This window comes from Lissotriton helveticus, chromosome 1_1 (assembly GCF_964261635.1).
Source record: "Lissotriton helveticus chromosome 1_1, aLisHel1.1, whole genome shotgun sequence".
Taxonomy (NCBI): domain Eukaryota; kingdom Metazoa; phylum Chordata; class Amphibia; order Caudata; family Salamandridae; genus Lissotriton; species Lissotriton helveticus.
The window spans coordinates 1,644,084,331-1,644,156,419 of NC_136057.1; positions in this window are offsets into that span (position 1 = coordinate 1,644,084,331).

Here is a 72,089-nt window from a genome sequence, read left to right on the forward strand (position 1 = left end):
AACCCCCCCCCCATTACGTCATGCTTCAGAAAGGTGAAAAATGGTCCGTTTTCAAATGTTTTATTTTTGAACGTCAGTTCACATTTGTAGGTAGATCATCAGTTTTAGAGCTAAAATGAGCATGTTTAAAGTGATTTTCATGCTTCCAGGGGCCCGGGAAGTGAAGTAAATACCATTTGAAGGCATTTAATGTTCGAACAAAAACAGGGGATTTTTGACAAAAGAGATAAAACCCTCCCATTACGTCATGCTTCAGAAAGGTGGAAAATGGTCCGTTTTCAAATGTTTCATTTTTGAACGTCAGTTCACTTTTGTAGGTAGATCATCAGCTTTAGAGCTAAAATTAGCATGTTTAAAGTGTTTTTCATGCTTCCAGGGGTCCTAAACACATGATTTGTGAAATTGTTAAAAGTGCATGAAAATGGCCAATTTACTCACTCTGAGGTCTCAAAGAGTGTTTCTTCACCCTGGAAAGTGAATTAAATACCATTTGGAGGCATTTAATGTTCAAGCAAAAATGGCAGATTTTTGACAAAAGAGATAACATCCCCCCATTACGTCATGCTTCAGAAAGGTGAAAAATGGTCCGTTTTTAAATGTTTTATTTTTGAACGTCAGTTCACATTTGTAGGTAGATCATCAGTTTTAGAGCTAAAATTAGCATGTTTAAAGTGATTTTCATGCTTCCAGGGGCCCGGGAAGTGAATTAAATACCATTTGGAGGCATTTAATGTTCAAGCAAAAACAGGTGATTTTTGACAAAAGAGATAACACCCCCCATTAAGTCATGCTTCAGAAAGGTGAAAAATGGTAAGTTTTCAAATGTTTTATTTTTGAACGTCAGTTCAAATTTTTAGGTAGATCATCAGTTTTAGAGCTAAAATGATGAGCATGTTTAAAGTGATTTTCATGCTTCCAGGGGTCCGGGAAGTGAATTAAATACCGTTTGGAGGCATTTAATGTTCAAGCAAAAACAGGTGATTTTTGACAAAAGAGATAACACCCCCCCATTGCGTCATGCTTCAGAAAGGTGAAAAATGGTCCGTTTTCAAATGTTTTATTTTTGAACGTCAGTTCACTTTTGTAGGTAGATCATCAGTTTTAGAGCTAAAATTAGCATGTTTAAAGTGATTTTCATGCTTCCAGGGGCCCGGGAAGTGAATTAAATACCATTTGGAGGCATTTAATGTTCAAGCAAAAACAGGTGGTTTTTGACAAAAGAGATAACACCCACCCCATTACGTCATGCTTCAGAAAGGTGAAAAATGGTCAGTTTTCAAATGTTTTATTTTTGAACTTCAGTTCACATTTGTAGGTATATCATCAGTTTTAGAGCTAAAATTAGCATGTTTAAAGTGATTTTCATGCTTCCAGGGGCCTGGGAAGTGAATTAAATACCATTTGGAGGCATTTAATGTTCAAGCAAAAGCAGGTGATTTTTGACAAAAGAGATAACACCCCCCCATTACGTCATGCTTCAGAAAGGTGAAAAATGGTCAGTTTTCAAATGTTTTATTTTTTAACTTCAGTTCACATTTGTAGGTATATCATCAGTTTTAGAGCTAAAATTAGCATGTTTAAAGTGATTTTCATGCTTCCAGGGGCCCGGGAAGTGAATTTTATACCATTTGGAGGCATTTAATGTTCAAGCAAAAACAGGTGATTTCTGACAAAAGAGATAACACCCCCCATTACGTCATGCTTCAGAAAGGTGAAAAATGGTCCGTTTTCAAATGTTTTATTTTTGAACGTCAGTTCACATTTGTAGGTAGATCATCCGTTTTAGAGCTAAAATTAGCAGGTTTAAAGTGATTTTCATGCTTCCAGGGGCCCAGGAAGTGAATTAAATACCATTTGGAGGCATTTAATGTTCAAGCAAAAACAGGTGGTTTTTGACAAAAGAGATAACACCCCCCCATTACGTCATGCTTCAGAACGGTGAAAAATGGTCAGTTTTCAAATGTTTTATTTTTGAACTTCAGTTCACATTTGTAGGTAGATTATCAGTTTTAGAGTTAAAATGAGCATGTTTAAAGTGATTTTCATGCTTCCAGGGGCCCGGAAAGTGAATTAAATACTATTTGGAGGCATTTAATGTTCAAGCAAAAACAGGTGATTTTTGACAAAAGAGATAACACGCCCCATTACGTCATGCTTCAGAAAGGTGAAAAACGGTCCGTTTCCAAATGTTTTATTTTTGAACGTCAGTTCACTTTTGTAGGTAGATCATCAGTTTTAGAGCTAAAATTAGCATGTTTAAAGTGGTTTTCATGCTTCCAGGGGCCCTAAACACAAGATTTGTGGAATGGTTAAAAGTGCATGAAAATGGCCAATTTACTCACTCTGAGGTCTCAAAAAGTGTTTCTTCACCCTGGGAAGTGAATTAAATACCATTTGGAGGCATTTAATGTTCAAGCAAAAACAGGTGATTTTTGACAAAAGAGATAACACCCCCCATTATGTCATGCTTCAGAAAGGTGAAAAATGGTCCGATTTCAAATGTTTTATTTTTGAACGTCAGTTCACCTTTATAGTTAGATCATCAGTTTTAGAGCTAAAATTAGCATGTATAAAGTGAATTTCATGCTTCCAGGGGCCCAGGAAATGAATTAAATACCATTTGGAGGCATTTAATTTTCAAGCAAAAACAGCTGATTTTTGACAAAAGAGATAACACCCCCCCATTACGTCATGCTTCAGAAAGGTGAAAAATGGTCCGTTTTCAAATGTTTTATTTTTGAACGTCAGTTCACTTTTGCAGGTAGATCATCAGTTTTAGAGCTAAAATTAGCATGTTTAAAGGTATTTTCATGCTTCCAGGGGCCCGGGAAGTGAATTAAATACCATTTGGAGGCATTTAATGTTCAAGCAAAAACAGGTGATTTTTGACAAAGGAGATAACACCCCCCCATTACGTCATGCTTCAGAAAGGTGGAAAATCGTCCGTTTTCGAATGTTTTAATTTTGAACGTCAGTTCACTTTTGTAGGTAGATCATCAGTTTTAGAGCTAAAATTAGCATGTTTAAAGTGGTTTTCATGCTTCCAGGGGCCCTAAACACAAGATTTGTGGAATGGTTAAAAGTGCATGAAAATGGCCAATTTACTCACTCTGAGGTCTCAAAAAGTGTTTCTTCACCCTGGGAAGTGAATTAAATACCATTTGGAGGCATTTAATGTTCAAGCTAAATTGGCAGATTTTTGACAAAAGAGATAACACCCCCCCATTACGTCATGCTTAAGAAAGGTGAAAAATGGTCCGTTTTCAAATGTTTTATTTTTGAACGTCAGTTCACTTTTGTAGGTAGATCATCAGTTTTAGAGCTAAAATTTGCATGTTTAAAGTGATTTTCATGCTTCCAGGGGCCCCGGAAGTGAATTAAATACCATTTGGAGGCATTTAATGTTCAAGCAAAAACAGGTGATTTTTGACAAAAGAGATAACACGCCCCATTACGTCATGCTTCAGAAAGGTGAAAAATGGTCCGTTTCCAAATGTTTTATTTTTGAACGTCAGTTCACATTTGTAGGTAGATCATCAGTTTTAGAGCTAACATTAGCATGTTTAAAGTGATTTTCATGCTTCCAGGGGCCCGGGAAGCGGATTAAATACCATTTGGAGGCATTTAATGTACAAGCAAAAACAGGGGATTTTTGACAAAAGAGATAACACCCTCCCATTACGTCATGCTTCAGAAAGGTGGAAAATGGTCCGTTTTCAAATGTTTTATTTTTGAACGTCAGTTCACTTTCGTAGGTAGATCATCAGTTTTAGAGCTAAAATTAGCATGTTTAAAGTGGTTTTCATGCTTCCAGGGGCCCTAAACACAAGATTTGTGGAATTGTTAAAATTGCATGAAAATGGCCAATTTACTCACTCTGAGGTCTCAAAAAGTGTTTCTTCACCCTGGGAAGTGAATTAAATACCATTTGGAGGCATTTAATGTTCAAGACAAAAGAGATAACATCCCCCCATTACGTCATGCTTCAGAAAGGTGAAAAATGGTCCGTTTCCAAATGTTTTATTTTTGAACGTCAGTTCACATTTGTAGGTAGATCATCAGTTTTAGAGCTAAAATTAGCATGTTTAAAGTGATTTTCATGCTTCCAGGGGCCCGGGAAGTGAATTAAATACCATTTGGAGGCATTTAATGTTCAAGCAAAAACAGGTGATTTTTGACAAAAGAGATAACACCCCCCCATTACGTTATGCTTCAGAAAGGTGAAAAATGGTCCGTTTTCAAATGTTTTATTTTTGAACGTCAGTTCACATTTGTAGGTAGATCATCAGTTTTAGAGCTAAAATTAGCATGTTTAAAGTGATTTTCATGCTTCCAGGGGCCCGGGAAGTGAATTAAATACCATTTGAGGCATTTAATGTTCAAGCAAAAACAGGGGATTTTTGACAAAAGAGATAACACCCTCCCATTACGTCATGCTTCAGAAAGGTGGAAAATGGTCCGTTTTCAAATGTTTTATTTTTGAACGTCAGTTCACTTTTGTAGGTAGATCATCAGCTTTAGAGCTAAAATTAGCATGTTTAAAGTGGTTTTCATGTTTCCAGGGGCCCTAAACACAAGATTTGTGGAATTGTTAAAAGTGCATGAAAATGGCCAATTTACTCACTCTGAGGTCTCAAAAAGTGTTTCTTCACCCTGGGAAGTGAATTAAATACCATTTGGAGGCATTTAATGTTCAAACAAAAATGGCAGATTTTTGACAAAAGAGATAACATCCCCCCATTACGTCATGCTTCAGAAAGGTGAAAAATGGTCCGTTTCCAAATGTTTTATTTTTGAACGTCAGTTCACATTTGTAGGTAGATCATCAGTTTTAGAGCTAAAATTAGCATGTTTAAAGTGATTTTCATGCTTCCAAGGGCCCGGGAAGTGAATTAAATACCATTTGGAGGCATTTAATGTTCAAGCAAAAACAGGTGATTTTTGACAAAAGAGATAACACCCCCCATTACGTCATGCTTCAGAAAGGTGAAAAATGGTCAGTTTTCAAATGTCTTATTTTTGAACGTCAGTTCACATTTGTAGGTAGATCATCAGTTTTAGAGCTAAAATTAGCATGTTTAAAGTGATTTTCATGCTTCCAGGGGCCCGGGAAGTGAATTAAATACCGTTTGGAGGCATTTAATGTTCAAGCAAAAACAGGTGATTTTTGACAAAAGAGATAACACCCCCCCCATTACGTCATGCTTCAGAAAGGTGAAAAATGGTCAGTTTTCAAATGTTTTATTTTTGAACTTCAGTTCACATTTGTAGGTATATCATCAGTTTCAGAGCTAAAATTAGCATGTTTAAAGTGATTTTCATGCTTCCAGGGGCCCGGGAAGTGAATTAAATACCATTTGGAGGCATTTAATGTTCAAGCAAAAACAGGTGATTTTTGACAAAAGAGATAACATCCCCCATTACGTCATGCTTCAGAAAGGTGAAAAATGGTCAGTTTTCAAATGTTTTATTTTTGAACTTCAGTTCACATTTGTAGGTATATCATCAGTTTTAGAGCTAAAATTAGCATGTTTAAAGTGATTTTCATGCTTCCAGGGGCCCGGGAAGTGAACTAAATACCATTTGGAGGCATTTATTGTTCAAGCAAAAACAGGTGATTTTTGACAAAAGAGATAACACCCCCCATTACGTCATGCTTCAGAAAGGTGGAAAATGGTCCGTTTTCAAATGTTTTATTTTTGAACGTCAGTTCACTTTTGTAGGTAGATCATCAGTTTTAGAGCTAACATTAGCATGTTTAAAGTGATTTTCATGCTTCCAGGGGCCCGGGAAGTGAATTAAATACCATTTGGAGGCATTTAATGTTCAAGCAAAAACAGGGGATTATTGACAAAAGAGATAACACCCTCCCATTACGTCATGCTTCAGAAAGGTGGAAAATGGTCCGTTTTCAAATGTTTTATTTTTGAACGTCAGTTCACTTTTGTAGGTAGATCATCAGTTTTAGAGCTAAAATTAGCATGTTTAAAGTGGTTTTCATGCTTCCAGGGGCCCTAAACACAAGATTTGTGGAATGGTTAAAAGTGCATGAAAATGGCCAATTTACTCACTCTGAGGTCTCAAAAAGTGTTTCTTCACCCTGGGAAGTGAATTAAATACCATTTGGAGGCATTTAATGTTCAAGCTAAAATGGCAGATTTTTGACAAAAGAGATAACACCCCCCCCATTACGTCATGCTTCAGAAAGGTGAAAAATGGTCAGTTTTCAAATGTTTCATTTTTGAACGTCAGTTCACTTTTGCAGGTAGATCATCAGTTTTAGAGCTAAAATTAGCAAGTTTAAAGGGGTTTTCATGCTTCCAGGGGCCCGGGAAGTGAATTAAATACCATTTGGAGGCATTTAATGTTCAAGCAAAAACAGGTGATTTTTGACAAAAGAGATAACACCCCCCCATTACGTCATGCTTCAGAAAGGTGGAAAATGGTCCGTTTTCAAATGTTTTAATTTTGAACGTCAGTTCACTTTTGTAGGTAGATCACCAGTTTTAGAGCTAAAATTAGCATGTTTAAAGTGGTTTTCATGCTTCCAGGGGCCCTAAACACAAGATTTGTGGAATTGTTAAAAGTGCATGAAAATGCCCAATTTACTCACTCTGAGGTCTCAAAAAGTGTTTCTTCACCCTGGGAAGTGAATTAAATACCATTTGGAGGCATTTAATGTTCAAGCTAAAATAGCAGATTTTTGACAAAAGAGATAACACCCCCCATTACGTCATGCTTCAGAAAGGTGAAAAATGGTCCGTTTTCAAATGTTTTATTTTTGAATGTCAGTTCACATTTGTAGGTAGATCGTCCGTTTTAGAGCTAAACTTAGCATGTTTAAAGTGATTTTCATGCTTCCAGGGGCCCGGGAAGTGAATTAAATACCATTTGGAGGCATTTAATGTTCAAGCAAAAACAGGTGATTTTTGACAAAAGAGATAACACCCCCCATTACGTCATGCTTCAGAAAGGTGAAAAATGGTCAGTTTTCAAATGTCTTATTTTTGAACGTCAGTTCACATTTGTAGGTAGATCATCAGTTTTAGAGCTAAAATTAGCATGTTTAAAGTGATTTTCATGCTTCCAGGGGCCCGGGAACTGAATTAAATACAGTTTGGAGGCATTTAATGTTCAAGCAAAAACAGGTGATTTTTGACAAAATAACACCCCCCATTACGTCATGCTTCAGAAAGGTGAAAAATGGTCCATTTTCAAATGTTTTATTTTTGAACGTCAGTTCACTTTTGTAGGTAGATCATCAGTTTTAGAGCTAAAATTAGCATGTTTAAAGTGATTTTCATGCTTCCAGGGGCCCGGGAAGTGAATTAAATACCATTTGGAGGCATTTAATGTTCAAGCAAAAACAGGTGATTTTTGACAAAAGAGATAACACCCCCCCATTACGTCATGCTTCAGAAAGGTGAAAAACAGTCCGTTTTCAAATGTTTTATTTTTGAACGTCAGTTCACTTTTGTACGTAGATCATCAGTTTTAGAGCTAAAATTAGCATGTTTAAAGTTATTTTCATGCTTCCAGGGGCCCGGGAAGTGAATTAAATACCATTTGGAGGCATTTAATGTTCAAGCAAAAACAGGTGATTTTTGCCAAAAGAGATAACACCCCCCCATTACGTCATGCTTCAGAAAGGTGAAAAATGGTCAGTTTTCAAATGTTTTATTTTTGAACTTCAGTTCACATTTGTAAGTATATCATCAGTTTTAGAGCTAAAATTAGCATGTTTAAAGTGATTTTCATGCTTCCAGGGGCCCGGGAAGTGAATTAAATACCATTTGGAGGCATTTAATGTTCAAGCAAAAACAGGTGATTTTTGACAAAAGAGATAACACCCCCCCATTACGTCATGCTTCAGAAAGGTGGAAAATGGTCCGTTTTCAAATGTTTTAATTTTGAACGTCAGTTCACTTTTGTAGGTAGATCATCAGTTTTAGAGCTAAAATTAGCATGTTTAAAGGGGTTTTCATGCTTCCAGGGGCCCTGGAAGTGAATTAAATACCATTTGGAGGCATTTATTGTTCAAGCTAAAATGGCAGATTTTTGACAAAAGAGATAACCCCCCCCCATTACGTCATGCTTCAGAAAGGTGAAAAATGGTCCGTTTTCAAATGTTTCATTTTTGAACGTCAGTTCACTTTTGCAGGTAGATCTTCAGTTTTAGAGCTAAAATTAGCATGTTTAAAGGGGTTTTCATGCTTCCAGGGGCCCGGGAAGTGAATTAAATACCATTTGGAGGCATTTAATGTTCAAGCAAAAACAGGTGATTTTTGACAAAAGAGATAACACCCCCCCATTACGTCATGCTTCAGAAAGGTGGAAAATGGTCCGTTTTCAAATGTTTTAATTTTGAACGTCAGTTCACTTTTGTAGGTAGATCACCAGTTTTAGAGCTAAAATTAGCATGTTTAAAGTGGTTTTCATGCTTCCAGGGGCCCTAAACACAAGATTTGTGGAATGGTTAAAAGTGCATGAAAATGGCCAATTTACTCACTCTGAGGTCTCAAAAAGTGTTTCTTCACCCTGGGAAGTGAATTAAATACCATTTGGAGGCATTTAATGTTCAAGCTAAAATAGCAGATTTTTGACAAAAGAGATAACACCCCCCATTACGTCATGCTTCAGAAAGGTGAAAAATGGTCAGTTTTCAAATGTTTTATTTTTGAACGTCAGTTCACATTTGTAGGTAGATCGTCCGTTTTAGAGCTAAAATTAGCATGTTTAAAGTGATTTTCATGCTTCCAGGGGCCCGGGAAGTGAATTAAATACCATTTGGAGGCATTTAATGTTCAAGCAAAAACAGGTGATTTTTGACAAAAGAGATAACACCCCCCATTACGTCATGCTTCAGAAAGGTGAAAAATGGTCAGTTTTCAAATGTCTTATTTTTGAACGTCAGTTCACATTTGTAGGTAGATCATCAGTTTTAGAGCTAAAATTAGCATGTTTAAAGTGATTGTCATGCTTCCAGGGGCCCGGGAATTGAATTAAATACAGTTTGGAGGCATTTAATCTTCAAGCAAAAACAGGTGATTTTTGACAAAATAACACCCCCCATTACGTCATGCTTCAGAAAGGTGAAAAATGGTCCGTTTTCAAATGTTTTATTTTTGAACGTCAGTTCACTTTTGTAGGTAGATCATCAGTTTTTGAGCTAAAATTAACATGTTTAAAGTGATTTTCATGCTTCCAGGGGCCCGGGAAGTGAATTAAATACCATTTGGAGGCATTTAATGTTCAAGCAAAAACAGGTGATTTTTGACAAAAGAGATAACACCCCCCCATTACGTCATGCTTCAGAAAGGTGAAAAATAGTCCGTTTTCAAATGTTTTATTTTTGAACGTCAGTTCACTTTTGTACGTAGATCATCAGTTTTAGAGCTAAAATTAGCATGCTTAAAGTTATTTTCATGCTTCCAGATGCCCGGGAAGTGAATTAAATACCATTTGGAGGCATTTAATGTTCAAGCAAAAACAGGTGATTTTTGCCAAAAGAGATAACACCCCCCCATTACGTCATGCTTCAGAAAGGTGGAAAATGGTCCGTTTTGAAATGTTTTATTTTTGAACGTCAGTTCACTTTTGTAGGTAGATCATCAGTTTTAGAGCTAAAATTAGCATGTTTAAAGTGGTTTTCATGCTTCCAGGGGCCCTAAACACAAGATTTGTGGAATTGTTAAAAGTGCATGAAAATGGCCAATTTACTCACTCTGAGGTCTCAAAAAGTGTTTCTTCACCCTGGGAAGTGAATTAAATACAATTTGGAGGCATTTAATGTTCAAGCAAAAATGGCAGATTTTTGACAAAAGAGATAACACCCCCCCATTACGTCATGCTTCAGAAAGGTGAAAAATGGTCCGTTTTCAAATGTTTTATTTTTGAACGTCAGTTGACTTTTGCAGGTAGATCATCAGTTTTAGAGCTAAAATTAGCATGTTTAAAGGGGTTTTCATGCTCCCAGGGGCCCGGGAAGTGAATTAAATACCATTTGGAGGCATTTAATGTTCAAGCAAAAACAGGTGAAGAGATAACACCCCCCCATTACGTCATGCTTCAGAAAGGTGGAAAATGGTCAGTTTTCAAATGTTTTAATTTTGAACGTCAGTTCACTTTTGTAGGTAGATCATCAGTTTTAGAGCTAAAATTAGCATGTTTAAAGTGGTGTTAATGCTTCCAGGGGCCCTAAACACAAGATTTGTGGAATGGTTAAAAGTGCATGAAAATGGCCAATTTACTCACTCTGAGGTCTCAAAAAGTGTTTCTTCACCCTGGGAAGTGAATTAAATACCATTTGGAGGCATTTAATGTTCAAGCAAAAACAGGTGATTTTTGACAAAAGAAATAACACCCCCATTATGTCATGCTTCAGAAAGGTGAAAAATGGCCTGATTTCAAATGTTTTATTTTTGAACGTCAGTTCACCTTTATAGTTAGATCATCAGTTTTAGAGCTAAAATTAGCATGTATAAAGTGAATTTCATGCTTCCAGGGGCCCAGGAAATGAATTAAATACCATTTGGAGGCATTTAATTTTCAAGCAAAAACAGCTGATTTTTGACAAAAGAGATAACACCCCCCCATTACGTCATGCTTCAGAAAGGTGAAAAATGGTCCGTTTTCAAATGTTTTATTTTTGAACGTCAGTTCACTTTTGCAGGTAGATCATCAGTTTTAGAGCTAAAATTAGCATGTTTAAAGGGATTTTCATGCTTCCAGGCGCCCAGGAAGTGAATTAAATACCATTTGGAGGCATTTAATGTTCAAGCAAAAACAGGTGATTTTTGACAAAAGAGATAACACCCCCCCATTACGTCATGCTTCAGAAAGGTGGAAAATCGTCCGTTTTCGTATGTTTTAATTTTGAACGTCAGTTCACTTTTGTAGGTAGATCATCAGTTTTAGAGCTAAAATTAGCATGTTTACAGTGGTTTTCATGCTTCCAGGGGCCCTAAACACAAGATTTGTGGAATGGTTAAAAGTGCATGAAAATGGCCAATTTACTCACTCTGAGGTCTCAAAAAGTGTTTCTTCACCCTGGGAAGTGAATTAAATACCATTTCGAGGCATTTAATGTTCAAGCTAAATTGGCAGATTTTTGACAAAAGAGATAACACCCCCCCCATTACGTCATGCTTCAGAAAGGTGAAAAATGGTCCGTTTTCAAATGTTTTATTTTTGAACGTCAGTTCACTTTTGTAGGTAGATCATCAGTTTTAGAGCTAAAATTTGCATGTTTAAAGTGATTTTCATGCTTCCAGGGGCCCGGGAAGTGAATTAAATACCATTTGGAGGCATTTAATGTTCAAGCAAAAACAGGTGATTTTTGACAAAAGAGATAACACCCCCCCATTACGTCATGCTTCAGAAAGGTGAAAAATGGTCCGTTTTCAAATGTTTTATTTTTTAACGTCAGTTCACATTTATAGGTAGATCATTAGTTTTAGAGCTAAAATTAGCATGTTTAAAGTGATTTTCATGCTTCCAGGGGCCCGGGAAGTGCATTAAATACCATTTGGAGGCATTTAATGTTCAAGCAAAAACAGGTGATTTTTGACAAAAGAGATAATACCCCCCTCATTACGCCATGCTTCAGAAAGGTGAAAAATGGTCCGTTTTCAAATGTTTTATTTTTGAACGTCAGTTCACTTTTGTAGGTAGATCATCAGCTTTAGAGCTAAAATTAGCATGTTTAAAGTGGTTTTCATGTTTCCAGGGCCCCTAAACACAAGATTTGTGGAATTGTTAAAAGTGCATGAAAATGGCCAATTTACTCACTCTGAGGTCTCAAAAAGTGTTTCTTCACCCTGGGAAGTGATTTAAATACCATTTGGAGGCATTTAATGTTCAAGCAAAAATGGCAGATTTTTGACAAAAGAGATAACATCCCCCCATTACGTCATGCTTCAGAAAGGTGAAAAATGGTCCGTTTCCAAATGTTTTATTTTTGAACGTCAGTTCACATTTGTAGGTAGATCATCAGTTTTAGAGCTAAAATTAGCATGTTTAAAGTGATTTTCATGCTTCCAAGGGCCCGGGAAGTGAATTAAATACCATTTGGAGGCATTTAATGTTCAAGCAAAAACAGGTGATTTTTGACAAAAGAGATAACACCCCCCATTACGTCATGCTTCAGAAAGGTGAAAAATGGTCAGTTTTCAAATGTCTTATTTTTGAACGTCAGTTCACATTTGTAGGTAGATCATCAGTTTTAGAGCTAAAATTAGCATGTTTAAAGTGATTTTCATGCTTCCAGGGGCCCGGGAAGTGAATTAAATACCGTTTGGAGGCATTTAATGTTCAAGCAAAAACAGGTGATTTTTGACAAAAGAGATAACACCCCCCCATTACGTCATGCTTCAGAAAGGTGAAAAATGGTCAGTTTTCAAATGTTTTATTTTTGAACTTCAGTTCACATTTGTAGGTATATCATCAGTTTTAGAGCTAAAATTAGCATGTTTAAAGTGATTTTCATGCTTCCAGGGGCCCGGGAAGTGAATTAAATACCATTTGGAGGCATTTAATGTTCAAGCAAAAACAGGTGATTTTTGACAAAAGAGATAACACCCCCCATTACGTCATGCTTCAGAAAGGTGAAAAATGGTCAGTTTTTAAATGTTTTATTTTTGAACTTCAGTTCACATTTGTAGGTATATCATCAGTTTTAGAGCTAAAATTAGCATGTTTAAAGTGATTTTCATGCTTCCAGGGGCCCGGGAAGTGAACTAAATACCATTTGGAGGCATTTATTGTTCAAGCAAAAACAGGTGATTTTTGACAAAAGAGATAACACCCCCCATTACGTCATGCTTCAGAAAGGTGGAAAATGGTCCGTTTTCAAATGTTTTATTTTTGAACGTCAGTTCACTTTTGTAGGTAGATCATCAGTTTTAGAGCTAAAATTAGCATGTTTAAAGTGATTTTCATGCTTCCAGGGGCCCGGGAAGTGAATTAAATACCATTTGGAGGCATTTAATGTTCAAGCAAAAACAGGTGATTTTTGACAAAAGAGATAACACCCCCCCATTACGTCATGCTTTAGAAAGGTGAAAAATGGTCCGTTTTCAAATGTTTTATTTTTGAACGTCAGTTCACATTTGTAGGTAGATCATCAGTTTTAGAGCTAACATTAGCATGTTTAAAGTGATTTTCATGCTTCCAGGGGCCCGGGAAGTAAATTAAATACCATTTGGAGGCATTTAATGTTCAAGCAAAAACAGGTGATTTTTGACAAAAGAGATAACACCCCCCATTACGTCATGCTTCAGAAAGGTGAAAAATGGTCAGTTTTCAAATGTCTTATTTTTGAACGTCAGTTCACATTTGTAGGTAGATCATCAGTTTTAGAGCTAAAATTAGCATGTTTAAAGTGATTTTCATGCTTCCAGGGGCCCGGGAAGTGAATTAAATAACGTTTGGAGGCATTTAATGTTCAAGCAAAAACAGGTGATTTTTGACAAAAGAGATAACACCCCCCCCCCATTACGTCATGCTTCAGAAAGGTGAAAAATGGTCAGTTTTCAAATGTTTTATTTTTGAACTTCAGTTCACATTTGTAGGTATATCATCAGTTTTAGAGCTAAAATTAGCATGTTTAAAGTGATTTTCATGCTTCCAGGGGCCCGGGAAGTGAATTAAATACCATTTGGAGGCATTTAATGTTCAAGCAAAAACAGGTGATTTTTGACAAAAGAGATAACACGCCCCATTACGTCATGCTTCAGAAAGGTGAAAAATGGTCAGTTTCCAAATGTTTTATTTTTGAACGTCAGTTCACATTTGTAGGTAGATCATCAGTTTTAGAGCTAAAATTAGCATGTTTAAAGTGATTTTCATGCTTCCAGGGGCCCGGGAAGTGAATTAAATACCATTTGGAGGCATTTAATGTTCAAGCAAAAACAGGTGATTTTTGACAAAAGAGATAACACCCCCCCATTACGTCATGCTTCAGAAAGGTGAAAAATGGTCCGTTTTCAAATGTTTTATTTTTGAACGTCAGTTCACATTTGTAGGTAGATCATCAGTTTTAGAGCTAAAATGAGCATGTTTAAAGTGATTTTCATGCTTCCAGGGGCCCGGGAAGTGAATTAAATACCATTTGAGGCATTTAATGTTCAAGCAAAAACAGGGGATTTTTGACAAAAGAGATAACACCCTCCCATTACGTCATGCTTCAGAAAGGTGGAAAATGGTCCGTTTTCAAATGTTTTATTTTTGAACGTCAGTTCACTTTTGTAGGTAGATCATCAGCTTTAGAGCTAAAATTAGCATGTTTAAAGTGGTTTTCATGTTTCCAGGGGCCCTAAACACAAGATTTGTGGAATTGTTAAAAGTGCATGAAAATGGCCAATTTACTCACTCTGAGGTCTCAAAAAGTGTTTCTTCACCCTGGGAAGTGAATTAAATACCATTTGGAGGCATTTAATGTTCAAGCTAAAATAGCAGATTTTTGACAAAAGAGATAACACCCCCCATTACGTCATGCTTCAGAAAGGTGAAAAATGGTCCGTTTTCAAATGTTTTATTTTTGAATGTCAGTTCACATTTGTAGGTAGATCGTCCGTTTTAGAGCTAAAATTAGCATGTTTAAAGTGATTTTCATGCTTCCAGGGGCCCGGGAAGTGAATTAAATACCATTTGGAGGCATTTAATGTTCAAGCAAAAACAGGTGATTTTTGACAACAGAGATAACACCCCCCATTACGTCATGCTTCAGAAAGGTGAAAAATGGTCAGTTTTCAAATGTCTTATTTTTGAACGTCAGTTCACATTTGTAGGTAGATCATCAGTTTTAGAGCTAAAATTAGCATGTTTAAAGTGATTTTCATGCTTCCAGGGGCCCGGGAACTGAATTAAATACAGTTTGGAGGCATTTAATGTTCAAGCAAAAACAGGTGATTTTTGACAAAATAACACCCCCCATTACGTCATGCTTCAGAAAGGTGAAAAATGGTCCGTTTTCAAATGTTTTATTTTTGAACGTCAGTTCACTTTTGTAGGTAGATCATCAGTTTTAGAGCTAAAATTAGCATGTTTAAAGTGATTTTCATGCTTCCAGGGGCCCGGGAAGTAAATTAAATACCATTTGGAGGCATTTAATGTTCAAGCAAAAACAGGTGATTTTTGACAAAAGAGATAACACCCCCCCATTACGTCATGCTTCAGAAAGGTGAAAAATGGTCAGTTTTCAAATGTTTTATTTTTGAACTTCAGTTCACATTTGTAAGTATATCATCAGTTTTAGAGCTAAAATTAGCATGTTTAAAGTGATTTTCATGCTTCCAGGGGCCCGGGAAGTGAATTAAATACCATTTGGAGGCATTTAATGTTCAAGCAAAAACAGGGGATTTTTGACAAAAGAGATAACACCCTCCCATTACGTCATGCTTCAGAAAGGTGGAAAATGGTCCGTTTTCAAATGTTTTATTTTTGAACGTCAGTTTACTTTTGTAGGTAGATCATCAGTTTTAGAGCTAAAATTAGCATGTTTAAAGTGGTTTTCATGCTTCCAGGGGCCCTAAACACAAGATTTGTGGAATTGTTAAAAGTGCATGAAAATGGCCAATTTACTCACTCTGAGGTCTCAAAAAGTGTTTCTTCACCCTGGGAAGTGAATTAAATACAATTTGGAGGCATTTAATGTTCAAGCAAAAATGGCAGATTTTTGACAAAAGAGATAACACCCCCCCATTACGTCATGCTTCAGAAAGGTGAAAAATGGTCCGTTTTCAAATGTTTTATTTTTGAACGTCAGTTCACTTTTGCAGGTAGATCATCAGTTTTAGAGCTAAAATTAGCATGTTTAAAGGGGTTTTTATGCTCCCAGGGGCCCGGGAAGTGAATTAAATACCATTTGGAGGCATTTAATGTTCAAGCAAAAACAGGTGATTTTTGACAAAAGAGATAACACCCCCCCATTACGTCATGCTTCAGAAAGGTGGAAAATGGTCCGTTTTCAAATGTTTTAATTTTGAACGTCAGTTCACTTTTGTAGGTAGATCATCAGTTTTAGAGCTAAAATTAGCATGTTTAAAGGGGTTTTCATGCTTCCAGGGGCCCGGGAAGTGAATTAAATACCATTTGGAGGCATTTATTGTTCAAGCTAAAATGGCAGATTTTTGACAAAAGAGATAACACCCCCCCATTACGTCATGCTTCAGAAAGGTGAAAAATGGTCCGTTTTCAAATGTTTCATTTTTGAACGTCAGTTCACTTTTGCAGGTAGATCTTCAGTTTTAGAGCTAAAATTAGCATGTTTAAAGGGGTTTTCATGCTTCCAGGGGCCCGGGAAGTGAATTAAATACCATTTGGAGGCATTTAATGTTCAAGCAAAAACAGGTGATTTTTGACAAAAGAGATAACACCCCCCCATTACGTCATGCTTCAGAAAGGTGGAAAATGGTCCGTTTTCAAATGTTTTAATTTTGAACGTCAGTTCACTTTTGTAGGTAGATCACCAGTTTTAGAGCTAAAATTAGCATGTTTAAAGTGGTTTTCATGCTTCCAGGGGCCCTAAACACAAGATTTGTGGAATGGTTAAAAGTGCATGAAAATGGCCAATTTACTCACTCTGAGGTCTCAAAAAGTGTTTCTTCACCCTGGGAAGTGAATTAAATACCATTTGGAGGCATTTAATGTTCAAGCTAAAATGGCAGATTTTTGACAAAAGAGATAACACCCCCCCCATTACGTCATGCTTCAGAAAGGTGAAAAATGGTCAGTTTTCAAATGTTTCATTTTTGAACGTCAGTTCACTTTTGCAGGTAGATCATCATTTTTAGAGCTAAAATTAGCAAGTTTAAAGGGGTTTTCATGCTTCCAGGGGCCCGGGAAGTGAATTAAATACCATTTGGAGGCATTTAATGTTCAAGCAAAAACAGGTGATTTTTGACAAAAGAGATAACACCCCCCCATTACGTCATGCTTCAGAAAGGTGGAAAATGGTCCGTTTTCAAATGTTTTAATTTTGAACGTCAGTTCACTTTTGTAGGTAGATCACCAGTTTTAGAGCTAAAATTAGCATGTTTAAAGTGGTTTTCATGCTTCCAGGGGCCCTAAACACAAGATTTGTGGAATGGTTAAAAGTGCATGAAAATGGCCAATTTACTCACTCTGAGGTCTCAAAAAGTGTTTCTTCACCCTGGGAAGTGAATTAAATACCATTTGGAGGCATTTAATGTTCAAGCTAAAATAGCAGATTTTTGACAAAAGAGATAACACCCCCCATTACGTCATGCTTCAGAAAGGTGAAAAATGGTCCGTTTTCAAATGTTTTATTTTTGAACGTCAGTTCACATTTGTAGGTAGATCGTCCGTTTTAGAGCTAAAATTAGCATGTTTAAAGTGATTTTCATGCTTCCAGGGGCCCGGGAAGTGAATTAAATACCATTTGGAGGCATTTAATGTTCAAGCAAAAACAGGTGATTTTTGACAAAAGAGATAACACCCCCCATTACGTCATGCTTCAGAAAGGTGAAAAATGGTCAGTTTTCAAATGTCTTATTTTTGAACGTCAGTTCACATTTGTAGGTAGATCATCAGTTTTAGAGCTAAAATTAGCATGTTTAAAGTGATTTTCATGCTTCCAGGGGCCCGGGAATTGAATTAAATACAGTTTGGAGGCATTTAATGTTCAAGCAAAAACAGGTGATTTTTGACAAAATAACACCCCCCATTACGTCATGCTTCAGAAAAGTGAAAAATGGTCCGTTTTCAAATGTTTTATTTTTGAACGTCAGTTCACTTTTGTAGGTAGATCATCAGTTTTAGAGCTAAAATTAGCATGTTTAAAGTGATTTTCATGCTTCCAGGGGCCCGGGAAGTGAATTAAATACCATTTGGAGGCATTTAATGTTCAAGCAAAAACAGGTGATTTTTGACAAAAGAGATAACACCCCCCCATTACGTCATGCTTCAGAAAGGTGAAAAATAGTCCGTTTTCAAATGTTTTATTTTTGAACGTCAGTTCACTTTTGTACGCAGATCATCAGTTTTAGAGCTAAAATTAGCATGTTTAAAGTTATTTTCATGCTTCCAGGGGCCCGGGAAGTGAATTCAATACCATTTGGAGGCATTTAATTTTCAAGCAAAAACAGGTGATTTTTGCCAAAAGAGATAACACCCCCCCATTACGTCATGCTTCAGAAAGGTGAAAAATGGTCAGTTTTCAAATGTTTTATTTTTGAACTTCAGTTCACATTTGTAAGTATATCATCAGTTTTAGAGCTAAAATTAGCATGTTTAAAGTGATTTTCAGGCTTCCAGGGGCCCGGGAAGTGAATTAAATACCATTTGGAGGCATTTAATGTTCAAGCAAAAACAGGGGATTTTTGACAAAAGAGATAACACCCTCCCATTACGTCATGCTTCAGAAAGGTGGAAAATGGTCCGTTTTCAAATGTTTTATTTTTGAACGTCAGTTCACTTTTGTAGGTAGATCATCAGTTTTAGAGCTAAAATTAGCATGTTTAAAGTGGTTTTCATGCTTCCAGGGGCCCTAAACACAAGATTTGTGGAATGGTTAAAAGTGCATGAAAATGGCCAATTTACTCACTCTGAGGTCTCAAAAAGTGTTTCTTCACCCTGGGAAGTGAATTAAATACCATTTGGAGGCATTTAATGTTCAAGCTAAAATAGCAGATTTTTGACAAAAGAGATAACACCCCCCATTACGTCATGCTTCAGAAAGGTGAAAAATGGTCCGTTTTCAAATGTTTTATTTTTGAACGTCAGTTCACATTTGTAGGTAGATCGTCCGTTTTAGAGCTAAAATTAGCATGTTTAAAGTGATTTTCATGCTTCCAGGTGCCCGGGAAGTGAATTAAATACCATTTGGAGGCATTTAATGTTCAAGCAAAAACAGGTGATTTTTGACAAAAGAGATAACACCCCCCATTACGTCATGCTTCAGAAAGGTGAAAAATGGTCAGTTTTCAAATGTCTTATTTTTGAACGTCAGTTCACATTTGTAGGTAGATCATCAGTTTTAGAGCTAAAATTAGCATGTTTAAAGTGATTTTCATGCTTCCAGGGGCCCGGGAATTGAATTAAATACAGTTTGGAGGCATTTAATGTTCAAGCAAAAACAGGTGATTTTTGACAAAATAACACCCCCCATTACGTCATGCTTCAGAAAGGTGAAAAATGGTCCGTTTTCAAATGTTTTATTTTTGAACGTCAGTTCACTTTTGTAGGTAGATCATCAGTTTTAGAGCTAAAATTAGCATGTTTAAAGTGATTTTCATGCTTCCAGGGGCCCGGGAAGTGAATTAAATACCATTTGGAGGCATTTAATGTTCAAGCAAAAACAGGTGATTTTTGACAAAAGAGATAACACCCCCCCATTACGTCATGCTTCAGAAAGGTGAAAAATAGTCCGTTTTCAAATGTTTTATTTTTGAACGTCAGTTCACTTTTGTACGTAGATCATCAGTTTTAGAGCTAAAATTAGCATGTTTAAAGTTATTTTCATGCTTCCAGGGGCCTGGGAAGTGAATTCAATACCATTTGGAGGCATTTAATGTTCAAGCAAAAACAGGTGATTTTTGCCAAAAGAGATAACACCCCCCCATTACGTCATGCTTCAGAAAGGTGAAAAATGGTCAGTTTTCAAATGTTTTATTTTTGAACTTCAGTTCACATTTGTAAGTATATCATCAGTTTTAGAGCTAAAATTAGCATGTTTAAAGTGATTTTCATGCTTCCAGGGGCCCGGGAAGTGAATTAAATACCATTTGGAGGCATTTAATGTTCAAGCAAAAACAGGGGATTTTTGACAAAAGAGATAACACCCTCCCATTACGTCATGCTTCAGAAAGGTGGAAAATGGTCCGTTTTCAAATGTTTTATTTTTGAACGTCAGTTCACTTTTGTAGGTAGATCATCAGTTTTAGGGCTAAAATTAGCATGTTTAAAGTGGTTTTCATGCTTCCAGGGGCCCTAAACACAAGATTTGTGGAATTGTTAAAAGTGCATGAAAATGGCCAATTTACTCACTCTGAGGTCTCAAAAAGTGTTTCTTCACCCTGGGAAGTGAATTAAATACAATTTGGAGGCATTTAATGTTCAAGCAAAAATGGCAGATTTTTGACAAAAGAGATAACACCCCCCCATTACGTCATGCTACAGAAAGGTGAAAAATGGTCCGTTTTCAAATGTTTTATTTTTGAACGTCAGTTCACTTTTGTAGGTAGATCATCAGTTTTAGAGCTAAAATTAGCATGTTTAAAGTGGTTTTCATGCTTCCAGGGGCCCTAAACACAAGATTTGTGGAATTGTTAAAAGTGCATGAAAATGGCCAATTTACTCACTCTGAGGTCTCAAAAAGTGTTTCTTCACCCTGGGAAGTGAATTAAATACAATTTGGAGGCATTTAATGTTCAAGCAAAAATGGCAGATTTTTGACAAAAGAGATAACACCCCCCCCATTATGTCATGCTTCAGAAAGGTGAAAAATGGTCCGTTTTCAAATGTTTTATTTTTGAACGTCAGTTCACTTTTGCAGGTAGATCATCAGTTTTAGAGCTAAAATTAGCATGTTTAAAGGGGTTTTCATGCTCCCAGGGGCCCGGGAAGTGAATTAAATACCATTTGGAGGCATTTAATGTTCAAGCAAAAACAGGTTATTTTTGACAAAAGAGATAACACCCCCCCATTACGTCATGCTTCAGAAAGGTGGAAAATGGTCCGTTTTCAAATGTTTTAATTTTGAACGTCAGTTCACTTTTGTAGGTAGATCATCAGTTTTAGAGCTAAAATTAGCATGTTTAAAGTGGTGTTAATGCTTCCAGGGGCCCTAAACACAAGATTTGTGGAATGGGTAAAAGTGCATGAAAATGGCCAATTTACTCACTCTGAGGTCTCAAAAAGTGTTTCTTCACCCTGGGAAGTGAATTAAATACCATTTGGAGGCATTTAATGTTCAAGCAAAAACAGGTGATTTTTGACAAAAGAGATAACACCCCCCATTATGTCATGCTTCAGAAAGGTGAAAAATGGCCCGATTTCAAATGTTTTATTTTTGAACGTCAGTTCACCTTTATAGTTAGATCATCAGTTTTAGAGCTAAAATTAGCATGTATAAAGTGAATTTCATGCTTCCAGGGGCCCAGGAAATGAATTAAATACCATTTGGAGGCATTTAATTTTCAAGCAAAAACAGCTGATTTTTGACAAAAGAGATAACACCCCCCCATTACGTCATGCTTCAGAAAGGTGGAAAATCGTCCGTTTTCGTATGTTTTAATTTTGAACGTCAGTTCACTTTTGTAGGTAGATCATCAGTTTTAGAGCTAAAATTAGCATGTTTACAGTGGTTTTCATGCTTCCAGGGGCCCTAAACACAAGATTTGTGGAATGGTTAAAAGTGCATGAAAATGGCCAATTTACTCACTCTGAGGTCTCAAAAAGTGTTTCTTCACCCTGGGAAGTGAATTAAATACCATTTGGAGGCATTTAATGTTCAAGCTAAATTGGCAGATTTTTGACAAAAGAGATAACACCCCCCCATTACGTCATGCTTCAGAAAGGTGAAAAATGGTCCGTTTTCAAATGTTTTATTTTTGAACGTCAGTTCACTTTTGTAGGTAGATCATCAGTTTTAGAGCTAAAATTTGCATGTTTAAAGTGATTTTCATGCTTCCAGGGGCCCGGGAAGTGAATTAAATACCATTTGGAGGCATTTAATGTTCAAGCAAAAACAGGTGATTTTTGACAAAAGAGATAACACCCCCCCATTACGTCATGCTTCAGAAAGGTGAAAAATGGTCCATTTTCAAATGTTTTATTTTTGAACGTCAGTTCACATTTGTAAGTAGATCATCAGTTTTAGAGCTAAAATTAGCATGTTTAAAGTGGTTTTCATGTTTCCAGGGGCCCTAAACACAAGATTTGTGGAATTGTTAAAAGTGCATGAAAATGGCCAATTTACTCACTCTGAGGTCTCAAAAAGTGTTTCTTCACCCTGGGAAGTGAATTAAATACCATTTGGAGGCATTTAATGTTCAAGCAAAAATGGCAGATTTTTGACAAAAGAGATAACATCCCCCCATTACGTCATGCTTCAGAAAGGTGAAAAATGGTCCGTTTCCAAATGTTTTATTTTTGAACGTCAGTTCACATTTGTAGGTAGATCATCAGTTTTAGAGCTAAAATTAGCATGTTTAAAGTGATTTTCATGCTTCCAAGGGCCCGGGAAGTGAATTAAATACCATTTGGAGGCATTTAATGTTCAAGCAAAAACAGGTGATTTTTGACAAAAGAGATAACACCCCCCATTACGTCATGCTTCAGAAAGGTGAAAAATTGTCAGTTTTCAAATGTCTTATTTTTGAACGTCAGTTCACATTTGTAGGTAGATCATCAGTTTTAGAGCTAAAATTAGCATGTTTAAAGTGATTTTCATGCTTCCAGGGGCCCGGGAAGTGAATTAAATACCGTTTGGAGGCATTTAATGTTCAAGCAAAAACAGGTGATTTTTGACAAAAGAGATAACACCCCCCCCATTACGTCATGCTTCAGAAAGGTGAAAAATGGTCAGTTTTCAAATGTTTTATTTTTGAACTTCAGTTCACATTTGTAGGTATATCATCAGTTTTAGAGCTAAAATTAGCATGTTTAAAGTGATTTTCATGCTTCCAGGGGCCCGGGAAGTGAATTAAATACCATTTGGAGGCATTTAATGTTCAAGCAAAAACAGGTGATTTTTGACAAAAGAGATAACACCCCCCCCATTACGTCATGCTTCAGAAAGGTGAAAAATGGTCAGTTTTCAAATGTTTTATTTTTGAACTTCAGTTCACATTTGTAGGTATATCATCAGTTTTAGAGCTAAAATTAGCATGTTTAAAGTGATTTTCATGCTTCCAGGGGCCCGGGAAGTGAACTAAATACCATTTGGAGGCATTTATTGTTCAAGCAAAAACAGGTGATTTTTGACAAAAGAGATAACACCCCCCATTACGTCATGCTTCAGAAAGGTGGAAAATGGTCCGTTTTCAAATGTTTTATTTTTGAACGTCAGTTCACTTTTGTAGGTAGATCATCAGTTTTAGAGCTAAAATTAGCATGTTTAAAGTGATTTTCATGCTTCCAGGGGCCCGGGAAGTGAATTAAATACCATTTGGAGGCATTTAATGTTCAAGCAAAAACAGGTGATTTTTGACAAAAGAGATAACACCCCCCCATTACGTCATGCTTTAGAAAGGTGAAAAATGGTCCATTTTCAAATGTTTTATTTTTGAACGTCAGTTCACATTTGTAGGTAGATCATCAGTTTTAGAGCTAACCTTAGCATGTTTAAAGTGATTTTCATGCTTCCAGGGGCCCGGGAAGTGAATTAAATACCATTTGGAGGCATTTAATGTTCAAGCAAAAACAGGTGATTTTTGACAAAAGAGATAACACCCCCCATTACATCATGCTTCAGAAAGGTGAAAAATGGTCAGTTTTCAAATGTCTTATTTTTGAACGTCAGTTCACATTTGTAGGTAGATCATCAGTTTTAGAGCTAAAATTAGCATGTTTAAAGTGATTTTCATGCTTCCAGGGGCCCGGGAAGTGAATTAAATACAGTTTGGAGGCATTTAATGTTCAAGCAAAAACAGGTGATTTTTGACAAAAGAGATAACACCCCCCCCCCCATTACGTCATGCTTCAGAAAGGTGAAAAATTGTCAGTTTTCTAATGTTTTATTTTTGAACTTCAGTTCACATTTGTAGGTATATCATCAGTTTTAGAGCTAAAATTAGCATGTTTAAAGTGATTTTCATGCTTCCAGGGGCCCGGGAAGTGAATTAAATACCATTTGGAGGCATTTAATGTTCAAGCAAAAACAGGTGATTTTTGACAAAAGAGATAACACCCCCCCATTACGTCATGCTTCAGAAAGGTGAAAAATGGTCAGTTTTCAAATGTTTTATTTTTGAACTTCAGTTCACATTTGTAGGTATATCATCAGTTTTAGAGCTAAAATTAGCATGTTTAAAGTGATTTTCATGCTTCCAGGGGCCCGGGAAGTGAACTAAATACCATTTGGAGGCATTTATTGTTCAAGCAAAAACAGGTGATTTTTGACAAAAGAGATAACACCCCCCATTACGTCATGCTTTAGAAAGGTGAAAAATGGTCCGTTTTCAAATGTTTTATTTTTGAACGTCAGTTCACATTTGTAGGTAGATCAACAGTTTTAGAGCTAACATTAGCATGTTTAAAGTGATTTTCATGCTTCCAGGGGCCCGGGAAGTGAATTAAATACCATTTGGAGGCATTTAATGTTCAAGCAAAAACAGGTGATTTTTTGACAAAAGAGATAACACCCCCCCCCCATTACGTCATGCTTCAGAAAGGTGAAAAATGGTCCGTTTTCAAATGTTTTATTTTTGAACGTCAGTTCACAATTGTAGGTAGATCATCAGTTTTAGAGCTAAAATTAGCATGTTTAAAGTGATTTTCATGCTTCCAGGGGCCCGGGAAGTGAATTAAATACCATTTGGAGGCATTTAATGTTCAAGCAAAAACAGGTGATTTTTGACAAAAGAGATAACACCCCCCATTACATCATGCTTCAGAAAGGTGAAAAATGGTCAGTTTTCAAATGTCTTATTTTTGAACGTCAGTTCACATTTGTAGGTAGATCATCAGTTTTAGAGCTAAAATTAGCATGTTTAAAGTGATTTTCATGCTTCCAGGGGCCCGGGAAGTGAATTAAATACAGTTTGGAGGCATTTAATGTTCAAGCAAAAACAGGTGATTTTTGACAAAAGAGATAACACCCCCCCCCCCATTACGTCATGCTTCAGAAAGGTGAAAAATTGTCAGTTTTCTAATGTTTTATTTTTGAACTTCAGTTCACATTTGTAGGTATATCATCAGTTTTAGAGCTAAAATTAGCATGTTTAAAGTGATTTTCATGCTTCCAGGGGCCCGGGAAGTGAATTAAATACCATTTGGAGGCATTTAATGTTCAAGCAAAAACAGGTGATTTTTGACAAAAGAGATAACACCCCCCCATTACGTCATGCTTCAGAAAGGTGAAAAATGGTCAGTTTTCAAATGTTTTATTTTTGAACTTCAGTTCACATTTGTAGGTATATCATCAGTTTTAGAGCTAAAATTAGCATGTTTAAAGTGATTTTCATGCTTCCAGGGGCCCGGGAAGTGAACTAAATACCATTTGGAGGCATTTATTGTTCAAGCAAAAACAGGTGATTTTTGACAAAAGAGATAACACCCCCCATTACGTCATGCTTTAGAAAGGTGAAAAATGGTCCGTTTTCAAATGTTTTATTTTTGAACGTCAGTTCACATTTGTAGGTAGATCAACAGTTTTAGAGCTAACATTAGCATGTTTAAAGTGATTTTCATGCTTCCAGGGGCCCGGGAAGTGAATTAAATACCATTTGGAGGCATTTAATGTTCAAGCAAAAACAGGTGATTTTTTGACAAAAGAGATAACACCCCCCCCCCATTACGTCATGCTTCAGAAAGGTGAAAAATGGTCCGTTTTCAAATGTTTTATTTTTGAACGTCAGTTCACAATTGTAGGTAGATCATCAGTTTTAGAGCTAAAATTAGCATGTTTAAAGTGATTTTCATGCTTCCAGGGGCCCGGGAAGTGAATTAAATACCATTTGGAGGCATTTAATGTTCAAGCAAAAACAGGGGATTATTGACAAAAGAGATAACACCCTCCCATTACGTCATGCTTCAGAAAGGTGGAAAATGGTCCGTTTTCAAATGTTTTATTTTTGAACGTCAGTTCACTTTTGTAGGTAGATCATGAGTTTTAGAGCTAAAATTAGCATGTTTAAAGTGGTTTTCATGCTTCCAGGGGCCCTAAACACAAGATTTGTGGAATTGTTAAAAGTGCATGAAAATGGCCAATTTACTCACTCTGAGGTCTCAAAAAGTGTTTCTTCACCCTGGGAAGTGAATTAAATACCATTTGGAGGCATTTAATGTTCAAGCTAAAATGGCAGATTTTTGACAAAAGAGATAACACCCCCCCATTACGTCATGCTTCAGAAAGGTGAAAAATGGTCCGTTTTCAAATGTTTCATTTTTGAACGTCAGTTCACTTTTGCAGGTAGATCATCAGTTTTAGAGCTAAAATTAGCATGTTTAAAGGGGTTTTCATGCTTCCAGGGGCCCGGGAAGTGAATTAAATACCATTTGGAGGCATTTAATGTTCAAGCAAAAACAGGTGATTTTTGACAAAAGAGATAACACCCCCCCATTACGACATGCTTCAGAAAGGTGGAAAATGGTCCATTTTCAAATGTTTTAATTTTGAACGTCAGTTCACTTTTGTAGGTAGATCACCAGTTTTAGAGCTAAAATTAGCATGTTTAAAGTGGTTTTCATGCTTCCAGGGGCCCTAAACACAAGATTTGTGGAATGGTTAAAAGTGCATGAAAATGGCCAATTTACTCACTCTGGGGTCTCAAAAAGTGTTTCTTCACCCTGGGAAGTGAATTAAATACCATTTGGAGGCATTTAATGTTCAAGCTAAAATAGCAGATTTTTGACAAAAGAGATAACACCCCCCATTACGTCATGCTTCAGAAAGGTGAAAAATGGTCCGTTTTCAAATGTTTTATTTTTGAACGTCAGTTCACATTTGTAGGTAGATCGTCCGTTTTAGAGCTAAAATTAGCATGTTTAAAGTGATTTTCATGCTTCCAGGGGCCCGGGAAGTGAATTAAATACCATTTGGAGGCATTTAATGTTCAAGCAAAAACAGGTGATTTTTGACAAAAGAGATAACACCCCCCATTACGTCATGCTTCAGAAAGGTGAAAAATGGTCAGTTTTCAAATGTCTTATTTTTGAACGTCAGTTCACATTTGTAGGTAGATCATCAGTTTTAGAGCTAAAATTAGCATGTTTAAAGTGATTTTCATGCTTCCAGGGGCCCGGGAAGTGAATTAAATACCGTTTGGAGGCATTTAATGTTCAAGCAAAAACAGGTGATTTTTGACAAAAGAGATAACACCCCCCCATTACGTCATGCTTCAGAAAGGTGAAAAATGGTCCATTTTCAAATGTTTTATTTTTGAACGTCAGTTCACATTTGTAAGTAGATCATCAGTTTTAGAGCTAAAATTAGCATGTTTAAAGTGATTTTCATGCTTCCAGGGGCCCGGGAAATGAATTAAATACCGTTTGGAGGCATTTAATGTTCAAGCAAAAACAGGTGATTTTTGACTAAAGAGATAACACCCCCCCATTACGTCATGCTTCAGAAAGGTGAAAAATGGTCCGTTTTCAAATGTTTTATTTTTGAACGTCATTTCACTTTTGTAGGTAGATCATCAGCTTTAGAGCTAAAATTAGCATGTTTAAAGTGGTTTTCATGTTTCCAGGGGCCCTAAACACAAGATTTGTGGAATTGTTAAAAGTGCATGAAAATGGCCAATTTACTCACTCTGAGGTCTCAAAAAGTGTTTCTTCACCCTGGGAAGTGAATTAAATACCATTTGGAGGCATTTAATGTTCAAGCAAAAATGGCAGATTTTTGACAAAAGAGATAACATCCCCCCATTACGTCATGCTTCAGAAAGGTGAAAAATGGTCCGTTTCCAAATGTTTTATTTTTGAACGTCAGTTCACATTTGTAGGTAGATCATCAGTTTTAGAGCTAAAATTAGCATGTTTAAAGTGATTTTCATGCTTCCAAGGGCCCGGGAAGTGAATTAAATACCATTTGGAGGCATTTAATGTTCAAGCAAAAACAGGTGATTTTTGACAAAAGAGATAACACCCCCCATTACGTCATGCTTCAGAAAGGTGAAAAATTGTCAGTTTTCAAATGTCTTATTTTTGAACGTCAGTTCACATTTGTAGGTAGATCATCAGTTTTAGAGCTAAAATTAGCATGTTTAAAGTTATTTTCATGCTTCCAGGGGCCCGGGAAGTGAATTAAATACCGTTTGGAGGCATTTAATGTTCAAGCAAAAACAGGTGATTTTTGACAAAAGAGATAACACCCCCCCCATTACGTCATGCTTCAGAAAGGTGAAAAATGGTCAGTTTTCAAATGTTTTATTTTTGAACTTCAGTTCACATTTGTAGGTATATCATCAGTTTTAGAGCTAAAATTAGCATGTTTAAAGTGATTTTCATGCTTCCAGGGGCCCGGGAAGTGAATTAAATACCATTTGGAGGCATTTAATGTTCAAGCAAAAACAGGTGATTTTTGACAAAAGAGATAACACCCCCCCCATTACGTCATGCTTCAGAAAGGTGAAAAATGGTCAGTTTTCAAATGTTTTATTTTTGAACTTCAGTTCACATTTGTAGGTATATCATCAGTTTTAGAGCTAAAATTAGCATGTTTAAAGTGATTTTCATGCTTCCAGGGGCCCGGGAAGTGAACTAAATACCATTTGGAGGCATTTATTGTTCAAGCAAAAACAGGTGATTTTTGACAAAAGAGATAACACCCCCCATTACGTCATGCTTCAGAAAGGTGGAAAATGGTCCGTTTTCAAATGTTTTATTTTTGAACGTCAGTTCACTTTTGTAGGTAGATCATCAGTTTTAGAGCTAAAATTAGCATGTTTAAAGTGATTTTCATGCTTCCAGGGGCCCGGGAAGTGAATTAAATACCATTTGGAGGCATTTAATGTTCAAGCAAAAACAGGTGATTTTTGACAAAAGAGATAACACCCCCCCATTACGTCATGCTTTAGAAAGGTGAAAAATGGTCCGTTTTCAAATGTTTTATTTTTGAACGTCAGTTCACATTTGTAGGTAGATCATCAGTTTTAGAGCTAACCTTAGCATGTTTAAAGTGATTTTCATGCTTCCAGGGGCCCGGGAAGTGAATTAAATACCATTTGGAGGCATTTAATGTTCAAGCAAAAACAGGTGATTTTTGACAAAAGAGATAACACCCCCCATTACATCATGCTTCAGAAAGGTGAAAAATGGTCAGTTTTCAAATGTCTTATTTTTGAACGTCAGTTCACATTTGTAGGTAGATCATCAGTTTTAGAGCTAAAATTAGCATGTTTAAAGTGATTTTCATGCTTCCAGGGGCCCGGGAAGTGAATTAAATACAGTTTGGAGGCATTTAATGTTCAAGCAAAAACAGGTGATTTTTGACAAAAGAGATAACACCCCCCCCCCCCATTACGTCATGCTTCAGAAAGGTGAAAAATTGTCAGTTTTCTAATGTTTTATTTTTGAACTTCAGTTCACATTTGTAGGTATATCATCAGTTTTAGAGCTAAAATTAGCATGTTTAAAGTGATTTTCATGCTTCCAGGGGCCCGGGAAGTGAATTAAATACCATTTGGAGGCATTTAATGTTCAAGCAAAAACAGGTGATTTTTGACAAAAGAGATAACACCCCCCCATTACGTCATGCTTCAGAAAGGTGAAAAATGGTCAGTTTTCAAATGTTTTATTTTTGAACTTCAGTTCACATTTGTAGGTATATCATCAGTTTTAGAGCTAAAATTAGCATGTTTAAAGTGATTTTCATGCTTCCAGGGGCCCGGGAAGTGAACTAAATACCATTTGGAGGCATTTATTGTTCAAGCAAAAACAGGTGATTTTTGACAAAAGAGATAACACCCCCCATTACGTCATGCTTTAGAAAGGTGAAAAATGGTCCGTTTTCAAATGTTTTATTTTTGAACGTCAGTTCACATTTGTAGGTAGATCAACAGTTTTAGAGCTAACATTAGCATGTTTAAAGTGATTTTCATGCTTCCAGGGGCCCGGGAAGTGAATTAAATACCATTTGGAGGCATTTAATGTTCAAGCAAAAACAGGTGATTTTTTGACAAAAGAGATAACACCCCCCCCCATTACGTCATGCTTCAGAAAGGTGAAAAATGGTCCGTTTTCAAATGTTTTATTTTTGAACGTCAGTTCACTTTTGTAGGTAGATCATGAGTTTTAGAGCTAAAATTAGCATGTTTAAAGTGGTTTTCATGCTTCCAGGGGCCCTAAACACAAGATTTGTGGAATTGTTAAAAGTGCATGAAAATGGCCAATTTACTCACTCTGAGGTCTCAAAAAGTGTTTCTTCACCCTGGGAAGTGAATTAAATACCATTTGGAGGCATTTAATGTTCAAGCTAAAATGGCAGATTTTTGACAAAAGAGATAACACCCCCCCATTACGTCATGCTTCAGAAAGGTGAAAAATGGTCCGTTTTCAAATGTTTCATTTTTGAACGTCAGTTCACTTTTGCAGGTAGATCATCAGTTTTAGAGCTAAAATTAGCATGTTTAAAGGGGTTTTCATGCTTCCAGGGGCCCGGGAAGTGAATTAAATACCATTTGGAGGCATTTAATGTTCAAGCAAAAACAGGTGATTTTTGACAAAAGAGATAACACCCCCCATTACGACATGCTTCAGAAAGGTGGAAAATGGTCCATTTTCAAATGTTTTAATTTTGAACGTCAGTTCACTTTTGTAGGTAGATCACCAGTTTTAGAGCTAAAATTAGCATGTTTAAAGTGGTTTTCATGCTTCCAGGGGCCCTAAACACAAGATTTGTGGAATGGTTAAAAGTGCATGAAAATGGCCAATTTACTCACTCTGGGGTCTCAAAAAGTGTTTCTTCACCCTGGGAAGTGAATTAAATACCATTTGGAGGCATTTAATGTTCAAGCTAAAATAGCAGATTTTTGACAAAAGAGATAACACCCCCCATTACGTCATGCTTCAGAAAGGTGAAAAATGGTCCGTTTTCAAATGTTTTATTTTTGAACGTCAGTTCACATTTGTAGGTAGATCGTCCGTTTTAGAGCTAAAATTAGCATGTTTAAAGTGATTTTCATGCTTCCAGGGGCCCGGGAAGTGAATTAAATACCATTTGGAGGCATTTAATGTTCAAGCAAAAACAGGTGATTTTTGACAAAAGAGATAACACCCCCCATTACGTCATGCTTCAGAAAGGTGAAAAATGGTCAGTTTTCAAATGTCTTATTTTTGAACGTCAGTTCACATTTGTAGGTAGATCATCAGTTTTAGAGCTAAAATTAGCATGTTTAAAGTGATTTTCATGCTTCCAGGGGCCCGGGAAGTGAATTAAATACCGTTTGGAGGCATTTAATGTTCAAGCAAAAACAGGTGATTTTTGACAAAAGAGATAACACCCCCCCCATTACGTCATGCTTCAGAAAGGTGAAAAATGGTCAGTTTTCAAATGTTTATTTTTGAACTTCAGTTCACATTTGTAGGTATATCATCAGTTTTAGAGCTAAAATTAGCATGTTTAAAGTGATTTTCATGCTTCCAGGGGCCCGGGAAGTGAATTAAATACCATTTGGAGGCATTTAATGTTCAAGCAAAAACAGGTGATTTTTGACAAAAGAGATAACACCCCCCCATTACGTCATGCTTCAGAAAGGTGAAAAATGGTCAGTTTTCAAATGTTTTATTTTTGAACTTCAGTTCACATTTGTAGGTATATCATCAGTTTTAGAGCTAAAATTAGCATGTTTAAAGTGATTTTCATGCTTCCAGGGGCCCGGGAAGTGAACTAAATACCATTTGGAGGCATTTATTGTTCAAGCAAAAACAGGTGATTTTTGACAAAAGAGATAACACCCCCCATTACGTCATGCTTCAGAAAGGTGGAAAATGGTCCGTTTTCAAATGTTTTATTTTTGAACGTCAGTTCACTTTTGTAGGTAGATCATCAGTTTTAGAGCTAAAATTAGCATGTTCAAAGTGATTTTCATGCTTCCAGGGGCCCGGGAAGTGAATTAAATACCATTTGGAGGCATTTAATGTTCAAGCAAAAACAGGTGATTTTTGACAAAAGAGATAACACCCCCCCATTACGTCATGCTTTAGAAAGGTGAAAAATGGTCCGTTTTCAAATGTTTTATTTTTGAACGTCAGTTCACATTTGTAGGTAGATCATCAGTTTTAGAGCTAACATTAGCATGTTTAAAGTATTTTTCATGCTTCCAGGGGCCCGGGAAGTGAATTAAATACCATTTGGAGGCATTTAATGTTCAAGCAAAAACAGGTGATTTTTGACAAAAGAGATAACACCCCCCATTACGTCATGCTTCAGAAAGGTGAAAAATGGTCAGTTTTCAAATGTCTTATTTTTGAACGTCAGTTCACATTTGTAGGTAGATCATCAGTTTTAGAGCTAAAATTAGCATGTTTAAAGTGATTTTCATGCTTCCAGGGGCCCGGGAAGTGAATTAAATACAGTTTGGAGGCATTTAATGTTCAAGCAAAAACAGGTGATTTTTGACAAAAGAGATAACACCCCCCCCCCCCATTACGTCATGCTTCAGAAAGGTGAAAAATGGTCAGTTTTCAAATGTTTTATTTTTGAACTTCAGTTCACATTTGTAGGTATATCATCAGTTTTAGAGCTAAAATTAGCATGTTTAAAGTGATTTTCATGCTTCCAGGGGCCCGGGAAGTGAATTAAATACCATTTGGAGGCATTTAATGTTCAAGCAAAAACAGGTGATTTTTGACAAAAGAGATAACACCCCCCCATTACGTCATGCTTCAGAAAGGTGAAAAATGGTCAGTTTTCAAATGTTTTATTTTTGAACTTCAGTTCACATTTGTAGGTATATCATCAGTTTTAGAGCTAAAATTAGCATGTTTAAAGTGATTTTCATGCTTCCAGGGGCCCGGGAAGTGAACTAAATACCATTTGGAGGCATTTATTGTTCAAGCAAAAACAGGTGATTTTTGACAAAAGAGATAACACCCCCCATTACGTCATGCTTCAGAAAGGTGGAAAAATTTTCCGTTTTCAAATGTTTTATTTTTGAACGTCAGTTCACTTTTGTAGGTAGATCATCAGTTTTAGAGCTAAAATTAGCATGTTTAAAGTGATTTTCATGCTTCCAGGGGCCCGGGAAGTGAATTAAATACCATTTGGAGGCATTTAATGTTCAAGCAAAAACAGGTGATTTTTGACAAAAGAGATAACACCCCCCCATTACGTCATGCTTTAGAAAGGTGAAAAATGGTCCGTTTTCAAATGTTTTATTTTTGAACGTCAGTTCACATTTGTAGGTAGATCATCAGTTTTAGAGCTAACATTAGCATGTTTAAAGTGATTTTCATGCTTCCAGGGGCCCGGGAAGTGAATTAAATACCATTTGGAGGCATTTAATGTTCAAGCAAAAACAGGTGATTTTTTGACAAAAGAGATAACACCCCCCCCCATTACGTCATGCTTCAGAAAGGTGAAAAATAGTCCGTTTTCAAATGTTTTATTTTTGAACGTCAGTTCACAATTGTAGGTAGATCATCAGTTTTAGAGCTAAAATTAGCATGTTTAAAGTGATTTTCATGCTTCCAGGGGCCCGGGAAGTGAATTAAATACCATTTGGAGGCATTTAATGTTCAAGCAAAAACAGGGGATTATTGACAAAAGAGATAACACCCTCCCATTACGTCATGCTTCAGAAAGGTGGAAAATGGTCCGTTTTCAAATGTTTTATTTTTGAACGTCAGTTCACTTTTGTAGGTAGATCATCAGTTTTAGAGCTAAAATTAGCATGTTTGAAGTGGTTTTCATGCTTCCAGGGGCCCTAAACACAAGATTTGTGGAATTGTTAAAAGTGCATGAAAATGGCCAATTTACTCACTCTGAGGTCTCAAAAGGTGTTTCTTCACCCTGGGAAGTGAATTAAATACCATTTGGAGGCATTTAATGTTCAAGCTAAAATGGCAGATTTTTGACAAAAGAGATAACACCCCCCCATTACGTCATGCTTCAGAAAGGTGAAAAATGGTCCGTTTTCAAATGTTTCATTTTTGAACGTCAGTTCACTTTTGCAGGTAGATCATCAGTTTTAGAGCTAAAATTAGCATGTTTAAAGGGGTTTTCATGCTTCCAGGGGCCCGGGAAGTGAATTAAATACCATTTGGAGGCATTTAATGTTCAAGCAAAAACAGGTGATTTTTGACAAAAGAGATAACACCCCCCCCATTACGACATGCTTCAGAAAGGTGGAAAATGGTCCATTTTCAAATGTTTTAATTTTGAACGTCAGTTCACTTTTGTAGGTAGATCACCAGTTTTAGAGCTAAAATTAGCATGTTTAAAGTGGTTTTCATGCTTCCAGGGGCCCTAAACACAAGATTTGTGGAATGGTTAAAAGTGCATGAAAATGGCCAATTTACTCACTCTGAGGTCTCAAAAAGTGTTTCTTCACCCTGGGAAGTGAATTAAATACCATTTGGAGGCATTTAATGTTCAAGCTAAAATAGCAGATTTTTGACAAAAGAGATAACACCCCCCCATTACGTCATGCTTCAGAAAGGTGAAAAATGGTCCGTTTTCAAATGTTTTATTTTTGAACGTCAGTTCACATTTGTAGGTAGATCGTCCGTTTTAGAGCTAAAATTAGCATGTTTAAAGTGATTTTCATGCTTCCAGGGGCCCGGGAAGTGAATTAAATACCATTTGGAGGCATTTAATGTTCAAGCAAAAACAGGTGATTTTTGACAAAAGAGATAACACCCCCCCATTACGTCATGCTTCAGAAAGTTGGAAAATGGTCCGTTTTCAAATGTTTTAATTTTGAACGTCAGTTCACTTTTGTAGGTAGATCATCAGTTTTAGAGCTAAAATTAGCTTGTTTAAAGTGGTGTTAATGCTTCCAGGGGCCCTAAACACAAGATTTGTGGAATGGTTAAAAGTGCATGAAAATGGCCAATTTACTCACTCTGAGGTCTCAAAAAGTGTTTCTTCACCCTGGGAAGTGAATTAAATACCATTTGGAGGCATTTAATGTTCAAGCAAAAACAGGTGATTTTTGACAAAAGAGATAACACTCCCCATTATGTCCTGCTTCAGAAAGGTGAAAAATGGTCCGATTTCAAATGTTTTATTTTTGAACGTCAGTTCACCTTTATAGTTAGATAATCAGTTTTAGAGCTAAAATTAGCATGTATAAAGTGAATTTCATGCTTCCAGGGGCCCAGGAAATGAATTAAATACCATTTGGAGGCATTTAATTTTCAAGCAAAAACAGCTGATTTTTGACAATAGAGATAACACCCCCCCATTACGTCATGCTTCAGAAAGGTGAAAAATGGTCCGTTTTCAAATGTTTTATTTTTGAACGTCAGTTCACTTTTGCAGGTAGATCATCAGTTTTAGAGCTAAAATTAGCATGTTTAAAGGGATTTTCATGCTTCCAGGGGCCCGGGAAGTGAATTAAATACCATTTGGAGGCATTTAATGTTCAAGCAAAAACAGGTGATTTTTGACAAAAGAGATAACACCCCCCCATTACGTCATGCTTCAGAAAGGTGGAAAATCGTCCGTTTTCGAATGTTTTAATTTTGAACGTCAGTTCACTTTTGTAGGTAGATCATCAGTTTTAGAGCTAAAATTTGCATGTTTAAAGTGATTTTCATGCTTCCAGGGGCCAGGGAATTGAATTAAATACCATTTGGAGGCATTTAATGTTCAAGCAAAAATAGGTGATTTTTGACAAAAGAGATAACACCCCCCCCATTACGTCATGCTTCAGAAAGGTGAAAAATGGTCCGTTTTCAAATGTTTTATTTTTGAACGTCAGTTCACATTTGTAGGTAGATCATCAGTTTTAGAGCTAAAATTAGCATTTTTAAAGTGATTTTCATGCTTCCAGGGGCCCGGGAAGTGAATTAAATACCGTTTGGAGGCATTTAATGTTCAAGCAAAAACAGGTGATTTTTGACAAAAGAGATAACACCCCCCCCCATTACGTCATGCTTCAGAAAGGTGAAAAATGGTCCGTTTTCAAATGTTTTATTTTTGAACGTCAGTTCCCTTTTGTAGGTAGATCATCAGCTTTAGAGCTAAAATTAGCATGTTTAAAGTGGTTTTCATGTTTCCAGGGGCCCTAAACACAAGATTTGTGGAATTGTTAAAAGTGCATGAAAATGGCCAATTTACTCACTCTGAGGTCTCAAAAAGTGTTTCTTCACCCTGGGAAGTGAATTAAATACCATTTGGAGGCATTTAATGTTCAAGCAAAAATGGCAGATTTTTGACAAAAGAGATAACATCCCCCCATTACGTCATGCTTCAGAAAGGTGAAAAATGGTCCGTTTCCAAATGTTTTATTTTTGAACGTCAGTTCACATTTGTAGGTAGATCATCAGTTTTAGAGCTAAAATTAGCATGTTTAAAGTGATTTTCATGCTTCCAAGGGCCCGGGAAGTGAATTAAATACCATTTGGAGGCATTTAATGTTCAAGCAAAAACAGGTGATTTTTGACAAAAGAGATAACACCCCCCATTACGTCATGCTTCAGAAAGGTGAAAAATGGTCAGTTTTCAAATGTCTTATTTTTGAACGTCAGTTCACATTTGTAGGTAGATCATCAGTTTTAGAGCTAAAATTAGCATGTTTAAAGTGATTTTCATGCTTCCAGGGGCCCGGGAAGTGAATTAAATACCGTTTGGAGGCATTTAATGTTCAAGCAAAAACAGGTGATTTTTGACAAAAGAGATAACACCCCCCCCCATTACGTCATGCTTCAGAAAGGTGAAAAATGGTCCGTTTTCAAATGTTTTATTTTTGAACTTCAGTTCACATTTGTAGGTATATCATCAGTTTTAGAGCTAAAATTTGCATGTTTAAAGTGATTTTCATGCTTCCAGGGGCCCGGGAAGTGAATTAAATACCATTTGGAGGCATTTAATGTTCAAGCTAAAATGGCAGATTTTTGACAAAAGAGATAACACCCCCCCATTACGTCATGCTTCAGAAAGGTGAAAAATGGTCCGTTTTCAAATGTTTCATTTTTGAACGTCAGTTCACTTTTGCAGGTAGATCATCAGTTTTAGAGCTAAAATTAGCATGTTTAAAGGGGTTTTCATGCTTCCAGGGGCCCGGGAAGTGAATTAAATACCATTTGGAGGCATTTAATGTTCAAGCAAAAACAGGTGATTTTTGACAAAAGAGATAACACCCCCCATTACGTCATGCTTCAGAAAGGTGAAAAATGGTCAGTTTTCAAATGTCTTATTTTTGAACGTCAGTTCACATTTGTAGGTAGATCATCAGTTTTAGAGCTAAAATTAGCATGTTTAAAGTGATTTTCATGCTTCCAGGGGCCCGGGAATTGAATTAAATACAGTTTGGAGGCATTTAATGTTCAAGCAAAAACAGGTGATTTTTGACAAAAGAGATAACACCCCCATTACGTCATGCTTCAGAAAGGTGAAAAATGGTCCATTTTCAAATGTTTTATTTTTGAACGTCAGTTCACTTTTGTAGGTAGATCATCAGTTTTAGAGCTAAATTAGCATGTTTAAAGTGATTTTCATGCTTCCAGGGGCCCGGGAAGTGAATTAAATACCATATGGAGGCATTTAATGTTCAAGCAAAAACAGGTGATTTTTGACAAAAGAGATAACCCCCCCCCCATTACGTCATGCTTCAGAAAGGTGAAAAATGGTCAGTTTTCAAATGTTTTATTTTTGAACTTCAGTTCACATTTGTAGGTATATCATCAGTTTTAGAGCTAAAATTAGCATGTTTAAAGTGATTTTCATGCTTCCAGGGGCCCGGGAAGTGAACTAAATACCATTTGGAGGCATTTATTGTTCAAGCAAAAACAGCTGATTTTTGACAAAAGAGATAACACCTCCCATTACGTCATGCTTCAGAAAGGTGGAAAATGGTCCATTTTCAAATGTTTTATTTTTGAACGTTAGTTCACTTTTGTAGGTAGATCATCAGTTTTAGAGCTAAAATTAGCATGTTTAAAGTGATTTTCATGCTTCCAGGGGCCCGGGAAGTGAATTTAATACCATTTGGAGGCATTTAATGTTCAAGCAAAAACAGGTGATTTTTGACAAAAGAGATAACCCCCCCCCATTACGTCATGTTTCAGAAAGGTGAAAAATGGTCAGTTTTCAAATGTTTTATTTTTGAACGTCAGTTCACATTTGTAGGTAGATCATCAGTTTTAGAGCTAACATTAGCATGTTTAAAGTGATTTTCATGCTTCCAGGGGCCCGGGAAGTAAATTAAATTCCATTTGGAGGCATTTAATGTTCAAGCAAAAACAGGTGATTTTTGACAAAAGAGATAACAACCCCCCATTACGTCATGCTTCAGAAAGGTGAAAAATGGTCCGTTTTCAAATGTTTTATTTTTGAACGTCAGTTCACATTTGTAGGTAGATCATCAGTTTTAGAGCAAAAATTAGCATATTTAAAGTGATTTTCATGCTTCCAGGGGCCTGGGAAGTGAATTAAATACCATTTGGAGGCATTTATGTTCAAGCAAAAACAGGGGATTATTGACAAAAGAGATAACACCCTCCCATTACGTCATGCTTCAGAAAGGTGGAAAATGGTCCGTTTTCAAATGTTTTATTTTTGAACGTCAGTTCACTTTTGTAGGTAGATCATCAGTTTTAGAGCTAAAATTAGCATGTTTAAAGTGGTTTTCATGCTTCCAGGGGCCCTAAACACAAGATTTGGGGAATTGGTAAAAGTGCATGAAAATGGCCAATTTACTCACTCTGAGGTCTCAAAAAGTGTTTCTTCACCCTGGGAAGTGAATTAAATACCATTTGGAGGCATTTAATGTTCAAGCTAAAATGGCAGATTTTTGACAAAAGAGATAACACCCCCCATTACGTCATGCTTCAGAAAGGTGAAAAATGGTCCGTTTTCAAATGCTTTATTTTTGAACGTCAGTTCACATTTGTAGGTAGATCATCAGTTTTAGAGCTAAAATTAGCATGTTTAAAGTGATTTTCATGCTTCCAGGGGCCCGGGAAGTGAATTAAATACCGTTTGGAGGCATTTAATGTTCAAGCAAAAACAGGTGATTTTTGACAAAAGAGATAACACCCCCCCATTACGTCATGCTTCAGAAAGGTGAAAAATGGTCCGTTTTCAAATGTTTTATTTTTGAACGTCAGTTCACTTTTGTAGGTAGATCATCAGTTTTAGAGCTAAAATTAGCATGTTTAAAGTGATTTTCATGCTTCCAGGAACCCGGGAAGTGAATTAAATACCATTTGGAGGCATTTAATGTTCAAGCAAAAACAGGTGATTTTTGACAAAAGAGATAACACCCCCCCTTTACGTCATGCTTCAGAAAGGTGAAAAATGGTCCGTTTTCCAATGTTTTATTTTTGAACGTCAGTTCACATTTGTAGGTAGATCATCAGTTTTAGAGCTAACATTAGCATGTTTAAAGTGATTTTCATGCTTCCAGGGGCCCGGGAAGTGAAGTAAATACCATTTGGAGGCATTTAATGTTCAAGCAAAAACAGGTGATTTTTGACAAAAGAGATAACCCCCCCCCATTATGTCATGCTTCAGAAAGGTGAAAAATGGTCCATTTTCAAATGTTTTATTTTTGAACGTCAGTTCACATTTGTAGGTAGATCATCCGTTTTAGAGCTAAAATTAGCATGTTTAAAGTGATTTTCATGCTTCCAGGGGCCCGGGAAGTGAATTAAATACCATTTGGAGGCATTTAATGTTCAAGCAAAAACAGGGGATTATTGACAAAAGAGATAACACCCTCCCATTACGTCATGCTTCAGAAAGGTGGAAAATGGTCCGTTTTCAAATGTGTTATTTTTGAACGTCAGTTCACATTTGTAGGTAGATCATCAGTTTTAGAGCTAAAATTAGCATGTTTAAAGTGGTTTTCATGCTTCCAGGGGCCCTAAACACAAGATTTGTGGAATTGTTAAAAGTGCATGAAAATTGCCAATTTACTCACTCTGAGGTCTCAAAAAGTGTTTCTTCACCCTGGGAAGTGAATTAAATACCATTTGGAGGCATTTAATGTTCAAGCTAAAATGGCAGATTTTTGACAAAAGAGATAACACCCCCCATTACGTCATGCTTCAGAAAGGTGAAAAATGGTCCGTTTTCAAATGTTTTATTTTTGAACGTCAGTTCACTTTTGCAGGTAGATCATCAGTTTTAGAGCTAAAATTAGCATGTTTAAAGGGGTTTTCATGCTTCCAGGGGCCCGGGAAGTGAATTAAATACCATTTGGAGGCATTTAATGTTCAAGCAAAAACAGGTGACTTTTGACAAAAGAGATAACACCCCCCCCATTACGTCATGCTTCAGAAAGGTGGAAAATGTTCCGTTTTCAAATGTTTTAATTTTGAATGTCAGTTCACTTTTGTAGGTAGATCACCAGTTTTAGAGCTAAAATTAGCATGTTTAAAGTGGTTTTCATGCTTCCAGGGGCCCTAAACACAAGATTTGTGGAATGGTTAAAAGTGCATGAAAATGGCCAATTTACTCACTCTGAGGTCTCAAAAAGTGTTTCTTCACCCTGGGAAGTGAATTAAATACCATTTGGAGGCATTTAATGTTCAAGCTAAAAAAGCAGATTTTTGACAAAAGAGATAACACCCCCCATTACGTCATGCTTCAGAAAGGTGAAAAATGGTCCATTTTCAAATGTTTTATTTTTGAACGTCAGTTCACATTTGTAGGTAGATCATCAGTTTTAGAGCTAAAATTAGCATGTTTAAAGAAATTTTCATGCTTCCAGTGGCCCGGGAAGTGAATTAAATACCATTTGGAGGCATTTAATGTTCAAGCAAAAACAGGGGATTTCTGACAAAAGAGATAACACCCCCCATTACGTCATGCTTCAGAAAGGTGAAAAATGGTCCGTTTTCAAATGTTTTATTTTTGAACGTCAGGTCAAATTTGTAGGTAGATCATCCATTTTAGAGCTAAAATTAGCATGTTTTAAGTGATTTTCATGCTTCCAGGGGCCCGGGAAGTGAATTAAATACCATTTGGAGGCATTTAATGTTCAAGCAAAAACAGGTGATTTCTGATAAAAGAGATAACACCCCCCATTACGTCATGCTTCCGAAAGGTGAAAAATGGTCCGTTTCCAAATGTTTTATTTTTGAACGTCAGTTCACATTTGTAGGTAGATCATTCGTTTTAGAGCTAACATTAGCATGTTGAAAGTGATTTTCATGCTTCCAGGGGCCGGGGAAGTGGATTAAATACCATTTGGAGGCATTTAATGTTCAAGCAAAAACAGGTGATTTTTGACAAAAGAGATAACACCCCCCCATTATGTCATGCTTCAGAAAGGTGAAAAATGGTCCGATTTCAAATGTTTTATTTTTGAACGTCAGTTCACCTTTATAGTTAGATCATCAGTTTTAGAGCTAAAATTAGCATGTATAAAGTGAATTTCATGCTTCCAGGGGCCCGGGAAATGAATTAAATACCATTTGGAGGCATTTAATTTTCAAGCAAAAACATCTGATTTTTGACAAAAGAGATAACACCCCCCCATTACGTCATGCTTCAGAAAGGTGAAAAATGGTCCGTTTTCAAATGTTTTATTTTTGAACGTCAGTTCACTTTTGCAGGTAGATCATCAGTTTTAGAGCTAAAATTAGCATGTTTAAAGGGATTTTCATGCTTCCAGGGGCCCGGGAAGTGAATTAAATACCATTTGGAGGCATTTAATGTTCAAGCAAAAACAGGTGATTTTTGACAAAAGAGATAACACCCCCCTATTACGTCATGCTTCAGAAAGGTGGAAAATCGTCCGTTTTCGAATGTTTTAATTTTGAACGTCAGTTCACTTTTGTAGGTAGATCATCAGTTTTAGAGCTAAAATTAGCATGTTTAAAGTGGTTTTCATGCTTCCAGGGGCCCTAAACACAAGATTTGTGGAATGGTTAAAAGTGCATGAAAATGGCCAATTTACTCACTCTGAGGTCTCAAAAAGTGTTTCTTCACCCTGGGAAGTGAATTAAATACCATTTGGAGGCATTTAATGTTCAAGCTAAATTGGCAGATTTTTGACAAAAGAGATAACACCCCCCCATTACGTCATGCTTCAGAAAGGTGAAAAATGGTCCGTTTTCAAATGTTTTATTTTTGAACGTCAGTTCACTTTTGTAGGTAGATCATCAGTTTTAGAGCTAAAATTTGCATGTTTAAAGTGATTTTCATGCTTCCAGGGGCCCGGGAAGTGAATTAAATACCATTTGGAGGCATTTAATGTTCAAGCAAAAACAGGTGATTTTTGACAAAAGAGATAACACCCCCCCATTACGTCATGCTTCAGAAAGGTGAAAAATGGTCCGTTTTCAAATGTTTTATTTTTGAACGTCAGTTCACATTTGTAGGTAGATCATCAGTTTTAGAGCTAAAATTAGCATGTTTAAAGTGACTTTCATGCTTCCAGGGGCCCGGGAAGTGAATTAAATACCATTTGAGGCATTTAATGTTCAAGCAAAAACAGGGGATTTTTGACAAAAGAGATAACACCCTCCCATTACGTCATGATTCAGAAAGGTGGAAAATGGTCCGTTTTCAAATGTTTTATTTTTGAACGTCAGTTCACTTTTGTAGGTAGATCATCAGCTTTAGAGCTAAAATTAGCATGTTTAAAGTGGTTTCATGTTTCCAGGGGCCCCAAACACAAGATTTGTGGAATTGTTAAAAGTGCATGAAAATGGCCAATTTACTCACTCTGAGGTCTCAAAAAGTGTTTCTTCACCCTGGGAAGTGAATTAAATACCATTTGGAGGCATTTAATGTTCAAGCAAAAATGGCAGATTTTTGACAAAAGAGATAACACCCCCCATTACGTCATGCTTCAGAAAGGTGAAAAATGGTCAGTTTTCAAATGTCTTATTTTTGAACGTCAGTTCACATTTGTAGGTAGATCATCAGTTTTAGAGCTAAAATTAGCATGTTTAAAGTGATTTTCATGCTTCCAGGGGCCCGGGAAGTGAATTAAATACCGTTTGGAGGCATTTAATGTTCAATCAAAAACAGGTGATTTTTGACAAAAGAGATAACACCCCCCCATTACGTCATGCTTCAGAAAGGTAAAAAATGGTCCGTTTTCAAATGTTTTATTTTTGAACGTCAGTTCACTTTTGTAGGTAGATCATCAGTTTTAGAGCTAAAATTAGCATGTTTAAAGTGATTTTCATGCTTCCAGGGGCCCGGGAAGTGAATTAAATACCATTTGGAGGCATTTAATGTTCAAGCAAAAACAGGTGATTTTTTACAAAAGAGTTAACACCCCCCCATTACGTCATGCTTTAGAAAGGTGAAAAATGGTCCGTTTTCAAATGTTTTATTTTTGAACGTCAGTTCACATTTGTAGGTAGATCATCAGTTTTAGAGCTAACATTAGCATGTTTAAAGTGGTTTTCATGCTTCCAGGGGCCCGGGAAGTGAATTAAATACCATTTGGAGGCATTTAATGTTCAAGCAAAAACAGGTGATTTTTGACAAAAGAGATAACACCCCCCCCATTACGTCATGCTTCAGAAAGGTGAAAAATGGTCCATTTTCAAATGTTTTATTTTTGAACGTCAGTTCACAATTGTAGGTAGATCATCAGTTTTAGAGCTAAAATTAGCATGTTTAAAGTGATTTTCATGCTTCCAGGGGCCCGAGAAGTGAATTAAATACCATTTGGAGGCATTTAACCCCTTCAGTGCTAATGACAAGGGTAACTCGTCATGGAGTTTCCGTTGACTTCAATGGAAATTACATGGGAAGCCATAAAACACCTTAGCATCCAAGTGGTTAATGTTCAAGCAAAAACAGGGGATTATTGACAAAAGAGATAACACCCTCCCATTACGTCATGCTTCAGAAAGGTGGAAAATGGTCAGTTTTCAAATGTTTTATTTTTGAACGTCAGTTCACTTTTGTAGGTAGATCATCAGTTTTAGAGCTAAAATTAGCATGTTTAAAGTGGCTTTCATGCTTCCAGGGGCCCTAAACACAAGATTTGTGGAATTGTTAAAAGTGCATGAAAATGGCCAATTTACTCACTCCGAGGTCTCAAAAAGTGTTTCTTCACCCTGGGAAGTGAATTAAATACCATTTGGAGGCATTTAATGTTCAAGCTAAAATGGCAGATTTTTGACAAAAGAGATAACACCCCCCCATTACGTCATGCTTCAGAAAGGTGAAAAATGGTCCGTTTTCAAATGTTTTATTTTTGAACGTCAGTTCACTTTTGCAGGTAGATCATCAGTTTTAGAGCTAAAATTAGCATGTTTAAAGGGGTTTTCATGCTTCCAGGGGCCCGGGAAGTGAATTAAATACCATTTGGAGGCATTTAATGTTCAAGCAAAAACAAGTGATTTTTGACAAAAGAGATAACACCCCCCCATTACGTCATGCTTCAGAAAGGTGGAAAATGGTCCGTTTTCAAATGTTTTAATTTTGAACGTCAGTTCACTTTTGTAGGTAGATCACCAGTTTTAGAGCTAAAATTAGCATGTTTAAAGTGGTTTTCATGCTTCCAGGGGCCCTAAACACAAGATTTGTGGAATGGTTAAAAGTGCATGAAAATGGCCAATTTACTCACTCCGAGGTCTCAAAAAGTGTTTCTTCACCCTGGGAAGTGAATTAAATACCATTTGGAGGCATTTAATGTTCAAGCTAAAATAGCAGATTTTTGACAAAAGAGATAACACCCCCCCATTACGTCATGCTTCAGAAAGGTGAAAAATGGTCCGTTTTCAAATGTTTTATTTTTGAACGTCAGTTCACATTTGTAGGTAGATCGTCCGTTTTAGAGCTAAAATTAGCATGTTTAAAGTGATTTTCATGCTTCCAGGGGCCCGGGAAGTGAATTAAATACCATTTGGAGGCATTTAATGTTCAAGCAAAAACAGGTGATTTTTGACAAAAGAGATAACACCCCCCATTACGTCATGCTTCAGAAAGGTGAAAAATGGTCAGTTTTCAAATGTCTTATTTTTGAACGTCAGTTCACATTTGTAGGTAGATCATCAGTTTTAGAGCTAAAATTAGCATGTTTAAAGTGATTTTCATGCTTCCAGGGGCCCGGGAATTGAAATAAATACAGTTTGGAGGCATTTAATGTTCAAGCAAAAACAGGTGATTTTTGACAAAAGAGATAACACCCCCCATTACGTCATGCTTCAGAAAGGTGAAAAATGGTCCGATTTCAAATGTTTTATTTTTGAACGTCAGTTCACCTTTATAGTTAGATCATCAGTTTTAGAGCTAAAATTAGCATGTATAAAGTGAATTTCATGCTTCCAGGGGCCCGGGAAATGAATTAAATACCATTTGGAGGCATTTAATTTTCAAGCAAAAACAGCTGATTTTTGACAAAAGAGATAACACCCCCCCATTACGTCATGCTTCAGAAAGGTGAAAAATGGTCCGTTTTCAAATGTTTTATTTTTGAACGTCAGTTCACTTTTGCAGGTAGATCATCAGTTTTAGAGCTAAAATGAGCATGTTTAAAGGGATTTTCATGCTTCCAGGGGCCCGGGAAGTGAATTAAATACCATTTGGAGGCATTTAATGTTCAAGCAAAAACAGGTGATTTTTGACAAAAGAGATAACACCCCCCTATTACGTCATGCTTCAGAAAGGTGGAAAATCGTCCGTTTTCGAATGTTTTAATTTTGAACGTCAGTTCACTTTTGTAGGTAGATCATCAGTTTTAGAGCTAAAATTAGCATGTTTAAAGTGGTTTTCATGCTTCCAGGGGCCCTAAACACAAGATTTGTGGAATGGTTAAAAGTGCATGAAAATGGCCAATTTACTCACTCTGAGGTCTCAAAAAGTGTTTCTTCACCCTGGGAAGTGAATTAAATACCATTTGGAGGCATTTAATGTTCAAGCTAAATTGGCAGATTTTTGACAAAAGAGATAACACCCCCCCATTACGTCATGCTTCAGAAAGGTGAAAAATGGTCCGTTTTCAAATGTTTTATTTTTGAACGTCAGTTCACTTTTGCAGGTAGATCATCAGTTTTAGAGCTAAAATTTGCATGTTTAAAGTGATTTTCATGCTTCCAGGGGCCCGGGAAGTGAATTAAATACCATTTGAGGCATTTAATGTTCAAGCAAAAACAGGGGATTATTGACAAAAGAGATAACACCCTCCCATTACGTCATGATTCAGAAAGGTGGAAAATGGTCCGTTTTCAAATGTTTTATTTTTGAACGTCAGTTCACTTTTGTAGGTAGATCATCAGCTTTAGAGCTAAAATTAGCATGTTTAAAGTGGTTTTCATGTTTCCAGGGGCCCCAAACACAAGATTTGTGGAATTGTTAAAAGTGCATGAAAATGGCCAATTTACTCACTCTGAGGTCTCAAAAAGTGTTTCTTCACCCTGGGAAGTGAATTAAATACCATTTGGAGGCATTTAATGTTCAAGCAAAAATGGCAGATTTTTGACAAAAGAGATAACATCCCCCCATTACGTCATGCTTCAGAAAGGTGAAAAATGGTCCGTTTCCAAATGTTTTATTTTTGAACGTCAGTTCACATTTGTAGGTAGATCATCAGTTTCAGAGCTAAAATTAGCATGTTTAAAGTGATTTTCATGCTTCCAGGGGCCCGGGAAGTGAATTAAATACCATTTGGAGGCATTTAATGTTCAAGCAAAAACAGGTGATTTTTGACAAAAAAGATAACACCCCCCATTACGTCATGCTTCAGAAAGGTGAAAAATGGTCAGTTTTCAAATGTCTTATTTTTGAACGTCAGTTCACATTTGTAGGTAGATCATCAGTTTTAGAGCTAAAATTAGCATGTTTAAAGTGATTTTCATGCTTCCAGGGGCCCGGAAAGTGAATTAAATACCGTTTGGAGGCATTTAATGTTCAAGCAAAAACAGGTGATTTTTGACAAAAGAGATAACACCCCCCCATTACGTCATGCTGTAGAAAGGTGAAAAATGGTCCGTTTTCAAATGTTTTATTTTTGAACGTCAGTTCACATTTGTAGGTAGATCATCAGTTTTAGAGCTAACATTAGCATGTTTAAAGTATTTTTCATGCTTCCAGGGGCCCGGGAAGTGAATTAAATACCATTTGGAGGCATTTAATGTTCAAGCAAAAACAGGTGATTTTTGGCAAAAGAGATAACACCCCCCCATTACGTCATGCTGTAGAAAGGTGAAAAATGGTCCGTTTTCAAATGTTTTATTTTTGAACGTCAGTTCACATTTGTAGGTAGATCATCAGTTTTAGAGCTAACATTAGCATGTTTAAAGTGATTTTCATGCTTCCAGGGGCCCGGGAAGTGAATTAAATACCATTTGGAGGCATTTAATGTTCAAGCAAAAACAGGTGATTTTTGACAAAAGAGATAACACCCCCCCCATTACGTCATGCTTCAGAAAGGTGAAAAATGGTCCGTTTTCAAATGTTTTATTTTTGAACGTCAGTTCACAATTGTAGGTAGATCATCAGTTTTAGAGCTAAAATTAGCATGTTTAAAGTGATTTTCATACTTCCAGGGGCCCGAGAAGTGAATTAAATACCATTTGGAGGCATTTAATGTTCAAGCAAAAACAGGGGATTATTGACAAAAGAGATAACACCCTCCCATTACGCCATGCTTCAGAAAGGTGGAAAATGGTCCGTTTTCAAATGTTTTATTTTTGAACGTCAGTTCACTTTTGTAGGTAGATCATCAGTTTTAGAGCTAAAATTAGCATGTTTAAAGTGGTTTTCATGCTTCCAGGGGCCCTAAACACAAGATTTGTGGAATTGTTAAAAGTGCATGAAAATGGCCAATTTACTCACTCTGAGGTCTCAAAAAGTGTTTCTTCACCCTGGGAAGTGAATTAAATACCATTTGGAGGCATTTAATGTTCAAGCTAAAATGGCAGATTTTTGACAAAAGAGATAACACCCCCCCATTACGTCATGCTTCAGAAAGGTGAAAAATGGTCCGTTTTCAAATGTTTTATTTTTGAACGTCAGTTCACTTTTGCAGGTAGATCATCAGTTTTAGAGCTAAAATTAGCATGTTTAAAGGGGTTTTCATGCTTCCAGGGGCCCGGGAAGTGAATTAAATACCATTTGGAGGCATTTAATGTTCAAGCAAAAACAAGTGATTTTTGACAAAAGAGATAACACCCCCCCATTACGTCATGCTTCAGAAAGGTGGAAAATGGTCCGTTTTCAAATGTTTTAATTTTGAACGTCAGTTCACTTTTGTAGGTAGATCACCAGTTTTAGAGCTAAAATTAGCATGTTTAAAGTGGTTTTCATGCTTCCAGGGGCCCTAAACACAAGATTTGTGGAATGGTTAAAAGTGCATGAAAATGGCCAATTTACTCACTCTGAGGTCTCAAAAAGTGTTTCTTCACCCTGGGAAGTGAATTAAATACCATTTGGAGGCATTTAATGTTCAAGCTAAAATAGCAGATTTTTGACAACAGAGATAACACCCCCCATTACGTCATGCTTCAGAAAGGTGAAAAATGGTCCGTTTTCAAATGTTTTATTTTTGAACGTCAGTTCACATTTGTAGGTAGATCGTCCGTTTTAGAGCTAAAATTAGCATGTTTAAAGTGATTTTCATGCTTCCAGGGGCCCGGGAAGTGAATTAAATACCATTTGGAGGCATTTAATGTTCAAGCAAAAACAGGTGATTTTTGACAAAAGAGATAACACCCCCCATTACGTCATGCTTCAGAAAGGTGAAAAATGGTCCGTTTTCAAATGTCTTATTTTTGAACGTCAGTTCACATTTGTAGGTAGATCATCAGTTTTAAAACTAACATTAGCATGTTTAAAGGGTTTTTCATGCTTCCAGGGGCCCGGGAAGTGATTTAAATACCATTTGGAGGCATTTAATGTTCAAGCAAAAACAGGTGATTTTTGACAAAAGAGATAACCCCCCCCCATTACGTCATGCTTCAGAAAGGTAAAAAATGGTCCGTTTTCAAATGTTTTATTTTTGAACGTCAGTTCACATTTGTAGGTAGATCATCAGTTTTAGAGCTAAAATTAGCATGTTTAAAGTGATTTTCATGCTTCCAGGGGCCCGGGAAGTGAATTAAATACCATTTGGAGGCATTTAATGTTCAAGCAAAAACAGGGGATTATTGACAAAAGAGATAACACCCTCCCATTACGTCATGCTTCAGAAAGGTGGAAAATGGTCCGTTTTCAAATGTTTTATTTTTGAACGTCAGTTCACTTTTGTAGGTAGATCATCAGTTTTAGAGCTAAAATTAGCATGTTTAAAGTGGTTTTCATGCTTCCAGGGGCCCTAAACACAAGATTTGTGGAATTGTTAAAAGTGCATGAAAATGGCCAATTTACTCACTCTGAGGTCTCAAAAAGTGTTTCTTCACCCTGGGAAGTGAAATAAATACCATTTGGAGGCATTTAATGTTCAAGCTAAAATGGCAGATTTTTGACAAAAGAGATAACACCCCCCATTACGTCATGCTTCAGAAAGGTGAAAAATGGTCCGTTTTCAAATGTTTTATTTTTGAACATCAGTTCACTTTTGCAGGTAGATCATCAGTTTTAGAGCTAAAATTAGCATGTTTAAAGGGGTTTTAATGCTTCCAGGGGCCCGGGAAGTGAATTAAATACCATTTGGAGGCATTTAATGTTCAAGCAAAAACAGGTGACTTTTGACAAAAGAGATAACACCCCCCCATTATGTCATGCTTCAGAAAGGTGGAAAATGTTCCGTTTTCAAATGTTTTAATTTTGAACGTCAGTTCACTTTTGTAGGTAGATCACCAGTTTTAGAGCTAAAATTAGCATGTTTAAAGTGGTTTTCATGCTTCCAGGGGCCCTAAACACAAGATTTGTGGAATGTTTAAAAGTGCATGAAAATGGCCAATTTACTCACTATGAGGTCTCAAAAAGTGTTTCTTCACCCTGGGAAGTGAATTAAATACCATTTGGAGGCATTTAATGTTCAAGCTAAAAAAGCAGATTTTTGACAAAAGAGATAACACCCCCCATTACGTCATGCTTCAGAAAGGTGAAAAATGGTCCATTTTCAAATGTTTTATTTTTGAACGTCAGTTCACATTTGTAGGTAGATCATACATTTTAGAGCTAAAATTAGCATGTTTAAAGTGATTTTCATGCTTCCAGGGGCCCTGGAAGTGAATTAAATACCATTGGGAGGCATTTAATGTTCAAGCAAAAACAGGTGATTTTTGACAAAAGAGATAACACCCAACCAATTCGTCATGTTTCAAAAAGGTGAAAAATGGTCCATTTTCAAATGTTTTATTTTTTAACGTCAGTTCACATTTGTAGGTAGATCATCAGTTTTAGAGCTAAAATTAGCATGTTTAAAGTGATTTTCATGCTTCCAGTGGCCCGGGAAGTGAATTAAATACCATTTGGAGGCATTTAATGTTCAAGCAAAAACAGGTGATTTCTGACAAAAGAGATAACACCCCCCATTACGTCATGCTTCAGAAAGGTGAAAAATGGTCCGTTTTCAAATGTTTTATTTTTGAACGTCAGTTCACATTTGTAGGTAGATCATCCGTTTTAGAGCTAAAATTAGCATGTTTAAAGTGATTTTCATGCTTCCAGGGGCCTGGGAAGTGAATTAAATACCATTTGGAGGCATTTAATGTTCAAGCAAAAACAGGGGATTTTTGACAAAAGAGATAACAAGCCCCATTACGTCATGCTTCAGAAAGGTGAAAAATTGTCCGTTTCCAAATGTTTTATTTTTGAACGTCAGTTCACATTTGTAGGTAGATCATCAGTTTTAGAGCTAACATTAGCATGTTTAAAGTGTTTTTCATGCTTCCAGGGGCCCTAAACACAAGATTTGTGGAATTGTTAAAAGTGCATGAAAATGGCCAATTTACTCACTCTGAGGTCTCAAAAAGTGTTTCTTTACCCTGGGAAGTGAATTAAATACCATTTGGAGGCATTTAATGTTCAAGCAAAAATGGCAGATTTTTTACAAAAGAGATAACACCCCCCCATTACGTCATGCTTCAGAAAGGTGAAAAATGGTCCGTTTTCAAATGTTTTATTTTTGAACGTCAGTTCACACTTGTAGGTAGATCATCAGTTTTAGAGCTAACATTAGCATGTTTAAAGTGATTTTCATGCTTCCAGGGGCCCGGGAAGTGAATTAAATACCATTTGGAGGCATTTAATGTTCAAGAAAAAACAGGGGATTTTTGACAAAAGAGATAACACCCCCCCATTACGTCATGCTTCAGAAACGTGAAAAATGGTCCATTTTCAAATGTTTTATTTTTGAACGTCAGTTCACATTTGTAGGTAGATCATCTGTTTTAGAGCTAAAATTAGCATGTTTAAAGTGATTTTCATGCTTCCAGGGGCCCGGGAAGTGAATTAAATACCATTTGGAGGCATTTAATGTTCAAGCAAAAACAGGGGATTTTTGACAAAAGAGATAACACCCTCCCATTACGTCATGCTTCAGAAAGGTGGAAAATGGTCCGTTTTCAAATGTTTTATTTTTGAACGTCAGTTCACTTTTGTAGGTAGATCATCAGTTTTAGAGCTAAAATTAGCATGTTTAAAGTTGTTTTCATGCTTCCAGGGGCCCTAAACACAAGATTTGTGGAATTGTTAAAAGTGCATGAAAATGGCAAATTTACTCACTCTGAGGTCTCAAAAAGTGTTTCTTCACCCTGGGAAGTGAATTAAATACCATTTGGAGGCATTTAATGTTCAAGCAAAAATGGCAGATTTTTGACAAAAGAGATAACACCCCCGCATTACGTCATGCTTCAGAAAGGTGAAAAATGGTCCGTTTTCAAATGTTTTATTTTTGAACGTCAGTTCACTTTTGCAGGTAGATCATCAGTTTTAGAGCTAAAATTACCATGTTTAAAGGGGTTTTCATGCTCCCAGGGGCCCGGGAAGTGAATTAAATACCATTTGGAGGCATTTATTGTTCAAGCAAAAACAGGGGATTTTTGACAAAAGAAATAACACCCCCCATTACGTCATGCTTCAGAAAGGTGGAAAATGGTCCGTTTTCAAATGTTTTATCTTTGAACGTCAGTTCACATTTGTAGGTAGATCATCAGTTTTAGAGCTAACATTAGCATGTTTAAAGTGATTTTCATGCTTCCAGGGGCCCGGGAAGTGGATTAAATACCATTTGGAGGCATTTAATGTTCAAGCAAAAACAGGTGATTTTTGACAAAAGAGATAACACCCCCCCCGATTACGTCATGCTTCAGAAAGGTGAAAAATGGTCCGTTTTCAAATGTTTTATTTTTGAATGTCAGTTCACTTTGCAGGTAGATCATCAGTTTTAGAGCTAAAATTAGCATGTTTAAAGGGATTTGCATGCTTCCAGGGGCCCGGGAAGTGAATTAAATACCATTTGGAGGCATTTAATGTTCAAGCAAAAACAGGTGATTTTTGACAAAATGATAACACCCCCCCCATTATGTCATGCTTCAGAAAGGTGGAAAATGGTCCGTTTTCAAATGTTTTAATTTTGAACGTCAGTTCACTTTTGTAGGTAGATCAACAGTTTTAGAGCTAAAATTAGCATGTTTAAAGTGGTTTTCATGCTTCCAGGGGCCCTAAACACAAGATTTGTGGAATGGTTAAAAGTGCATGAAAATGGCCAATTTACTCACTCTGAGGTCTCAAAAAGTGTTTCTTCACCCTGGGAAGTGAATTAAATACCATTTGGAGGCATTTAATGTTCAAGCTAAAATGGCAGATTTTTGACAAAAGAGATAACACCCCCCCATTACGTCATGCTTCAGAAAGGTGAAAAATGGTCCGATTTCAATGTTTTATTTTTGAACGTCAGTTCACATTTGTAGGTAGATCATCCGTTTTAGAGCTAAAATTAGCATGTTTAAAGTGATTTTCATGCTTCCAGGGGCCCTGGAAGTGAATTAAATACCATTGGGAGGCATTTAATGTTCAAGCAAAAACAGGTGATTTTTGACAAAAGAGATAACACCCCCCCATTACGTCATGCTTCAAAAAGGTGAAAAATGGTCCATTTTCAAATGTTTTATTTTTTAACGTCAGTTCACATTTGTAGGTAGATCATCAGTTTTAGAGCTAAAATTAGCATGTTTAAAGTGATTTTCATGCTTCCAGTGGCCCGGGAAGTGAATTAAATACCATTTGGAGGCATTTAATGTTCAAGCAAAAACAGGTGATTTCTGACAAAAGAGATAACACCCCCCATTACGTCATGCTTCAGAAAGGTGAAAAATGGTCCGTTTTCAAATGTTTTATTTTTGAACGTCAGTTCACATTTGTAGGTAGATCATCCGTTTTAGAGCTAAAATTAGCATGTTTAAAGTGATTTTCATGCTTCCAGGGGCCCGGGAAGTGAATTAAATACCATTTGGAGGCATTTAATGTTCAAGCAAAAACAGGGGATTTTTGACAAAAGAGATAACAAGCCCCATTACGTCATGCTTCAGAAAGGTGAAAAATGGTCCATTTCCAAATGTTTTATTTTTGAACGTCAGTTCACATTTGTAGGTAGATCATTCGTTTTAGAGCTAACATTAGCATGTTTAAAGTGATTTTCATGCTTCCAGGGGCCCGGGAAGTGAATTAAATACCATTTGGAGGCATTTAATGTTCAAGCAAAAACAGGGGATTTTTGACAAAAGAGATAACACCCTCCCATTACGTCATGCTTCAGAAAGGTGGAAAATGGTCCGTTTTCAAATGTTTTATTTTTGAACGTCAGTTCACTTTTGTAGGTAGATCATCAGTTTTAGAGCTAAAATTAGCATGTTTAAAGTTGTTTTCATGCTTCCAGGGGCCCTAAACACAAGATTTGTGGAATTGTTAAAAGTGCATGAAAATGGCAAATTTACTCACTCTGAGGTCTCAAATAGTGTTTCTTCACCCTGGGAAGTGAATTAAATACCATTTGGAGGCATTTAATGTTCAAGCAAAAATGGCAGATTTTTGACAAAAGAGATAACACCCCCGCATTACGTCATGCTTCAGAAAGGTGAAAAATGGTCCGTTTTCAAATGTTTTATTTTTGAACGTCAGTTCACTTTTGCAGGTAGATCATCAGTTTTAGAGCTAAAATTACCATGTTTAAAGGGGTTTTCATGCTCCCAGGGGCCCGGTAAGTGAATTAAATACCATTTGGAGGCATTTATTGTTCAAGCAAAAACAGGTGATTTTTGACAAAAGAGATAACACCCCCCCATTACATCATGCTTCAGAAAGGTGGAAAATGGTCCGCTTTCAAATGTTTTAATTTTGAACGTCAGTTCACTTTTGTAGGTAGATCATCAGTTTTAGAGCTAAAATTAGCATGTTTAAAGTGATTTTCATGCTTCCAGGGGCCCGGGAAGTGGATTAAATACCATTTGGAGGCATTTAATGTTCAAGCAAAAACAGGGGATTTTTGACAAAAGAAATAACACCCCCCATTACGTCATGCTTCAGAAAGGTGGAAAATGGTCCGTTTTCAAATGTTTTATCTTTGAACGTCAGTTCACATTTGTAGGTAGATCATCAGTTTTAGAGATAACATTAGCATGTTTAAAGTGATTTTCATGCTTCCAGGGGCCCGGGAAGTGGATTAAATACCATTTGGAGGCATTTAATGTTCAAGCAAAAACAGGTGATTTTTGACAAAAGAGATAACACCCCCCCCATTATGTCATGCTTCAGAAAGGTGAAAAATGGTCCGTTTTCAAATGTTTTATTTTTGAATGTCAGTTCACTTTGCAGGTAGATCATCAGTTTTAGAGCTAAAATTAGCATGTTTAAAGGGATTTGCATGCTTCCAGGGGCCCGGGAAGTGAATTAAATACCATTTGGAGGCATTTAATGTTCAAGCAAAAACAGGTGATTTTTGACAAAATGATAACACCCCCCCCCATTATGTCATGCTTCAGAAAGGTGGAAAATGGTCCGTTTTCAAATGTTTTAATTTTGAACGTCAGTTCACTTTTGTAGGTAGATCATCAGTTTTAGAGCTAAAATTAGCATGTATACAGTGAACTTCATGCTTCCAGGGGCCCGGGAAATGAATTAAATACCATTTGGAAGCATTTAATGTTCAAGCAAAAACAGGTGATTTTTGACAAAAGAGATAACACCCCCCCATTACGTCATGCTTCACAAAGGTGAAAAATGGTCCGTTTCCAAATGTTTTATTTTTGAACGTCAGTTCACATTTGTAGGTAGATCATCAGTTTTAGAGCTAACATTAGCATGTTTAAAGTGATTTTCATGCTTCCAGGGGCCCGGGAAGTGGATTAAATACCATTTGGAGGCATTTAATGTTCAAGCAAAAACAGGGGATTTTTGACAAAAGAGATAACACCCTCCCATTACGTCATGCTTCAGAAAGGTGGAAAATGGTCCGTTTTCAAATGTTTTGTTTTTGAACGTCAGTTCACTTTTGTAGGTAGATCATCAGCTTTAGAGCTAAAATTAGCATGTTTAAAGTGGTTTTCATGCTTCCAGGGGCCCTAAACACAAGATATGTGGAATGGTTAAAAGTGCATGAAAATGGCCAATTTACTCACTCTGAGGTCTCAAAAAGTGTTTCTTCACCCTGGGAAGTGAATTAAATACCATTTGGAGGCATTTAATGTTCAAGCTAAAAAAGCAGATTTTTGACAAAAGAGATAACACCCCCCATTACGTCATGCTTCAGAAAGGTGAAAAATGGTCCATTTTCAAATGTTTTATTTTTGAACGTCAGTTCACATTTGTAGGTAGATCATCCGTTTTAGAGCTAAAATTAGCATGTTTAAAGTGATTTTCATGCTTCCAGGGGCCCTGGAAGTGAATTAAATACCATTGGGAGGCATTTAATGTTCAAGCAAAAACAGGTGACTTTTGACAAAAGAGATAACACCCCCCCATTACGTCATGCTTCAAAAAGGTGAAAAATGGTCCATTTTCAAATGTTTTATTTTTTAACGTCAGTTCACATTTGTAGGTAGATCATCAGTTTTAGAGCTAAAATGAGCATGTTTAAAGTGATTTTCATGCTTCCAGGGGCCCGGGAAGTGAATTAAATACCATTTGGAGGCATTTAATGTTCAAGCAAAAACAGGGGATTTTTGACAAAAGAGATAACACCCTCCCATTACGTCATGCTTCAGAAAGGTGGAAAATGGTCCGTTTTCAAATGTTTTATTTTTGAACGTCAGTTCACTTTTGTAGGTAGATCATCAGTTTTAGAGCTAAAATTAGCATGTTTAAAGTGGTTTTCATGCTTCCCGGGGCCCTAAACACAAGATTAGTGGAATGGTTAAAAGTGCATGAAAATGGCCAATTTACTCACTCTGAGGTCTCAAAAAGTGTTTCTTCACCCTGGGAAGTGAATTAAATACCATTTGGAGGCATTTAATGTTCAAGCAAAAACAGGGGATTTTTGACAAAAGAAATAACACCCCCCATTACGTCATGCTTCAGAAAGGTGGAAAATGGTCCGTTTTCAAATGTTTTATCTTTGAACGTCAGTTCACATTTGTAGGTAGATCATCAGTTTTAGAGCTAACATTAGCATGTTTAAAGTAATTTTCATGCTTCCAGGGGCCCGGGAAGTGGATTAAATACCATTTAGAGGCATTTAATGTTCAAGCAAAAACAGGTGATTTTTGACAAAAGAGATAACACCCCCCCATTACGTCATGCTTCAGAAAGGTGAAAAATGGTCCGTTTTCAAATGTTTTATTTTTGAATGTCAGTTCACTTTGCAGGTAGATCATCAGTTTTAGAGCTAAAATTAGCATGTTTAAAGGGATTTGCATGCTTCCAGGGCCCGGGAAGTGAATTAAATACCATTTGGAGGCATTTAATGTTCAAGCAAAAACAGGTGATTTTTGACAAAATGATAACACCCCCCCCCCCCCATTATGCATGTTTAAAGTAATTTTCATGCTTCCAGGGGCCCGGGAAGTGGATTAAATACCATTTAGAGGCATTTAATGTTCAAGCAAAAACAGGTGATTTTTGACAAAAGAGATAACACCCTCCCATTACGTCATGCTTCAGAAAGGTGGAAAATGGTCCGTTTTCAAATGTTTTCTTTTTGAACGTCAGTTCACTTTTGTAGGTAGATCATCAGTTTTAGAGCTAAAATTAGCATGTTTAAAGTGGTTTTCATGCTTCCCGGGGCCCTAAACACAAGATTAGTGGAATGGTTAAAAGTGCATGAAAATGGCCAATTTACTCACTCTGAGGTCTCAAAAAGTGTTTCTTCACCCTGGGAAGTGAATTAAATACCATTTGGAGGCATTTAATGTTCAAGCAAAAACAGGGGATTTTTGACAAAAGAAATAACACCCCCCATTACGTCATGCTTCAGAAAGGTGGAAAATGGTCCGTTTTCAAATGTTTTATCTTTGAACGTCAGTTCACATTTGTAGGTAGATCATCAGTTTTAGAGCTAACATTAGCATGTTTAAAGTGATTTTCATGCTTCCAGGGGCCCGGGAAGTGGATTAAATACCATTTGGAGGCATTTAATGTTCAAGCAAAAACAGGTGATTTTTGACAAAAGAGATAATACCCCCCCATTACGTCATGCTTCAGAAAGGTGAAAAATGGTCCGTTTTCAAATGTTTTATTTTTTAATGTCAGTTCACTTTGCAGGTAGATCATCAGTTTTAGAGCTAAAATTAGCATGTTTAAAGGGATTTGCATGCTTCCAGGGGCCCTGGAAGTGAATTAAATACCATTTGGAGGCATTTAATGTTCAAGCAAAAACAGGTGATTTTTGACAAATTGATAACACCCCCCCATTATGTCATGCTTCAGAAAGGTGGAAAATGGTCCGTTTTCAAATGTTTTAATTTTGAACGTCAGTTCACTTTTGTAGGTAGATCATCAGTTTTAGAGCTAAAATTAGCATGTATAAAGTGAACTTCATGCTTCCAGGGGCCCGGGAAATGAATTAAATACCATTTGGAAGCATTTAATGTTCAAGCAAAAACAGGTGATTTTTGACAAAAGAGATAACACCCCCCCATTACGTCATGCTTCACAAAGGTGAAAAATGGTCCGTTTCCAAATGTTTTATTTTTGAACGTCAGTTCACATTTGTAGGTAGATCATCAGTTTTAGAGCTAACATTAGCATGTTTAAAGTGATTTTCATGCTTCCAGGGGCCCGGGAAGTGGATTAAATACCATTTGGAGGCATTTAATGTTCAAGCAAAAACAGGGGATTTTTGACAAAAGAGATAACACCCTCCCATTACGTCATGCTTCAGAAAGGTGGAAAATGGTCCGTTTTCAAATGTTTTGTTTTTGAACGTCAGTTCACTTTTGTAGGTAGATCATCAGCTTTAGAGCTAAAATTAGCATGTTTAAAGTGGTTTTCATGCTTCCAGGGGCCCTAAACACAAGATTTGTGGAATGGTTAAAAGTGCATGAAAATGGCCAATTTACTCACTCTGAGGTCTCAAAAAGTGTTTCTTTACCCTGGGAAGTGAATTAAATACCATTTGGAGGCATTTAATGTTCAAGCTAAAAAAGCAGATTTTTGACAAAAGAGATAACACCCCCCATTACGTCATGCTTCAGAAAGGTGAAAAATGGTCCATTTTCAAATGTTTTATTTTTGAACGTCAGTTCAGATTTGTAGGTAGATCATCCGTTTTAGAGCTAAAATTAGCATGTTTAAAGTGATTTTCATGCTTCCAGGGGCCCTGGAAGTGAATTAAATACCATTGGGAGGCATTTAATGTTCAAGCAAAAACAGGTGATTTTTGACAAAAGAGATAACACCCCCCCATTACGTCATGCTTCAAAAAGGTGAAAAATGGTCCATTTTCAAATGTTTTATTTTTTAACGTCAGTTCACATTTGTAGGTAGATCATCAGTTTTAGAGCTAAAATTAGCATGTTTAAAGTGATTTTCATGCTTCCAGTGGCCCGGGAAGTGAATTAAATACCATTTGGAGGCATTTAATGTTCAAGCAAAAACAGGTGATTTCTGACAAAAGAGATAACACCCCCCATTACGTCATGCTTCAGAAAGGTGAAAAATGGTCCGTTTTCAAATGTTTTATTTTTGAACGTCAATTCACATTTATAGGTAGATCATCCGTTTTAGAGCTAAAATTAGCATGTTTAAAGTGATTTTCATGCTTCCAGGGGCCCGGGAAGTGAATTAAATACCATTTGGAGGCATTTAATGTTCAAGCAAAAACAGGGGATTTTTGACAAAAGAGATAACAAGCCCCATTACGTCATGCTTCAGAAAGGTGAAAAATGGTCCGTTTTCAAATGTTTTATTTTTGAACGTCAGTTCACTTTTGTAGGTAGATCATCAGTTTTAGAGCTAAAATTAGCATGTTTAAAGTGTTTTTCATGCTTCCAGGGACCCTAAACACAAGATTTGTGGAATTGTTAAAAGTGCATGAAAATGGCCAATTTACTCACTCTGAGGTCTCAAAAAGTGTTTCTTCACCCTGGGAAGTGAATTAAATACCATTTGGAGGCATTTAATGTTCAAGCAAAAATGGCAGATTTTTGACAAAAGAGATAACACCCCCCCATTACGTCATGCTTCAGAAAGGTGAAAAATGGTCCGTTTTCAAATGTTTTATTTTTGAACGTCAGTTCACATTTGTAGGTAGATCATCCGTTTTACAGCTAAAATTAGCATGTTTAAAGTGATTTTCATGCTTCCAGGGGCCCGGGAAGTGAATTAAATACCATTTGGAGGCATTTAATGTTCAAGCAAAAACAGGTGATTTTTGACAAAATGATAACAACCCCCCCATTATGTCATGCTTCAGAAAGGTGGAAAATGGTCAGTTTTCAAATGTTTTAATTTTAAACGTCAGTTCACTTTTGTAGGTAGATCAACAGTTTTAGAGCTAAAATTAGCATGTTTAAAGTGGTTTTCATGCTTCCAGGGGCCCTAAACACAAGATTTGTTGAATGGTTAAAAGTGCATGAAAATGGCCAATTTACTCACTCTGAGGTCTCAAAAAGTGTTTCTTCACCCTGGGAAGTGAATTAAATACCATTTGGAGGCATTTAATGTTCAAGCAAAAACAGGGGATTTTTGACAAAAGAAATAACACCCCCCATTACGTCATGCTTCAGAAAGGTGGAAATGGTCCGTTTTCAAATGTTTTATCTTTGAACGTCAGTTCACATTTGTAGGTAGATCATCAGTTTTAGAGCTAAAATTAGCATGTTTAAAGGGATTTTCATGCTCCTAGGGGCCCGGGAAGTGAATTAAATACCATTTGGAGGCATTTAATGTTCAAGCAAAAACAGGTGATTTTTGACAAAATGATAACACCCCCCCCATTATGTCATGCTTCAGAAAGGTGGAAAATGGTCAGTTTTCAAATGTTTTAATTTTGAACGTCAGTTCACTTTTGTAGGTAGATCAACAGTTTTAGAGCTAAAATTAGCATGTTTAAAGTGGTTTTCATGCTTCCAGGGGCCCTAAACACAAGATTTGTGGAATGGTTAAAAGTGCATGAAAATGGCCAATTTACTCACTCTGAGGTCTCAAAAAGTGTTTCTTCACCCTGGGAAGTGAATTAAATACCATTTGGAGGCATTTAATGTTCAAGCAAAAACAGGGGATTTTTGACAAAAGAGATAACACCCTCCCATTACGTCATGCTTCAGAAAGGTGGAAAATGGTCTGTTTCCAAATGTTTTATTTTTGAACTTCAGTTCACATTTGTAGGTAGATCATTCGTTTTAGAGCTAACATTAGCATGTTGAAATTGATTTTCAGGCTTCCAGGGGCCGGGGAAGTGGATTAAATACCATTTGGAGGCATTTAATGTTCAAGCAAAAACAGGGGATTTTTGACAAAAGAGATAACACCCTCCCATTACGTCATGCTTCAGAAAGGTGGAAAATGGTCCGTTTTCAAATGTTTTATTTTTGAACGTCAGTTCACTTTTGTAGGTAGATCATCAGTTTTAGAGCTAAAATTAGCATGTTTAAAGTGTTTTTCATGCTTCCAGGGACCCTAAACACAAGATTTGTGGAATTGTTAAAAGTGCATGAAAATGGCCAATTTACTCACTCTGAGGTCTCAAAAAGTGTTTCTTCACCCTGGGAAGTGAATTAAATACCATTTGGAGGCATTTAATGTTCAAGCAAAAATGGCAGATTTTTTACAAAAGAGAAAACACCCCCCCATTACGTCATGAATCAGAAAGGTGAAAAATGGTCCGTTTACAAATGTTTTATTTTTGAACGTCAGTTCACATTTGTAGGTAGATCATCAGTTTTAGAGCTAACATTAGCATGTTTAAAGTGATTTTCATGCTTCCAGGGGCCCGGGAAGTGAATTAAATACCATTTGGAGGCATTTAATGTTCAAGCAAAAACAGGTGATTTTTGACAAAAGAGATAACACCCCCCCATTACGTCATGCTTCAGAAAGGTGAAAAATGGTCAGTTTTCAAATGTTTTATTTTTGAATGTCAGTTCACTTTGCAGGTAGATCATCAGTTTTAGAGCTAAAATTAGCATGTTTAAAGGGATTTGCATGCTTCCAGGGGCCCTGGAAGTGAATTAAATACCATTTGGAGGCATTTAATGTTCAAGCAAAAACAGGTGATTTTTGACAAAATGATAACACCCCCCCCCCATTATGTCATGCTTCAGAAAGGTGGAAAATGGTCCGTTTTCAAATGTTTTAATTTTGAACGTCAGTTCACTTTTGTAGGTAGATCATCAGTTTTAGAGCTAAAATTAGCATGTATAAAGTGAACTTCATGCTTCCAGGGGCCCGGGAAATGAATTAAATACCATTTGGAAGCATTTAATGTTCAAGCAAAAACAGGTGATTTTTGACAAAAGAGATAACACCCCCCCATTACGTCATGCTTCACAAAGGTGAAAAATGGTCCGTTTCCAAATGTTTTATTTTTGAACGTCAGTTCACATTTGTAGGTAGATCATCAGTTTTAGAGCTAACATTAGCATGTTTAAAGTGATTTTCATGCTTCCAGGGGCCCGGGAAGTGGATTAAATACCATTTGGAGGCATTTAATGTTCAAGCAAAAACAGGGGATTTTTGACAAAAGAGATAACACCCTCCTATTACGTCATGCTTCAGAAAGGTGGAAAATGGTCCGTTTTCAAATGTTTTGTTTTTGAACGTCAGTTCACTTTTGTAGGTAGATCATCAGCTTTAGAGCTAAAATTAGCATGTTTAAAGTGGTTTTCATGCTTCCAGGGGCCCTAAACACAAGATTTGTGGAATGGTTAAAAGTGCATGAAAATGGCCAATTTACTCACTCTGAGGTCTCAAAAAGTGTTTCTTCACCCTGGGAAGTGAATTAAATACCATTTGGAGGCATTTAATGTTCAAGCTAAAAAAGCAGATTTTTGACAAAAGAGATAACACCCCCCATTACGTCATGCTTCAGAAAGGTGAAAAATGGTCCATTTTCAAATGTTTTATTTTTGAACGTCAGTTCACATTTGTAGGTAGATCATCCGTTTTAGAGCTAAAATTAGCATGTTTAAAGTGATTTTCATGCTTCCAGGGGCCCTGGAAGTGAATTAAATACCATTGGGAGGTATTAATGTTCAAGCAAAAACAGGTGATTTTTGACAAAAGAGATAACACCCCCCCATTACGTCATGCTTCAAAAAGGTGAAAAATGGTCCATTTTCAAATGTTTTATTTTTTAACGTCAGTTCACATTTGTAGGTAGATCATCAGTTTTAGAGCTAAAATTAGCATGTTTAAAGTGATTTTCATGCTTCCAGTGGCCCGGGAAGTGAATTAAATACCATTTGGAGGCATTTAATGTTCAAGCAAAAACAGGTGATTTCTGACAAAAGAGATAACACCCCCCATTACGTCATGCTTCAGAAAGGTGAAAAATGGTCCGTTTTCAAATGTTTTATTTTTGAACGTCAGTTCACATTTATAGGTAGATCATCCGTTTTAGAGCTAAAATTAGCATGTTTAAAGTGATTTTCATGCTTCCAGGGGCCCGGGAAGTGAATTAAATACCATTTGGAGGCATTTAATGTTCAAGCAAAAACAGGGGATTTTTGACAAAAGAGATAACAAGCCCCATTACGTCATGCTTCAGAAAGGTGAAAAATGGTCCGTTTCCAAATGTTTTATTTTTGAACGTCAGTTCACATTTGTAGGTAGATCATTCGTTTTAGAGCTAACATTAGCATGTTGAAAGTGATTTTCATGCTTCCAGGGGCCAGAGAAGTGGATTAAATACCATTTGGAGGCATTTAATGTTCAAGCAAAAACAGGGGATTTTTGACAAAAGAGATAACACCCTCCCATTACGTCATGCTTCAGAAAGGTGGAAAATGGTCAGTTTTCAAATGTTTTATTTTTGAACGTCAGTTCACTTTTGTAGGTAGATCATCAGTTTTAGAGCTAAAATTAGCATGTTTAAAGTGTTTTTCATGCTTCCAGGGACCCTAAACACAAGATTTGTGGAATTGTTAAAAGTGCATGAAAATGGCCAATTTACTCACTCTGAGGTCTCAAAAAGTGTTTCTTCACCCTGGGAAGTGAATTAAATACCATTTGGAGGCATTTAATGTTCAAGCAAAAATGGCAGATTTTTTACAAAAGAGATAACACCCCCCCATTAAGTCATGCTTCAGAAAGGTGAAAAATGGTCCTTTTTCAAATGTTTTATTTTTGAACGTCAGTTCACATTTGTAGGTAGATCATCAGTTTTAGAGCTAACATTAGCATGTTTAAAGTGATTTTCATGCTTCCAGGGGCCCGGGAAGTGAATTAAATACCATTTGGAGGCATTTAATGTTCAAGAAAAAACAGGGGATTTTTGACAAAAGAGATAACACCCCCCCATTACGTCATGCTTCAGAAAGGTGAAAAATGGTCCGTTTTCAAATGTTTTATTTTTGAACGTCAGTTCACATTTGTAGGTAGATCATCCATTTTAGAGCTAAAATTAGCATGTTTAAAGTGATTTTCATGCTTCCAGGGGCCCGGGAAGTGAATTAAATACCATTTGGAGGCATTTAATGTTCAAGCAAAAACAGGGGATTTTTGACAAAAGAGATAACACCCTCCCATTACGTCATGCTTCAGAAAGGTGGAAAATGGTCCGTTTTCAAATGTTTTATTTTTGATCGTCAGTTCACTTTTGTAGGTAGATCATCAGTTTTAGAGCTAAAATTAGCATGTTTAAAGTGGTTTTCATGCTTCCAGGGGCCCTAAACACAAGATTTGTTGAATGGTTAAAAGTGCATGAAAATGGCCAATTTACTCACTCTGAGGTCTCAAAAAGTGTTTCTTCACCCTGGGAAGTGAATTAAATACCATTTGGAGGCATTTAATGTTCAAGCAAAAACAGGGGATTTTTGACAAAAGAAATAACACCCCCCATTACGTCATGCTTCAGAAAGGTGGAAAATGGTCCGTTTTCAAATGTTTTATCTTTGAACGTCAGTTCACATTTGTAGGTAGATCATCAGTTTTAGAGCTAACATTAGCATGTTTGAAGTGATTTTCATGCTTCCAGGGGCCCGGGAAGAGGATTAAATACCATTTGGAGGCATTTAATGTTCAAGCAAAAACAGGTGATTTTTGACAAAAGAGATAACACCCCCCCCATTACGTCATGCTTCAGAAAGGTGAAAAATGGTCCGTTTTCAAATGTTTTATTTTTGAATGTCAGTTCACTTTGCAGGTAGATCATCAGTTTTAGAGCTAAAATTAGCATGTTTAAAGGGATTTTCATGCTCCTAGGGGCCCGGGAAGTGAATTAAATACCATTTGGAGGCATTTAATGTTCAAACAAAAACAGGTGATTTTTGACAAAATGATAACACCCCCCCCATTATGTCATGCTTCAGAAAGGTGGAAAATGGTCCGCTTTCAAATGTTTTAATTTTGAACGTCAGTTCACTTTTGTAGGTAGATCAACAGTTTTAGAGCTAAAATTAGCATGTTTAAAGTGGTTTTCATGCTTCCAGGGGCCCTAAACACAAGATTTGTGGAATAGTTAAAAGTGCATGAAAATGGCCAATTTACTCACTCTGAGGTCTCAAAAAGTGTTTCTTCACCCTGGGAAGTGAATTAAATACCATTTGGAGGCATTTAATGTTCAAGCTAAAATGGCAGATTTTTGACAAAAGAGATAACACCCCCCCATTACGTCATGCTTCAGAAAGGTGAAAAATGGTCCGATTTCAAATGTTTTATTTTTGAACGTCAGGTCACATTTATAGGTAGATCATCAGTTTTAGAGCTAAAATTAGCATGTATAAAGTGAACTTCATGCTTCCAGGGGCCCGGGAAATGAATTAAATACCATTTGGAAGCATTTAATGTTCAAGCAAAAACAGGTGATTTTTGACAAAAGAGATAACACCCCCCCATTACGTCATGCTTCACAAAGGTGAAAAATGGTCCGTTTCCAAATGTTTTATTTTTGAACGTCAGTTCACATTTGTAGGTAGATCATCAGTTTTAGAGCTAACATTAGCATGTTTAAAGTGATTTTCATGCTTCCAGGGGCCCAGGAAGTGGATTAAATACCATTTGGAGGCATTTAATGTTCAAGCAAAAACAGGGGATTTTTGACAAAAGAGATAACACCCTCCCATTACGTCATGCTTCAGAAAGGCTGAAAATGGTCCGTTTTCAAATGTTTTATTTTTGAACGTCAGTTCACTTTTGTAGGTAGATCATCAGTTTTAGAGCTAAAATTAGCATGTTTAAAGTGTTTTTCATGCTTCCAGGGACCCTAAACACAAGATTTGTGGAATTGTTAAAAGTGCATGAAAATGGCCAATTTACTCACTCTGAGGTCTCAAAAAGTGTTTCTTCACCCTGGGAAGTGAATTAAATACCATTTGGAGGCATTTAATGTTCAAGCAAAAATGGCAGATTTTTTACAAAAGAGAAAACACCCCCCCATTACGTCATGAATCAGAAAGGTGAAAAATGGTCCATTTACAAATGTTTTATTTTTGAACGTCAGTTCACATTTGTAGGTAGATCATCAGTTTTAGAGCTAACATTAGCATGTTTAAAGTGATTTTCATGCTTCCAGGGGCCCGGGAAGTGAATTAAATACCATTTGGAGGCATTTAATGTTCAAGAAAAAACAGGGGATTTTTGACAAAAGAGATAACACCCCCCCATTACGTCATGCTTCAGAAAGGTGAAAATGGTCCGTTTTCAAATGTTTTATTTTTGAACGTCAGTTCACATTTGTAGGTAGATCATCCGTTTTAGAGCTAAAATTAGCATGTTTAAAGTGATTTTCATGCTTCCAGGGGCCCGGGAAGTGAATTAAATACCATTTGGAGGCATTTAATTTTCAAGCAAAAACAGGGGATTTTTGACAAAAGAGATAACACCCTCCCATTACGTCATGCTTCAGAAAGGTGGAAAATGGTCCGTTTTCAAATGTTTTATTTTTGAACGTCAGTTCACTTTTGTAGGTAGATCATCAGTTTTAGAGCTAAAAGTAGCATGTTTAAAGTGTTTTTCATGCTTCCAGGGACCTTAAACACAAGATTTGTGGAATTGTTAAAAGTGCATGAAAATGGCCAATTTACTCACTCTGAGGTCTCAAAAAGTGTTTCTTCACCCTGGGAAGTGAATTAAATACCATTTGGAGGCATTTAATGTTCAAGCAAAAATGGCAGATTTTTTACAAAAGAGATAACACCCCCCCATTACGTCATGCTTCAGAAAGGTGAAAAATGGTCCGTTTTCAAATGTTTTATTTTTGAACGTCAGTTCACATTTGTAGGTAGATCATCAGTTTTAGAGCTAACATTAGCATGTTTAAAGTGATTTTCATGCTTCCAGGGGCCCGGGAAGTGAATTAAATACCATTTGGAGGCATTTAATGTTCAAGAAAAAACAGGGGATTTTTGACAAAAGAGATAACACCCCCCCATTACGTCATGCTTCAGAAAGGTGAAAAATGGTCCGTTTTCAAATGTTTTATTTTTGAACGTCAGTTCACATTTGTAGGTAGATCATCCGTTTTACAGCTAAAATTAGCATGTTTAAAGTGATTTTCATGCTTCCAGGGGCCCGGGAAGTGAATTAAATACCATTTGGAGGCATTTAATGTTCAAGCAAAAACAGGGGATTTTTGACAAAAGAGATAACACCCTCCCATTACGTCATGCTTCAGAAAGGTGGAAAATGGTCCGTTTTCAAATGTTTTGTTTTTGAACGTCAGTTCACTTTTGTAGGTAGATCATCAGCTTTAGAGCTAAAATTAGCATGTTTAAAGTGGTTTTCATGCTTCCAGGGGCCCTAAACACAAGATTTGTGGAATGGTTAAAAGTGCATGAAAATGGCCAATTTACTCACTCTGAGGTCTCAAAAAGTGTTTCTTCACCCTGGGAAGTGAATTAAATACCATTTGGAGGCATTTAATGTTCAAGCTAAAAAAGCAGATTTTTGACAAAAGAGATAACACCCCCCATTACGTCATGCTTCAGAAAGGTGAAAAATGGTCCATTTTCAAATGTTTTATTTTTTAACGTCAGTTCACATTTGTAGGTAGATCATCAGTTTTAGAGCTAAAATGAGCATGTTTAAAGTGATTTTCATGCTTCCAGTGGCCCGGGAAGTGAATTAAATACCATTTGGAGGCATTTAATGTTCAAGCAAAAACAGGTGATTTCTGACAAAAGAGATAACACCCCCCATTACGTCATGCTTCAGAAAGGTGAAAAATGGTCCGTTTTCAAATGTTTTATTTTTGAACGTCAGTTCACATTTATAGGTAGATCATCAGTTTTAGAGCTAAAATTAGCATGTTTAAAGTGGTTTTCATGCTTCCCGCGGCCCTAAACACAAGATTTGTGGAATGGTTAAAAGTGCATGAAAATGGCCAATTTACTCACTCTGAGGTCTCAAAAAGTGTTTCTTCACCCTGGGAAGTGAATTAAATACCATTTGGAGGCATTTAATGTTAAAGCAAAAACAGGGGATTTTTGACAAAAGAAATAACACCCCCCATTACGTCATGCTTCAGAAAGGTGGAAAATGGTCCGTTTTCAAATGTTTTATCTTTGAACGTCAGTTCACATTTGTAGGTAGATCATCAGTTTTAGAGCTAACATTAGCATGTTTAAAGTGATTTTCATGCTTCCAGGGGCCCGGGAAGTGGATTAAATACCATTTGGAGGCATTTAATGTTCAAGCAAAAACAGGTGATTTTTGACAAAAGAGATAACACCCCCCCATTACGTCATGCTTCAGAAAGGTGAAAAATGGTCCGTTTTCAAATGTTTTATTTTTGAATGTCAGTTCACTTTGCAGGTAGATCATCAGTTTTAGAGCTAAAATTAGCATGTTTAAAGGGATTTGCATGCTTCCAGGGGCCCGGGAAGTGAATTAAATACCATTTGGAGGCATTTAATGTTCAAGCAAAAACAGGTGATTTTTGACAAAATGATAACACCCCCCCCCCCATTATGTCATGCTTCAGAAAGGTGGAAAATGGTCCGTTTTCAAATGTTTTAATTTTGAACGTCAGTTTACTTTTGTAGGTAGATCATCAGTTTTAGAGCTAAAATTAGCATGTATAAAGTGAACTTCATGCTTCCAGGGGCCCGGGAAATGAATTAAATACCATTTGGAAGCATTTAATGTTCAAGCAAAAACAGGTGATTTTTGACAAAAGAGATAACACCCCCCCCATTACGTCATGCTTCACAAAGGTGAAAAATGGTCCGTTTCCAAATGTTTTATTTTTGAACGTCAGTTCACATTTGTAGGTAGATCATCAGTTTTAGAGCTAACATTAGCATGTTTAAAGTGATTTTCATGCTTCCAGGGGCCCGGGAAGTGGATTAAATACCATTTGGAGGCATTTAATGTTCAAGCAAAAACAGGGGATTTTTGACAAAAGAGATAACACCCTCCCATTACGTCATGCTTCAGAAAGGTGGAAAATGGTCCGTTTTCAAATGTTTTGTTTTTGAACGTCTGTTCACTTTTGTAGGTAGATCATCAGCTTTAGAGCTAAAATTAGCATGTTTAAAGTGGTTTTCATGCTTCCAGGGGCCCTAAACACAAGATTTGTGGAATGGTTAAAAGTGCATGAAAATGGCCAATTTACTCACTCTGAGGTCTCAAAAAGTGTTTCTTCACCCTGGGAAGTGAATTAAATAACCATTTGGAGGCATTTAATGTTCAAGCTAAAAAAGCAGATTTTTGACAAAAGAAATAACACCCCCCATTACGTCATGCTTCAGAAAGGTGGAAAATGGTCCGTTTTCAAATGTTTTATCTTTGAACGTCAGTTCACATTTGTAGGTAGATCATCAGTTTTAGAGCTAACATTAGCATGTTTAAAGTGATTTTCATGCTTCCAGGGGCCCGGGAAGTGGATTAAATACCATTTGGAGGCATTTAATGTTCAAGCAAAAACAGGTGATTTTTGACAAAAGAGATAATACCCCCCCATTACGTCATGCTTCAGAAAGGTGAAAAATGGTCCGTTTTCAAATGTTTTATTTTTGAATGTCAGTTCACTTTGCAGGTAGATCATCAGTTTTAGAGCTAAAATTAGTATGTTTAAAGGGATTTGCATGCTTCCAGGGGCCCTGGAAGTGAATTAAATACCATTTGGAGGCATTTAATGTTCAAGCAAAACAGGTGATTTTTGACAAAATGATAACACCCCCCCCCCCATTATGTCATGCTTCAGAAAGGTGGAAAATGGTCCGTTTTCAAATGTTTTAATTTTGAACGTCAGTTCACTTTTGTAGGTAGATCATCAGTTTTAGAGCTAAAATTAGCATGTATAAAGTGAACTTCATGCTTCCAGGGGCCCGGGAAATGAATTAAATACCATTTGGAAGCATTTAATGTTCAAGCAAAAACAGGTGATTTTTGACAAAAGAGATAACACCCCCCCATTACGTCATGCTTCACAAAGGTGAAAAATGGTCTGTTTCCAAATGTTTTATTTTTGAACGTCAGTTCACATTTGTAGGTAGATCATCAGTTTTAGAGCTAACATTAGCATGTTTAACGTGATTTTCATGCTTCCAGGGGCCCGGGAAGTGGATTAAATACCATTTGGAGGCATTTAATGTTCAAGCAAAAACAGGGGATTTTTGACAAAAGAGATAACACCCTCCCATTATGTCATGCTTCAGAAAGGTGGAAAATGGTCCGTTTTCAAATGTTTTGTTTTTGAACGTCAGTTCACTTTTGTAGGTAGATCATCAGCTTTAGAGCTAAAATTAGCATGTTTAAAGTGGTTTTCATGCTTCCAGGGGCCCTAAACACAAGATTTGTGGAATGGTTAAAAGTGCATGAAAATGGCCAATTTACTCAATCTGAGGTCTCAAAAAGTGTTTCTTCACCCTGGGAAGTGAATTAAATACCATTTGGAGGCATTTAATGTTCAAGCTAAAAAAGCAGATTTTTGACAAAAGAGATAACACCCCCCATTACGTCATGCTTCAGAAAGGTGAAAAATTGTCCATTTTCAAATGTTTTATTTTTGAACGTCAGTTCACATTTGTAGGTAGATCATCCGTTTTAGAGCTAAAATTAGCATGTTTAAAGTGATTTTCATGCTTCCAGGGGCCCTGGAAGTGAATTAAATACCATTGGGAGGCATTTAATGTTCAAGCAAAAACAGGTGATTTTTGACAAAAGAGATAACACCCCCCATTACGTCATGCTTCAAAAAGGTGAAAAATGGTCCATTTTCAAATTTTTTATTTTTTAACGTCAGTTCACATTTGTAGGTAGATCATCAGTTTTAGAGCTAAAATTAGCATGTTTAAAGTGATTTTCATGCTTCCAGTGGCCCGGGAAGTGAATTAAATACCATTTGGAGGCATTTAATGTTCAAGCAAAAACAGGTGATTTCTGACAAAAGAGATAACACCCCCCATTACGTCATGCTTCAGAAAGGTGAAAAATGGTCCGTTTTCAAATGTTTTATTTTTGAACGTCAGTTCACATTTATAGGTAGATCATCCGTTTTAGAGCTAAAATTAGCATGTTTAAAGTGATTTTCATGCTTCCAGGGGCCCGGGAAGTGAATTAAATACCATTTGGAGGCATTTAATGTTCAAGCAAAAACAGGGGATTTTTGACAAAAGAGATAACAAGCCCCATTACGTCATGCTTCAGAAAGGTGAAAAATGGTCCGTTTCCAAATGTTTTATTTTTGAACGTCAGTTCACATTTGTAGGTAGATCATCAGTTTTAGAGCTAACATTAGCATGTTTAAAGTGATTTTCATGCTTCCAGGGGCCAGGGAAGTGAATTAAATACCATGTGGAGGCATTTAATGTTCAAGAAAAAACAGGGGATTTTTGACAAAAGAGATAACACCCCCCCATTACGTCATGCTTCAGAAAGGTGAAAAATGGTCCGTTTTCAAATGTTTTATTTTTGAACGTCAGTTCACTTTTGTAGGTAGATCATCAGTTTTAGAGCTAAAATTAGCATGTTTAAAGTGGTTTTCATGCTTCCAGGGGCCCTAAACACAAGATTTGTTGAATGGTTAAAAGTGCATGAAAATGGCCAATTTACTCACTCTGAGGTCTCAAAAAGTGTTTCTTCACCCTGGGAAGTGAATTAAATACCATTTGGAGGCATTTAATGTTCAAGCACAAACAGGGGATTTTTGACAAAAGAAATAACACCCCCCATTACGTCATGCTTCAGAAAGGTGGAAAATGGTCCGTTTTCAAATGTTTTATCTTTGAACGTCAGTTCACATTTGTAGGTAGATCATCAGTTTTAGAGCTAACATTAGCATGTTTAAAGTGATTTTCATGCTTCCAGGGACCCGGGAAGAGGATTAAATACCATTTGGAGGCATTTAATGTTCAAGCAAAAACAGGTGATTTTTGACAAAAGAGATAACACCCCCCCATTACGTCATGCTTCAGAAAGGTGAAAAATGGTCTGTTTTCAAATGTTTTATTTTTGAATGTCAGTTCACTTTGCAGGTAGATCATCAGTTTTAGAGCTAAAATTAGCATGTTTAAAGGGATTTTCATGCTCCTAGGGGCCCGGGAAGTGAATTAAATACCATTTGGAGGCATTTAATGTTCAAGCAAAAACAGGTGATTTTTGACAAAATGATAACACCCCCCCCCATTATGTCATGCTTCAGAAAGGTGGAAAATGGTCCGTTTTCAAATGTTTTAATTTTGAACGTCAGTTCACTTTTGTAGGTAGATCAACAGTTTTAGAGCTAAAATTAGCATGTTTAAAGTGGTTTTCATGCTTCCAGGGGCCCTAAACACAAGATTTGTGGAATGGTTAAAAGTGCATGAAAATGGCCAATTTACTCACTCTGAGGTCTCAAAAAGTGTTTCTTCACCCTGGGAAGTGAATTAAATACCATTTGGAGGCATTTAATGTTCAAGCT